This window comes from Lemur catta, chromosome 4 (genome assembly GCF_020740605.2).
Source record: "Lemur catta isolate mLemCat1 chromosome 4, mLemCat1.pri, whole genome shotgun sequence".
In the NCBI taxonomy this organism is placed as follows: Eukaryota; Metazoa; Chordata; class Mammalia; order Primates; family Lemuridae; genus Lemur; species Lemur catta.
Genome location: NC_059131.1, coordinates 27,562,900 through 27,634,988, shown reverse-complemented (window position 1 = coordinate 27,634,988; position 72,089 = coordinate 27,562,900). Strand labels below are relative to the sequence as shown.

Below are 72,089 nucleotides of genomic sequence, written 5' to 3'. Positions count from 1 at the left end.
TTATCATTTATTTTTATTCTGAAAAATAAAATCCTGCACACTCTTCAAGGCCTGGTTTCAAAGCCACCTCCATTGTGAAGCCCCCACCAAAATTTAAGTCAGAAGTCATCTCTTCCTCCACTGTACTTCCCTGCCTTTTGAGGATACCTCAGTCACAGGTGACATCTCATTATGTCTGATCATTTAGTTTTTTAATTGCAAATCTTCTAGACTGTAAACTCCTGGTTGGCAGTGACTAAGTCTTGCTCAACTCTGTATCTGTATTCGGCATCCTGCATGATGCCTTGCATGTAATACAGTCTCAATAAACATTTGCTGAAATGACTGAATCTATGAAATTTTATTAAAATATCATATTTCAGAGATGCTACCATTTTGGTTAGCAGATCTAAAGCATATAGTATATATAGGGTTTGATAATATCTGTGGTTTCAGGCATCCACTGGGAGTCTTGAAATATATTCCCCAGGGATAAGGGGCACTACTGTATAAGTACAGCCAATAAGCACCAAAATGTTTTCAACATTGTTAATCATCATAGACATAGCACCAAAAATGTTTTCAACATTGTTAATCATCATAGACATACAAATTGAAACCACAATGAGATATCATTTTACACTGATTAAAATGGCTCAAATATAAAGCATTATAATACCAACAGTCAATGTGGATGTGGAGATACTGAACTCTCAAACATTGCTGGTAGGAATGGAAATGGTACAACCACTTAGAAAAATACTTTGTCAGATTCTTGTAAAATTACCTTCTCCATCTATCCTACGAGCAGCAATTCCATCCTCAGTATTTCTCAAAATAAATGAAAATATATGTCTGCAAAGAGACTTGTACAAGAATATTCAGAGAAGCTTTTTCATAAGTGTCCAAACTGGAAACAGCCCAAATATTCATCAATAGGGAAATGGATATGCTATGGTATAGTCATAAACTGGAATACTAATCAGAAATGAAAAAATTACTTATGATGCAACAACATGAATGAAATTTGAGATTTCCAGTTATGCTAAAGAAAAGAAGCTGTGCAAAAAGTATATACCATATGATTCCACTTGCATGAAGCCCCAAAATAGGCAAATCTGTAATAAAAAATATAATATGAACAGTGGTTGCCTCTTGTTTGGTATAGTCAACTGTCATGATGTACTTAACTGTCAAAATCACTGAACCGAATAGTTAATACTTTCTGGTGGATTGTATGTAAATTACACCTCAGTTTTTAAAAAAAGCAACTACATCTGGTAGATAGCATCTACATAAATAACTTCGCAAGGTAAAGATTGTGCATTTAACAAACATTTATCAATACTTCACTATGCACCAAGAACCGTGCTATTAATAATATCTGGGAAGACCAAGCTCTATAAGACATGATCCCAGCACTGAAGAATGCATGGATTCTGAGGAAGGGAGAATGCACAAAAAATTCCAAAATGCTGGAACAAGTGCTTTAATACAGCTATAGACTGGGGCTGTATATAGGGGCACAGAGGAGCCAAAAAGATGTTACAGAATAAGATAATGGCCTCTTGTGTCACCATGGTGGCTGAATCATCGCTTGGGGAGAGGATAGAATGTTGCCTTTTATTTTTGGCCTTTGAGACTCGGGATGATATTTTTTAGCAGGTATAAGGATTCTAAGCAACAGTTCCCAAAACTTTAAGACAAAGTCCTTTTCACAGTGGGAGATTGGGGATACTTTTTCATCCCAAGAATAAGCAGAAAAGGGCCAAACACTTCCTGAGTAATAGATTTAGAGAGAAGCAGGTCTCTCAAGCCAGGGTCCATATGCCATGCTGCAAAGCAGCCCACAAAACACCCTAGAGGATGTGGCTTACTGGCCACACCCCTTAAGGCATGACAGCCCTGCCAAAGAATGTAAGGCCCCAATAAAGAATGTTCTGAAAGCCATTTAAGAGCCTTCCAGGAAAACCACAGCCAGCGATCCACCACTTACAATGTGTGTGGCTGGGCTCCTGCTTCTCCCTCTATTCCTTGGCTCCCCGAATTCCCACCAAATCCCAAGGCTGTTCAAAAGGAGGTTCAGGGCCAGGTGGAGGTTGCTTGCTGATAATGTAGAGGATAAGACACCTGCCTGCAAGTCTCCAAGGACAGCACTGGGGGGCCTTCATTGGAGTGCCGTCAGGGTCTCCCTGCAGAGATCTAGCTCCTGTAAGATTGTGATTGTGACTCTCAACAGATGGACCACCAGAGAGAGGAGGCTATGCCGGGAGCTAGGTCATTTCCAACCCAACTGTATTAGTTCCCTATTGTTGCTACAACAAATGGCCACAAACTTAGTGGCTTCAAACAACACAAATTAATTGTCCTATTGTTCTGGAGGTCAGGAGTCTATAACAGGTCCACAGGGCTGTGTTCCTTCTGGAGGCTTCAGACAGAATCCATTTCCTTGCCCTTTTCAGCTTTCAAAGGCCACCTGCATCTTTTGGCTCGTGGCCCCTTCCTCCATCTTCAGAACCAGCATCTTCAGTCTCTTTCTCTCTGCCCCTCTTTTCTGTCTTCACACCACCCTCTGTCTAACTGTGACTCCTGCATCCCTCTTGTAAGAACCCTTGGGTTTGCTTTGAGCCCGCTCAGATCATTCAGTATAATCTCCCTATCTCAGGATCCATAACTTGATCACACCTGCAAAGCCCCTTGTGCAATATAAGGTAACTTTCACAGGTCCCAAGGCTCAGGATGTGAACATCTTTGGGGGATAATTACTCAGCCTACCACAACAACTCTAAGCCAGTCTTACCTCAAGGCAATAATAACAACAGACACATCTAGCCATTGAGTGCTTACTACTCGATATAAACATAGATATGGAAATAAATATAGGTATCTACATACAGAGAGATTTTTATGTAGATATATATTTATACATTTGGATTGATAGATTATATGTCTGCACATATGTATTTTCTCATCATAGCTCTGCAAGGTAATTCCACTTTACAAATGAGGAAACTGACACCTAAGGAATTTAAAAAAAAACAAAAACAAAACACTCTGCATAATTGATAGTCAAAGCAGGTTTGGATGACTCCAGAACCAGTGCTCTATACCATATTGTCTTCCATTTCTGTTCCATGTTTTGGTGAGAAACCCACATTGTGAATTCTTATGTGTATGTTTTCAACCTAATTTTTTTTTCCTCCAAGTGAGGACTGGAGGAGCCCACATCTGTGGCTTGGAAGGCCAGGAATGGGTCATTTCCAGTTGGCCACAACTATAGAAAGCTCACAAAATTATCCATTTCCCTGCTTATCCATGGTGTTTTGTTTCTTTTCTTGCCTTACTTCCCCCAGTGTTTTTACTTTTCCTTATCATTCTCCAGCCTCATCAAAAGATGCATTTCCAAGTAGAACCATTCACCAACCTAAAATCTTTCCTTCATTTTTGAAATCCATTTCTTCAAATAACCCATCACCAATTATTCAAGCATCCTGGAAAGGAAGTCTAGAAATACTACAGTAAAGGAAACAAAATTGGGGGCTGAAAAATATAAATATATCAAACCATGGTTAAAAAATAAAATAGCAATTGGTATACCATGAAACAAAAGTTGAATGAAGGTTTATTTTAACAATATTACCTGGACAACACCATTATCAATTTTCTTCAGTGGGATTTATTTCTAAATATTTTAATATGTGGATTAAATCAGAATAATTAAATTTTTAGAAAACAGACTCCCATTCTCCAAGACACCCCTTACATGGCAATTGTTGTTGATTCTTATTTGCAAGAGCCTGTTCATCTCCATTATGGTTAATATTGCCCTTCTAAGCCTTTTGTTGAGGATAAGAATGAAATATACTCTTGATTTGTATATGCCTCTTTCATTGTAAAATCATGTGCTTAGGGAATTCTGGGTCATGTGCAGATTTTTTAAATTACCACCTCCTCAACAAATGGCTCAGGAGTATTTATTCATAAGTACGACCACATTAAAATCCGGATCATGAATAAATGATTTCAAATAAAATTGGGAAAAACTAGGGCAGTAGGAGCAGGAAGGTAATGAACCGATTTTGGGGGCCCATATCCTGAACTGTGATAAGTACACCAAGGTAAGGCCACCCTGAGCGCCTCCTGGTGTTTGGGTAGGGACCTCTTGCCTCACTGGGACCTTCCTTCCACCTTCCCTGGGGACGACATACCCTACCTAGCAGGACCATCACAGGTTTATAGAAAATAGTAGAAAATGTTGTTGCAATACAAATGATCATAATTGAGCAATAGGTTCTTCAAATTTGTGTCTTAAAATTCTTAAATGCTTGAAATGAATTTAATTACCACAGCATGAGGTGTTAAATGGCCATTTTTGAGGATTTTAAAAGGGCCTACTTGGGTGGTTCCAAGATTACCAGAGGTTGTTAATCCTCATAATTCACTGTCTGTTTACTTGAATCTTTTAAAATTGGTCTCCCTGTATCCACGTTTGCACCTCTCCAACTAGTTTACTGTACTGTAGTCAGAATTGTTTCAAAATGCAAATCTGGTCAGCGCTCGCTGTCACATAGGCTCGCATGCGCACACGCCCACTCCTGTTGAAAAACTTTCGCTGCCCTTTCATTCTCTTAGAATTGAAGGCAAAAACCCTTAACCTGGCTGATCGGTGTTACATGATCTGTGATGCATGACCCTGCCTGTCTCTCCAACCCAGTTTCTCACCATTACCCCCTGTATTCCCTGGGGTCCTGTCAAAGTGTCCTTTTGGTTCCATAAAAATCCTAGGTTTCTCCCCACCTGCAGGACCACTGGCATGCTTAGCGCCTGCCTGGAATGTTCCCCCGCGCTCGCCCCCGCCCCCCTCCCGGACACACACACCATTCAGCTACTTACCTTGTCCTGCTCCTCCTCCTCCTCCTCCTCCTCCCGCAGGTCTCAGTGCGAGCGCACACTTCCTCGGAGAACCCTTCCGTGACCCCCTAAACTGGGCCAGGCCCCCCGACACATGCTTGCTTCACCCCGTGGTCTGTGGTGCCTGGCACATAGTAGGCATTCCAGAAGTGTCCGTAGCACGAGTAAATTAGCAAACAGACTTTTTCACTGATACAGATTGTCACCAGCACGAGTCATGTAGAGGGGCCATGTTTTTTATCGGGGAGGGGCTGGAGAGCGCAGATTCCCCTGAGGCAACTATGCAAGAATGTTAGAGGGAAGTCTAAGGTGGATTTGGATTTGAGTACGAGAGAGGGGTTATCTGAGGTAAGAGTCACTCTGTGAACTTCGAATGGCCCAGAAAAATATTAAAGGCAGAGGAAGGAAGAAGTTGCTTGTTGCTATCAGCTTGGGAGTTTTGTTTACAAAAAGTAATCAGGGAAGGAAGGGAAGGGGAGGCAGAAGCCAGCGACATGTGATGAGTGTATGTTTCCAAATCTTGTTCTGAAAGGTTTTAAAGAACTTCACAAAGATGTATTCAATACAGTAAAATAAAATATATTCAAAATAAGTAATAAACAGGAACAAAATCAATTTATATACATGAGATTGGCAAGGAGTATCTGCAGTGAAGGTATGAAGCCTTTAGCCACCACTGTAATTTGGCAAATATGGAAAACATTTCATTGGCTTTAAACAAAACTATCTATAAATTTTATGGAAATCCATATTAATATTATCCATATGATATATATAATTTATGTAAAAACTATATGTAAGTATTTTTGTATTATTCAGAAAGTATAGAACTGATCTGGAAGAATATACAAGCATTCACCAAGGGTGACGATGGTGACCTCTGAAGAAGGAGAGGGGTGGGAGAGGGTTGAGATAGAGAAGAGATTTTATTTTTTGCCTTATATATGTGCAAAGTTTTTATAATAAGCCAAATTCATGTGTAACTTTGTAATTTAAAAATTATTTATAAAAATGAGCTGGGCGTGGTGGCACGTGCCTTTAGTCCCAGCTACACAGGAGGCTCACTTGAGCCCAGGAATTGGAGACCAGCCTGGGCAACATAGCAAGACCCGATCTCTAATAATAATAATAATAATAGTAATAATGAAGTTCTACAAAGACACCAATAATATTCACCTTAGATATGGACAGATACTTTATTAGCATATGTATCTAGTCATTCAGTGACATCAGATAGTAACAACATCCAGAACACTTCCAAGGGTTCAAAATGTTTACCACTGTTATTGTATGGCAGCCCCTCAATAACCCTTTGGAGCAGGCAGGGCCAAATAAGGCAGGTCTCATTTTATTATCACCACTTGAAAAATGAAGAAACAGAGGCAGGGAGCAGCTGGACAACAGCCCCGGCCAGGAGCTAGTGCACAGCAGAGTTTGCAAAGGAACCCAGGCCTTCCGATTCTTCCCCCGACATACTTTGCTCCTTTTTGTCCTTTGTTCACAGTGTGACTGGGAAGTCTTAGCATTTCAAAGCTGAAATAAGACAAATCTTCTGACTGCTGCATTTGATTGCTTATAAAAATGCTTCATTGTAAACTGTCCTACAACTTCTGAATTATGCTACATAAATGGTTTGAGGGTTTCTCGTTATTGCAGAAGAGGAAAATTTACTGCTTTCATTTAAAGCCCTAGCACTCTCTAAAGAAAAGTTGCAGTAGCCAAATATCTTTATTATATTCATACCCTCAGAGCTAATGTCTTGAAAATCCCTGTTGGGTGCACACAATAGTGTCAGGCATGTCTTTATTCAGAGACATAAGGTACTAAAGCATATTGATCTCCTTAAAATGTATGTTATTCGAGTGATGGATACTTCACTGACTGCACCACAATGCAGTATATCCATGTAACAAAATTACACTGTACCTCATACAGCTTATACAAATTTTAAAACATAGTCTTGGACAGGTACATTTCTCTTAAAGATAGACACTCACCAAGGTATCTGCATTACATGTATTTATTAGGGCATTAGTCAAGGCACTGACTTTCTCCTCTATTGTACAGCCTTTCTCCTCTGTTGTAGTTTGTCTGCAAACATGGTCGTGCCAACGCCTCCATTCCTGCACGTGCTGCTACTTCTACCAAGAAGTGGAGTCTCCCTTCTCTCCCCTGGGCTGGGCTGGCTTCATGACTTGTTTTGGCCCATAGACTGCGATGGAGGTGAACCCTTGTCAGTTCTGGGCCCATGTCTCCAGGGAGCTGACAGTTCCACCATTGCCCTCTTAGGTCCAGCCCCCATTTAAGCAACTCAGGCTAGAGTGTGGAATGATATGAGCCCTCAATCCGAGAGGCCCTGGAGCATGAGGCTGGCTGGGATGTAACTCCCAGCTGAGTGCAGCCTTACATGACCCCAGCAGACATCGTACATAGCAAAAGGACCACCCAGCTGAGCCCAGTAGACCCACAGGATAGTGAGAAATAATAAATTCTTGTTGTTTTAAGCTACCGAGTATTGGGGTAGTTTATTACCCAGCAAGAAATAACTAAAACATGAAACATCCCCTTTCTCCATCCCACACTGTCCCCCTCACCAACGCAGTGGGTCCCTGAGTATCTCTTCTGCTCCTTTTCTGTGCCGTCATTTCTGTTTTAGAAAAAGGGAACAGTTTTTCAATAACTCTTCTTCGCTCCACACATACTTCTCAAGTTCTTACTCCAAGCCAGGCACTGTGTGAGGCTTTGGGAACACGGGGACGAATAGAACACGGCCCCCCGCTTCCTGTGGCCCATCAGTGAGGAGAGGAGACACACCAAAAAGTGAACCTCACTCATAACTCCCTGCTCCCAGCCTGTGAGCCCACAGTTCTTAGCATGGGTTGACCCTAAAGTCCATTCTCAGAGTTACATAGGCAGGAGAGAGAGCAGCCAAGGACTTGAACTATATTTGCTTGAGTTCACTCAAAACTGATACATTTTCTCTCTATCAGATATGGGGGCATCTTGTCATTAGAACCTAACATATAAAAGTTAAATCTTATAAAACAGATAAATGAAGGGACGATTATCCAATGCATAAACCCAGATCTTTCACTTACCTATAAATTCCTTTAAATTACTTGTTGCTGATAAAGCAAAAACATAACCATGAAGGAACTAGCCTTTAAACATATATAGCTTTTACATCTTTCAAATCACTTTCACATATATTGCTGACTATAGGATAAATGGGGCATATTATTATCATTATTCCCATTTGACAGATGAGGATGGAGCTAGATTATTGACAGCTGTGAAATATGCCGAGCCTTCGATGCAGGAGGTCACTGTGACGGGTCACGTGTGGGAGAAAGCTAGGACGGAAGTTTAAGACTCATCTCTTAAATGCCTGAAGCCTTGCATCTTCCTAACACATTATTCCCTGCTAAAATGGCTCTCTACTTCAAAGCATGGGTCTGTTGTTGAACTTCTTGATTAGTCAAATGCCTAGTGGTAATATCCTATCAGTAGCATTCAGGAAAATATCAGAAGCCTTCAAAGGGCATTAGAAATTGGATTGTATGAGAAAAAGAAATCTTTTCTAGAAACTAACTTGACTCCTACAAATGACTTCCAAACCATTTCTGAGTAACACAGCAGGAGTCATTTAATTTATGTGGTTCTCAGCATTTACTTGTTTTCTTGACCTCTCTTCCCCCCCACCTTTGTCTTCATTACCAATGCAGAAGAAAATTTGAAATATTCCTATGAATTAAATGTGTACTTTCTGGTTAACTTTGTAGTTGATGTATATTTTTAGATAAAATCACAGACACTTACATTGGAGCTGTTTTTTCACAGTCTGGCCTCCGCTCACCACACATGTGTAGAGTTCATGGGGGCTGCTCCCTGGAGGCCACATCACAGATGCCATCATCACATGAAGCCAAAGTCACCACCAATGTTAACCACTCTTGACCTGAGCCACCCAAGGACAAACCCAGACCCTGTCCTGCCTAAAATCCTAAATTCCATTGGGGATCCTCAAAGCCAGCTGACCCTGCCAGAGCCTGAAAGCCATGTCATCCTTGGTCACCAAACAAAATTCTGCCGATGATCCTGTGACCTTCTCACCCATACATTCATCTCATAGGGCTCTCAGCCTCTTGTCTCTGTCCAACCACTCCTCCCCAGGCCCTGCCTCATACCTGTCAACTGTGTCCCCTGGAACTCCATTTCCATGATAACCCAACTATCCTATATCTTCAGTCTCTTCGCAGACACTCCCTCCACTTCCTGACCTCAACTGAAACCTGGCTCTCCCTTGAGGACCTGGCTTTCCTAAGTAGCCTGAAGGTGGTCCTATATCCACGGGAATATCCCCATAGGTACCTCAAACCCAAAAAGTACAAAATTGAAGTTGTCATCTTCACTACATCATCTGTTCTCCTCCCCCTAGCCTTCATGACATGACAGGGAAGTTACTCAGTCACCAAAAGCATGAATCTGGGGGTCAGCCTAGACTCATCTTTCTCTTTCATCTTCCGTATTCTATCATCACCAAGTCCTGCCAATTTTTCCAGCTAAATAGTTCTCTAATTCATTCCTTCTCTGTGTTTCTATTATTACAGCTCAGTTCAAGGTCTCAGTCATCTCCTGCCCAGATTATCACACTCTTTTCCTGCTTTTAATTCACTCAGGAAATCCATTCTCCACCCAGCTGCCAGAAAGATTGCTCTAACACGGAGTTGACCATGTTATTCTTCTGCCTATAGTGGTCCAGCGATATTCCTAAGCCTGACTGAGCCCCGTCTTTGAAAAAACAGGCCCCTATGATGTGTTCTTACCTATCTCTCCATTCTTATCTCTCCCAAATTTCTGCCTCCCACTTGATGCTTTAATAATACTAAACAACTTGTCCTTCCCCATATTCATCATGCTAAAATGCTCCTTTGCCTTGACTCATGCAGTTTTCCTTGCCTGAAATGTCATTTCCCACTCAACCCTGTTCTTTGCCCAGTTGTCTCTGACACACTAAGTTTTGATTGGGGTCATCCTATCTGGGAATAATTACCTGAGGCTCTGTAACCTTCCTGTACATTCCTGGCATCCTTCTCTTGGCTTGTATTAACCGTGTGAGTATATGTGCCTCTTTCCCCTGTATCTATTTTCCTGGAGGTCAGAGACTGAATTTTTTACATTTTTTTTGCATTTCCATCTGTGGGTCTAGCAAAGTGATAGGAACATATTAGGTGCTTAATAAATATTTGATGCACCAAAATAATTTCCATTGAAAATGGATTTGCTAAGCCCCAGTGGTCTTCATGCATGCAGGCATTCATTTACTCTTGCTCATTCAGCAAAAGAACATCTACTAAATATTTATATCCTATTTATCTAGCATTCTTGACCTCTCTGCTGATTAGATATGCTGTAACTTTTTGAAATGCCTCAAATTCAGTTTCACTCAGAAGCACTCTCTCACATGAACTACAGTGTCTGGCTTGTGCAAAATAACTGATATAGGTGATCTAAGAAGAGGCAAAACTAGGACAGCCCACGTCCTAATGGAATTTACAATGTGATCTGCCTGTACACATATGCAATGTTTGGCAATACATAGTTTTTAAAAATCTTCCAGCAAATTAATAAAACAGGAACTGAATACATAAATTCTTATAGAACTCAGAAATAAAAAAAATGGTCAGAACTGGGTGAATTTAATAAGAACCAACCATATAAGATGAGGTTTGTTTTTAGTGTAAAGACTTGTGAACATGAATAGCTTAACAGGAAAGAAAATAGCATTTCAGGTTAAAGAAATGACACAAATATTAGGAGGAACCAATCTACCCAATTTAAAGCTATATAATCAAGACTGTGTGGTATTGACAGAGGGATAGACACATGGATCAATGGCACATAGTAGAGAGCCCAGAAATAGATCCACACAAATATGCCCAACTGATTTTTTACAAAGATGCAAAACAATTCAGTGGAGGAAGTATAGCCCTTCAACAAATGGTGCTGGAGAAATTGGACATCCATAGACAAAAAATTGAAACTTGACATAAACTCACACCCCATACAAAAATTAATTTAAAATGGATCACAGACTTAAATGTCAAACATAAAACTATAAAACTTCTGACTGGGAGCAGTGACTCATACCTGTAATCCTAGCACTCTGGGAGACCGAGGTGGGAGGATCATTGGAGCTCAGGAGTTCGAGACCAGCCTGAGCAAGAGCGATACCCTGTCTCTACCAAAAAAAAAAGAAAGAAAGGAAGAAATAAATTATCTGGCCAACTAAAAATATATATGGAAAAAATTAGCCGGGCATGGTGGCACATGCCTGTAGTCCCAGCTACTCGGGAGGCTGAGGCAGTAGGATCACTTGAGCCCAAGGAGTTTGAGGTTGCTGAGAGCTAGGCTGAAGCCATGGCACTCTAGCCCAGGTGATAGAGTGAGATTCTGTCTCAAAAAAAAAAAAAAAGAAAAGAAAAAGAAAAAGCACGTGCACAAAGATCAAGGACCCTTCCAACAATAAACCCTTCCAAGAGAAAATCTTCCAAGGCATAGCATGTGACCAAACTGAGGGAAGTGCAATACCATGCAGTGATCAGGCACTGTATACTGTACTGCCTTGCTGCATTAAGTTGTGATGGGTCCCTTGTATTTAAAGTGTATCTACTATTATTTAGTGGCACAAAATGTTAGCATATGGGGAACGCATAAACCAACATTACTTCTTCATTATTCTGATATCATTCTTCTATTTACCAGCCATATATAAGCTAACCTGCACTACAGAAACTTGTTGATACAAGATACTGTATTTCTCTATTTCCAAGTGACTATGCTGGCATAAAGTAGGCAGGCAATTAATGCTGAAAACAAAAACTGAATGAATGAATAAATGAACTGAAGCCAGAGATAGGGTATCCAGATGAAATTGGAGAACATATTTGAAGAAAATTCAGCTAGCTACTATAGGATGTAACACATAAGGTTGAGACAGGAAACAATAAAATTATCTAGTTTTTGTTACAGTCTAATTAGGGGTAGTGAAGACCTGACTGGGGTAAATCTGTGGGACATTATGTATAAAAGAATTAGCAAAATGGCAGCATAGTTAAGGTGAAATATCCAGTCTTTTTCCTCACTAAATCTCCTGCCTAATTATGTGATACGGTTAGAAGCATTGCTAAAGCCTTGTTTTAATTTTGCAGCGACAGCACTATCTCAGGCCCTGTTTCCTTTCCCCACATCCAAAACCGTTAACTCCTACTTCTTCAGCTATACCATCTCAAAAATAAATCCTTCGAGACCTCCACAGCTCCTAAAAAATTCCTCATCTCAGTGTAACACCCACCCCAGCAAACCCTTCCACAAGTTCTCTAGATAATTAGTTCCATAAAATATTGCTTTTGCTGGAATACTCTGCCAACAGCCCCAACTTGCCTAGTAATATCTGAAATAAAGAACAGGTGTTTCTCTTGCCAACTCTCTCACTACAAGATTATTTTAATAGGAGTTTAATTAACAGGAAACAACATGTAATAAATAGTATAAGTAAATGACGAATGGAAACAGCAATTCCTAGTCCTGCCAAAATCCTGCCTCTTTACATAGGCATTTTTCCACCCGCTGTAGTGACTGATGAAGTAGAATGACTTTCTGGCTTGGCTTCCCTACCGGCTTCTGTTAGGGGTCCTCTGATGGGCCCCTCCTGGCTCTCACCTTCTCCAAGCATCTTCAATGCTTCCGGAATCCGTGCATTCCTGAGACAGCCTCAGCCACATATGTACTCAGCTATGTGGGATCTTGAGAATTCTGTCCTTCTGACATCTTAATGGAAGGGCAGTTGGAAAGCTTCCATTCTTTGCTTCGTGTAATCCTTGTGGACACTTCTCCCATTAAAGGTTATTCCAATTCACATGCTCTTCAAGTAGTCCAGCAGCACTGCTTGCCTCTCCCAGCTCCGCCATGGGCCTCTGGCTCCTCACTGCCAGTCCACCACCTGGATCTCCAGGGTACTGTGCCCTCCATAGAACTCTGCTGCTGTCACACTGACCTCAGCAGAAAGTGACACTTCTCTCCACTGTCACAGTCCTTCATTTGCCCCATTCCATCAACAACACAAGGCTGTTGGACTTGAGTAAGGGTTTGGATGTATACATAATTATAACTTTTAATATTAAAATTTTAATATTAAATTAGCCCTAAGCATCACTAATGACCCTAAAAATGACTCTGTTCCCAGGATCTATGAAAAAAACAGAGAGCAAGTTAAGTCCTTCATACAGATTCCCTCAGGGGTACCCCAGTTCCTAGCCTTGCTCTCCCACCTTCTTCAGAAATCAAGAACATTCTTAAATCCATCGTGTGGCAAGTCTCTACCTTCCTCTAGGAAGCTTTATCTCCCCACTTAAAGGGACTGGTCTTGTCCTAAAACACAATCCCCCAGTCTCGGCTAGGACAGTCATGAGACAATAGCTCACAACAGTATCTCCCCCAAAGACTGAGTTGTTCAATCTGGAGCAACACTACGGACCTTCAGCCAAACCATACACACTCATTTCCCCCAGAACAAGTGTAGTCAGGATCCCTCTATAAATACGAGAAAGAGAAACAGTGCCCTAAAGGAAACATAATCAGTAGAACTTGCCTGAGTTCACAATGGAGATAGCATTTTTAAATTATTGGCACAGAAATTTTAATTTCCCTTTTCTATTCTTCTGTTTCCAGACCTTGTCCAGGCTTTTCCTTATGTAAACCAACCATCCAACAAAGGAGCCCATTGAGAACATCAGTGCCATTCCCTTAATGGCCACTCCTAGCTTTTCTTTACTTGAGACCAAATTCTATTGTAGTCAAGACTTCCTCCCCATTCTAGTCTTGGTAAGAGGGCAAAGACTAACATAAAGATGCATATTTCACCAAAGCCCTTTGTTCCTTTTCTGCAGGATTGATTTTTTCCCTATTTTGCTGGGCATGGAGTAATATTTAGCTCCCCTGTAAGTCTCTCTTTCCCATTCATCCTCAGATCTCATGTTCTTCCTGGGTTGCACCCTGTACCCTGTCAGTAAGAATCCCTGGCTACTCTGGTAGCCTATTGTTGACACCTAGTTAAAGGTAAGTTACATAAGCTTTAATGGTACAACTTTTTCTTTAAAACATTTCTCTAAAATTGACCTTGCTCTATCCAAAGCCATTTAAGGTCATCTGCCAAAAGCATCTTCGTATTGTAGATACCTAACCTTCTAACTCTGCCTTGTCTAAATCCCTTTATTAGCTCCCAGTTCTTTGTCAGATTTTACTTCTCATCCTTAGCCAACTCTGATCCTACCGATTTTTAATCTATTCCCTGCAACTCCTCCACTTACACCATTTTTGCTTCCAGTATTCCTCTTTTCCTGACCTTTTTCTACTCCGCATTGCACTTCATTTTTTCAAAACACTTGCTCTCTCTCTAGAACAGCTTCTGACTTCTGACTTGACAAACCAGCTCTCAAAGCTGTAAAAATTCAGGGAAATTTCTCAGCAACCCCGCAGCACTCTGGAGCTAAGAGGGGTGGAATCAATACTGCTGGCAGGAGATAGTTCTGAAGAGACCAGGACTCAAAAGAAATTTTCCTTGATTGATCAGGGCCTTGATTATTATATTGTAAGAGCATAATATTTGCATTACTTCAGCTACCTTATGAACTAGAAATGTACTCCAGCTGCATTAGTACTTAAACAGCTTTTGTGGGCCAGTCCAAGAATCTAACCGCCATTTATAGCATTATCTGTTTGGAAAATCAGGCCTCCATTCTAAATAACCACAAATAAACTCTTGGACTTGTTCACACCTGGCACCTGTAGACATTGTCGTAATTTTCCACCCACATGCAAACTTCCTCTGATGCAAGAAACAGCAGCTTTTATGTTTCAAAGATATGGATAGATCCAGAAGAAATGCATTGCTGCATGCTGGAGGAAGCCCACTTGCTGCCGATAATAATGATGAAACACTTATTTCTATCCTGTATATTTTCACCTTTTTATTGAATTTAATTTTCAAAGTCACTCTTAAGATTTTCAGAGCAAAGAGCATGGATTTGGGCAAAGAGCAAACTATAATATTTAGAGACAGGGGTCCTGGCTTGAGGCCTTGCTCTCCTTTTCACTAGACAAATACTTGGCTGAGTCACTTAATCCTCAGAGCCTCAGTTTCCATAACAGTAAGGCAATAGTAATAACAATAACAACACTATCTTGCCTACCAAATTTCAAGATTTTTCAGTAAGGCATGGCAGCAAGACAAATTGGGGGTAGGGTGGAGCTACTAGGACAGGTGGGGGCCAGAGTGACAACAGAAATTCAGACAAGCAGGTAGGGCATAGCAACCAAGGTAATTAAGCAATGTCCAGACATAATGCAAGCAAACACCATGCTAGAAGGCAGAAGTAGGAGGATGGCCCCACTCACAGCCTGAGCCATGTGAACAAAATTGAGTGGGTGCTAGATGGAATCACAGTACTTCATGGAGTTCTATACCAAAGCCAGGCTCCATTCCTTGGGGAGAAAACCCAGCAATAAAAAGTACAGGAAAGTCAATTAGATACCCAGAATTGGAACTAAAGGGAAGCCCAGTTCCATGAAATGAGGAGAGAGGGGATACTTGGCAACTTAGGAGGCAAACTGCAGTGATGCTCTAGGATGGTTAAATCCTGATTTGAGACAAACAAAGGATTTTAGGGATCAAATCTGAGATCCCATGTCCCAATAGCAAAGGAACCTTGGATGCTGACATTGAAGCTCACACATTATGAGGACAAGTTATAGGTTATAGAAATGTACATCAAGTCAGCAGAGGTTTGACAAAAAAAAAAAAAAAAATTTAAAGACCCCAAAGGCAAATACAGCAACAACAAAAATAAATAAATGGGACTTAATTAAATAAAAGAGCTTCTACGCAGCAAAGGGAATAATCAACAGAGTGAATAGACAACCTACAGAATAGGAGAAAATATTTGCAAACTATACACCCCACAAAGGACTAATATCCAGAATCTACAAAGAACTCACATAAATCAGCAAGAAAAAAAAAAAACATCAAAAAGTGGCAAAAGACATGAGCAGAAGTTTTTCAAAAGAGGATAGACAAATGGCCAAGAAACATGAAAAAATGTTCAACATCACTAATCATCAGGGAAATGCAAATCAAAACTACAATGAGATACCATCTTACCCCTATCAGAATGGCCATTGTTAAGTCAAAAAACAATAGATGCTGGTGTGGAAGCAGAGGGAAAGGAATCCTTATACTCTGTTAGAGGGACTGCAAATTAGTACAACCACTATGGAAAACAGTATGAAGATTCCTCAAAGAAATAAATGTAGACCTACCATTCCATCCAGCAATCCCACTGCCCCACTGCTGGGTATCTACCCAAAAGAAATGAAGTCATCTTATCAAGAAGATACCTGCACTCAAATGTTTATTGCAGCACAATTCACAATTGCAAAGATATGGAATCAACCTAAATGCCCTTCAATTCATGAATGGATAAGGAAAATGCAATACACGTACACACACACACATACACACACACACACCATGGAGTACTACTCATCCATAAAAAGGAATGAAATAACGTCATTTGCAGCAACGTGGAAGGAACCTGAAGTATCTCAGGAATGGAAAACCAAATGCCATACCTTCTCACTAATAAGTGGGAGCTAATAGATGTGTATATACAGGCACAAAGTGACATAAAGGACATGAGAAACCAAGGAGCAGGGAAGGTGGGAAGGTGGGTGTGGGATAAAAACTTACCTATTGGGTACAGTGGGTACTATTCTGGTGATGGGCACACTAAAGCCCTGACTCAAGCATTATACAAGATATCCATATAACAAAAACGCTTGTACCCCCTTAATAAAATAAATAAAATTTTAAAAATAGAGTTAAGTTTGACTTACTAGTTAGCTCCATTGGTTGGGCTCTGTGTATGTGACTGGGTGCCCACTCCCAGAGCAGGTGATTCCATCTCACTGCCTTGTGGCCAGAGGCCTCTTCTCTGCTCCTGCCAGTTACTCTGTAAATGCTGGGTGCCAGGCCACTGTGGACATGAGGTGGATCGGCACCATAGCAGGTGCTCAACAAGTGTCAGATGAATGCATGGTCAGAGGATTGAATGAGTGAATGCAGGGGCTTTTTGGACAAAGAAAAGTATGAAACATTAAGAACAGGATCTTATCTTTTGTAAGTAAGCCTGCAGACATCGTTAGTTCTCTGCTTTCTGCACCTTAGCAAATAGAATGCAGCCCCCTGTGTGCATTTCAGGAGCCATGCAGGAAAAGACAAACAAGCTAAGAAGAATTCAGTGAAAGAGGAGAAGCCAATGGTCAACAACAAATTCAGAGCTCCTATTCGAGGCCAGTCAAAACTGGTAAACAAAAAAATGTGTTAGACAGAGAGAGTTAATCACTTCGTTAATACTTTAAATGCCTATTTGAAATTGACTGACTTATCAGTCCTGACATATCTCCTTTGCAATGCATTTAAGGAGGAGTGTAATACAGGATGGAATCCAAGGTGTCACGTTCTCGGCTTACTGGTGATTATATAAGGAATGTGTATGACACTGGCGAGGTCTGCCCTGGAGCCCTGCTGCATCCAAACCTGTGTGTGAACCCCAGTGAGTCCCCTTGTCGGGGAGAGGCACGTGGACCTATGCTCCCCAGCACTCATCCCCAGCAAAGGGCTCTTCGCATTTCCTAATTAGGTTATATTCAGTGTTCACAGGGCTGGTGATGGATGAGATACTGAAGTGTAATCACAACTGATATTATTCACATCCCAGGAATGTGCAGCCCAGGCTGCTCTGCTAGCTCCAGCAGAAAACAGTGGTGTGGTTGACAAGTAGCCTTTTTACATTTCAGAGTCTGATCCAGATTTATTCCTTCTGTTTGGTTATAATTGCAGAGCAGGTATCCAGAGAGAAGAAATAAACATGCTGTAAATTCCATTTCCTGGGTGTCTGAGGCTCCTGAAGTCATATACAGACTGGCATAACCTGCTGGTTAGAATGCCCAGAAATGGGGCTAACTGGGACAACCTCTGTGTCTGCTTTGAGATGTTTGGTTGCTTAGAAGCCCAAGTCACCCCAGAAAGGATAGTTAATTTAATCAACAGGTGTTGTGCCAGTCATTGTGCTAAAATACAAGTTGCCTATTCTGAAATGGTTTGCAATCACGTGAAAAAGCCAGACAAAACATGCCAGTAACTAACACAAGTCAGATGCAACTCAGTGCTATAATGTAGGGATAAACAAAGTATAAATGATTGACCAGAGAAGGGGGCGATTAACCCTGACAAAGGGGGGGAGGGCTATAGGAAGAAAGGGGGTGGGGTGTACATTCCAGGAGACAGGAAATGATACTGGGCCATGGGCAAGAAGCTATAGACTCACGACTCACAGGAGGGATAACAGCCCAGTGGACAGGCACCCCATGTAGGGCCACGTGGAGATGCCCCAGTGTCAGTCAATACAAAGAGGGGAAATGTGGGGAAGAACCTTTATTGTAGTTTCCACAGGTGAGGCAAGGCAAGGCGAGTAAGCAGGCTCAGGATTGGCTGGTTACAATACTTTCAGAAGGCTCTAGTTGTCTGGTATCTGGCTCTGGCCTCTGGTAATTAGAGTGAGGATGGTGCGTCTGCATGTGAGAGCCAGATAAGGCGGTGGTTGAGGTGTGGGCTTTGTATTGGTTGGTTTGCATATGAAAGACGGGCTCCCGGGCAAGTAGTTCACTATCTCTAGGAATTCGATAACCCTGGGAGGAGGCAGTCCCTTTCAATGTCAGCAAGGCTCTAAGATGTTAAAGCATCAGAATAAAAAGACATGTGTAATACACTCTTCCTTGCAGCATTTCCAGTCTCTTCCCCATTCCTGAGGTCTGAGCAGTGTAAGACTCTCCAGAGGCTTGAATCAACATTTCCTGCTTCAAATTCCATAAGGTGCGGTTCTTCTGGTATGGATGGCTTATACACCTGTTTTGTCCTTCATGCTTTGCAAAGCACATCAAGGTACACCTGTTGTCTGACCCTGTGTGAAACCCTGGAGGTGGAGGAGTCATCCTTTACTTTTATTGCCATTTAACATTTCTCAAATCTTTCCACCTGCCTGAGAATCTAAATATTTACAGATCTCCCTTATCCGCATCTCGTCCGTGTTCTGTGTCCCTTACCCTTTTTCTTTCCCCAGCTTTATGTGCCATCCTTTCTCCTAGGCCACTCCTGATGCTTCATTCATTAATGACTCTGGGACGGGAATTGCGCCAGGTCCCAGGGACACAGAGATGAATAAGGCTATCCCTGTGTGGTGGGAAACGTAGATATGAACATATGTTTTGAGGCCTGAGAGTGGGGATCTCAACCCGGGTACCTGACCCCAGAGCACGTGCTTCTCATCCGGATGCCATGGCCCTCCCACAGACACGGCTCAGACCACTCTCCCGTCCTAACCCTTGCAGGGATCAGCCTCCTTTTTCAAATAAAAACAAAATTATTTAGCAAATGTGTGTGTGTGTGTGTGTGTGTGTGTGTGTGTACACTAGGAGCCTCTACTATGAACTGGATGATCTTGAGAAAACCACTAACTTTCTTTAGGCGCCTATTTCCTCTGTCATAAAATTAGAGGGCAGCAGGACCATATGATCTCTAAGATCTCATTAAGCACTGACGTTCTTTTAATTGATCAGTTACATCTGCACCTCCATTTTTAAGAACCATTTTGCTTTGAGGTTGAGAAATACAGGAGAAGGAAGGCCAGGGGAGGCAAGGAGCTCACTTGGTGATAAGAAATATCTCAAAATCTTCTTAGCTCGTGTTTCACTGTCAAAATATGTCTTTTGGTGCTGCAAACTCAGTGCACTGAAACCACTGCATGCTGGTACCAGGGTAAAACAGAAGGAAGCCAAGGCGTTTTTAAGACCAACTTTCATTGACTTGAAAACATGTGAAATAGAAACACCTACTATGACCAAGCTGCCACCTCCAAAGCTGGTTGAACTCACTAGGGTGGGGGCAGGAAAAAAATAAAAAATAAAAAGAACTCACTAGGGCAATCCTAGGGGGTCCATGCCATCCCATCACCCTCAAAGACTCTTCTCTGCTGGCCACCCCCAGGCCAACCACAGCCTGGTGAAATGGCCCCAAACTGCCAGCCCACCTAGGCTCCATCCTGTTCTTGAACGCAGGCATGTGTTCCAGCCTCTGCACATTTCTCATGCCCTTCTCACCGTTGAGCTATCCTTCCTGTCCTCATGTTTGTATTAGTTTGCTGGGGCTGCCGTAACAAAATACCCATGGGTATTTTTTTATGACTAGGTGGCTTAAACAACAGCAATTTATTTCCTGATAGTTCTAGAGGCTAAAAGTCCAAGATCAAAATGCCAGCAGCGGTGGTTTCTCCTGAGTCCTGTCTCCTTGACTCGTAGAGAGCTGCCTTCTTGCTGTGTCCCCCTCACACACACCCCAGTGTCTGCTGGTGTGCCCAAATTTCCCCTCCTTATAAAGACACCAGTCAGACTGGATTCGGGCCTGCCTATCTGACCTCGTTTAACCTTAGTTACCTCTTTAAAGGCCTCATCTCCAAACATAGTCATCGTGAGGTAGTGGATGTTAGAACTTCAATATATGAATTTGGGGGGGACACAATTTAGCCCACAACAGTGTTGGAATCCTACCCATCCTTCTACACCCTCCTCAGATGCATTTTCCCTGAAGCTTAACTGGTGGGAATCTTTCCTTCCTTGTAACTCCTCCCCTCCAGCCTCCCACTTAACAAAGGCCCAAAGGAATGTTAAGTTCCTTGAACAACTGAGCAATGTCTTGTTTTAGAAACAATATTTTGTATTATTATATCCCCCAATGTTATATAACTTAGTGCCTCCTACAGAGTAAAAACTTTACAAATATTCAGTACGTGAATAAAAAACTGTGGTACATCCAGACAATGAAATATTATTCAGTGCTAAAAAGAAATGAGTTCTCAAGCCATGAAAAGACATGGAGGAACCTGAGATACATATTGTAAGTGAGAGAAACCAATCTGAAAAGGCTGCCAACTTTATGACATTCTGGAAAAGGCAAAACTAGGGAGACACTAAAAAGAGCAGTGGTTGTCAGTTGTGCCAGGGGTGGGATGGACGGGGAGGGAGGGAGGAACAGGCGGAGCACAGAATTTTGGGGGCAGTGAAACTATTCCGTATACTATTAATACAATGGTGGACACATGTCATTCTATATTTGACAAAACCCATAGAATGCACAACACCAAGAGTGAACCCTAATGTAAGCTGTGGACTTTGGGTGATAATGATGTGTCAATTAAGGTTCATCAGTTGTAACTAAGGTGTCATTCTGGTTTGGGGTTTTATAGTGGGGGAGGGTGTGCATATGTGGGGGTAGGAGGTATATGATAACTCTGTTTCTTTCTGCTCAGTTTTGTTGTGAACCTAAAACTGCTCTAAAAAATAGTCTGTTTAAAAGGGAAAGAAAACTTCAACAAATATAGTTTTTAATTGAACTGAATTCTCTGCACAACACTAATACTTTTGAAAATCTTAGTATGATGCTCATCTTTGGGTCTTCCATAAGCCCCTGTTTTCCGTTAGAGCTAAGTAGGTCACTAGCCTGACAGGGGATAATAAAGCAATCAAGGAAGAGAATGGTGTCTGAGACTTGGCCATTCCTTCATCATAATCCCAATATTGCATGAATGCATGCAGGAAAAGCCCTCTCTCTCACCCTCTCTTTTTTCATCTTGTTCCTCACTAACCCAGAACATTCACTAAAATAATCATTCTTCCTGCTCATCTTATAATCACTCTCATGGCTCTATAGTGTTTGTTTTTGTCAGGTATCAAATAGGGTGAACAAAGAAACTTTGACACTACAACAGTCTGGATTTGCTACCAGGTATATAAATGAAGAAGGCTCCAAGAAAGAATTAGTGGGGATCGAAATCTAGATAAAGCAAGTTATCACTATTTGCATGACCTTGAACAAATCAGGGATCTTTCTCTAGTTCATTCATTAAAGCATTGTTTTATTTAACAAATATTGATCACATGCCAGGCGCCTGAACTAACCACTGGGGATACATTAATTCATTCAGCAAATATTTATTTAGTCCCTACTATGTGCCAAGCACTGATCAAGGAGTTGGGATACAGCAGTGAATAAAATAGGCAGTGTTTGCGCCCTTATGAAGCTTAAGTTCTAGTGGTGTCGGTTGAGGGGAGATTGTAAACAAGTATATGCTCAGTGTGGCAGGTGTTGAGTGCTATGAAGAATAAAGGAGGTAAGGCATAAAGAAGGCCATGGGTGGACTTTATATAGAATGTCTTGAAAGGCAGGTCTCTGGGGAGCTAACGTTTAAGCAGACATTAAGCTTTCTTCCCGAAGAAAGCAAAGGAAGGAGACATACAGGTATGTGGAGAAAAAGCACATAACAAAGAGTACAATTGGAATGACTCAATCTATTATACCTCAAGAAATGTGGGGGAACAAAAAGGAATGAATGACTCATTATACACAAAAGCCTTCTAAGTTCTCAAATCCCTTCTGGGAAGAGGAAAAGGGTAAATCACCCATAAATGCCTTACCTACTCAACATGGACAAAACAACCTAAAATAAGGATAAAACAAGATGAATGTTAAATGATTTTTAAAGGTATAGAAAGCTATATAAATATACAGTAATGCTATTTACTAGTCACTAGTTTTCACTAACAATCAAGACCAAGTATGCATCTATATTTGAAGATCTAATACACAAATTGGTGCCGGCCTGAGTCCAAGAACTAATAGAAGTGCTAAAATTGTCCTAGGATTTGGTGGTTATAGTGAGTAACCGTCTAACCTGCTTAGAGCTGCACTCTTGGCCTGTAGTCTGCACACAAATGCAAATGTAGTCTCATAGTATACCATTTCCTGCTGCATTTGATTAGGCAAAACTGAAATCTTCTAGGGAAGATGTGACCTGAATTTCTTTATTTACAAGGAAATCACTGGTTAGAAAATTCCTTAGCCTTTGGCAATTAGTCAACCAAATTCATTAGCACAGGTTGATATTTTTCCAGGACTGGTGAAATTCTAATTGAGCTTGTATCTTCCAGCTACAAGGAGACTCTCCTTCAAAATGTTGTTCTAACCTTCCAGCTTCTCTTACATTTTTCTTTAAATCTAACTTAGGGGGATAATCGAGAACATACACACACGAATTCAGCCTGAATGTGGCATTTTGGAGGAAAACCCCAGCTGAGTACACATGAGTGTGTTTCAACTTTGCCAGAAGAAAAATAGTTATGCATTATACATGGACTATAAAGACATTTTTTGTAAGCCTTACTTTAAAATGTTTGAATTTTAGAACTTAAAATGTTCCATGTGTTAAGTATTTCTTGTTCAGTTAGAAGTGATTGAAAATTTAGTCTCAGCAAACATCTTCCAAGAATTTTTCATATATTATTATTTTTGTAGCTATAGCATTTGTAAACATGGCTTTTACATTCATCACTGGTTGTAAAGGGTCATTTATTCAATAAGTATTTATTACCTACTATGTGTCGGGTCCTGTTACAGGTACAGGAGATAAAACAGCAAATAAAGTTCATACATTAGAGGAAACAGGCATAAATGAATTTATAAATAAATATAATATGACGTCAGGTAATGAAGCAATTATTCTTTCTGTTTTATTTAGGAAAAGGGAATGTGGGTGGGGCTGCTGGTTTCCAGGCAAAGCCTCTCCCTTGCAGTGTCATTTGAATAATGATTGGAGAGGGGGAGGCTTTTGGTGACTTGGGGAAGAAGTACCCCAGGCAGATAGAGTGGGCCAAGTCCTGTTGGAGCCAGTTCAGTCTTATATGCAACCCCATGTCACAGGGTTCTTGTGCCCGCAAAGTGGAATGATCACTGAATGATCTGGCTTCATTTTTTGGAGGTTCAAGTGATGATAATGAATTGCAAGGAGAGCCTGCTATCAAACTACAATCTCCTCATTAAGTTTCACATTAACACACATAAAAATGGACATTTGCTGTTTTCCGTGCCAGGCCTATTTACCTTTGCATTCCAACAGCCTGAAAAGCCCTTTTTACACCTCTTCCTATCTAACTTCTCCCAGATTTCAAGGTTTAATTTAAACTCTGCCTCCTGGGAGAATCATCCCAACCCTCTGACTGATGCTAAGTCACTCTTCTCACTTTGTAACTGGAGATCTTAACCTAGGACTTCCCTGCCATCAATAGATTGGTCTTAAAAGGAACCCTAACATTGTATGTGAAAGAGTTCGTGTGTGATTCTCTGTGTGTTTTCCCAAAAAGGGTGTGCATAAATCCCGTGAGATTTTAAAACGAGTTTGTGACTTAAAAAGGTGGAGAATCACAAGCATTCTTGGCCAGTGCTTCTCAAACATTAAATGTGCACATGAACTGTCTCTACTTTATTAAAATGAAGATTCTAATTCAGTAGCTTTGGAGTGAGGTTTGGCGCTGTTGGTCCCAGGACCACGCTTGGTAGAAAGAGACTAGACTGTCAGCAGCACGTGCTTGTGTACACTGGCACATTGCTCTCTGCCCCTTAGGTAGACTGTAGGGTTCTGGACAGCAAGGGCACTGCCAACACTACTTGGCTCTTCTCCCAGGTAGGGACTAATAAACTGCCTACTGATGCGCCCAACAGGTGTTCTACAGATATTAGTCTTAACTAGGCTTCTAAGGCTACCACCAATTTTTTAAAGGCTAAACCTTTCCAAAATTCAGAGTGGGATCTCCCAACTCCTAAAATCTCCCTGAAGCAATACTTATTCCTCTTTCAGTAGTGCAGTCCCCTAACATATTGAAATCTAAACCCATCAATTCTAAAAGCCATAATGTTTAGTACAGGGAAGGCACTCATTTGGAAGAATAATTCACTAAATTAGGGCATTTTTTTTTTCTCACTGAAGGTGTTTGGTACAAATAAATAATGTGGAGCATCAAAGGAACCAGGATAAATCAGTCAACACTACCAGGCTCTCCCTGGCAGATTCTGGATAAACCGTTAAAAGCCCAGAAGCGAAGCCTCGCTTAAAAAGAGCAGAGAGGGAGAGAAAGCCCCTAGAAGGTGAGGAATGGTGTACAAAAGTGAAAATAGGGTTTTAGGATAAAACTGTCATCTCAAACGACTTGCCCGCTATATTTGCGCAAACTGTAAAATAAGTTATTTACTTAGTCCTGTGGAAATAAAGTGGTTTTAACAGCAGCTAACACTAAAGCAAATGAAAAAAATTACATACAAGACATATGTATAAGGAATGTCTTTATGTGTGCAAAAGGAATTTTTCATGTGGTATTTTATAAATATATATATATACGCATACTATTTGGATTTATAAAACACCTTATGTCATGAAAGCTATGCATAAATATTTATAAAATACCTTTTCTAAGCAGGCCAGTAACATTTAATATTTTTCAATAAATTAATATATAAAATATATACATTAGTGCCAAATGGAACATATATTTTGAAACATGAACCCCAAGTTAAACTCTCAGGAACCTGGAGTAGTATCCAGGTACCTGCCAAAGGAAACTTTGGACCAGTTGTCATTTTGAAGAAAGGAAACAATGCCGGGTCTCTTATCTTCATGGACTGTTTTGCTTGTCAAACTTCTAACATCCCTTCAGCAGAGTTTTGTATTTGACTTCCAACCTCATGGCCGTTTGACCTGCCAACTATTATTTTCTTTGAGGTTTTTTAACGCTCCACCCAAGTATTTTGCTTTCCAGAACAGTTGTGTCCGTTTCCTTTCCTCTTCACCTTAACGTCAGCCTTGCTTTACAGCGTCGCCGGCTTAACGTGCGCCCTCTAAGGTTTCAGACAGACCCAGGGCATCGCGGTGAGGACCTGAAGCTGACACCGCCCTGGAAAGCCAAGATCCCCTGGAGGTTCTCTGCTTTGTGCCAGGATTTTCATCCAACCTGAGAGTCCCAGGGCAGAGGCCAGGCCCAGAGAGTCCGAATCCCCCGGGTCCCCAACCCCCTCCCCAGGCTGACTGTGCGGGCTGGGACCTCACGCCGGAAAACACCGCCCTTTCCTGTCGCCTACTTCTTCCCCATGCGGACGACCAGAGGAGGAAGGGAAGGAGAGCGATTGAGAAAATTAACATTAACTAACCGGGTTCACCCTCGGCCCCGGGCGCAGGGGCGGGGCGCGCTGCGGCACTGGCCGGGTGACCGGCGGGCGCAGGTGCCGCCAAGGACGGAATTTTACGCTCCCGAGCCGGCAGCTGCGCCCCTTGCGCCTCGTCGCGCGTCTGGGGCAGCCGCCACCCGCTTGCCCTAGCTTTAGGCAAATCCCTTTGAAAGACCCCGAGGGAGAAGAAACGCCTCCCTCTGGACAGGAAAAACCTGCAGCGTCTGCGGTTCTTCGCGTGCACACTTGCTCAGCCGGGAGCCCCCGGCGTCTCCAGTGCGCCAAGTCCACTCTCCGGGTTTTGGCTGCAGCTCGAGGGGAGCGAGCTACTAACTGACAGAACGCGACTCTCCCCCTTCCCCGCCCGGACTGCGAGTGGCCTGGGGAGCGGTGGCTAGGCAGGGAGGGTGGCGCGATCAGGTGGCCCCGCTTCCCTTCACGGCTAGGTCGGCTTGTTGGGACCGGGAAAGGTGGGCGCACGAAGTTTAGTGCGGGTGCCCGGGATGCGGGCGGAGTCCTTTTGTCCTCGGGCACCTGGGCGGCAGCACCCCGGGATCTCTGTTTGAGCCCAGAGTCCCGCGACCTTTCTTTGTGCCCAGGGAGCCGGACGTGGCTTGTCCTCCGAAGGAAGCCGCATCCTGGAGGTGGCGCTGGGACGGTAACAGGGAGCGCCTATTGTCCTCCGAGGCCTAGCTCGCTAGTCCCGTGGGCCCCGCAGCCCGTGACCCCCGAGCGCTCGCGCCCGGCGGCCGGCTAGCCGGGGCCAGGGCACAGGTGGCGCGGCCGGGAGGGTCAGCGCGGCCGCCCGCGCCCTCCGCCCGGGCCCGCCCCCCGCGCCGCCGGCCCCGCCCCGCCCCGCCCCCCGCAGGTTCAGTCCTCGCGTCCGGCCTCCGCGCGCTCAGTCTCGCCCGCACCTTCTCTCCGGGCCGTGGGGCCGGAGCGGGCGGGGAGCGCGGCGGTGGGGCCCGAGCTGGGGGCCGGCCCGGAGACCCGGCCGCCCTGGGGCGCCTTCACGCCGTCTCGGAGCGGATGATGCTGTGAGCAGGCGCCGCGCCTGCCGACCCGGCTGGATCTGCGCGCACCGGCCGGAGCTGCGGCGCCCGCGGGAGGCGGCGGGCAGTGGCTGGGATTCTCGGCGGCTGCGGGGAGCCGGTGCCAGCCCAGGGCTCCTTCTCTACCTGTCTGTGAGTCTGTCCGACCCGCGGCCGTGGCCGCTTCCGGCTTGTGCTGGTGTTAGGCTTGGAAACCAGCAGGGAGCGGGCATACTGAGGGCATCGCTTTCCTAGCCGGTGTCCAAAGGACCGAAGGGTGTGACATAAGGCAAGCCGGGAGGGGGGTCGGGCGACACGACCAGAACGCAGAGCTCCACTATTTGTGCCCACCGGTTTTCGGGGTGGGGCTGCGCGGCTGCACTGCACCCTCCAAGCCATTGAAAGAGCTATTCTGGGCGGGCGTTGCGTTTTTCCATTTGAGAACCAGCCGCTCTTGGCTACCGCGCCCCTCGCGTGGTGGATGGGCACCAGGGCCGCACATGGGTGCAGCCCGCAGATCTGCAGTGGCAGTGCCCGCCGGGTGCCTTCTTCTCTCGTGGCGAAGATATTGTAGATATGAGGTTCCAACCTGCAGACCTGGCAATGAATATATGTATGTATGTGTTTATATATATATACACATATATATATGTAGACGGTGGTTTCTGAACAGCTGAAACGTTTACAAGATTTTTTTTGCCCTCTTTCTCCTTGAAACTAAGTGTCTTGACACAGACAAGTATCAGACATGTGAGGACGAATGGATCTGGCCAGTCATTTTTTCGTTATGAATTATTATGCTCCATCCCCCTCTCGACTTTGGGAGGCATGTGTTTCATCTTATAAATAGAAAGTAGCATATTTTTTGGCAGGACCTCCTTTATACTGTGCAGTCTAGGAGAGGTCAGTTTAAAAATAAATATGCACTTGAATGTTACATTACCGAGAGCCAGGCTGTGGCTGGGACAAGCTGCATGGACAGCAGCATCAAAGCTGGGAGCGCAGCTGTGTTGAAAGGAGTAAAAGCCCCAGAGTGCAGCCCAGGCTGACAGTCAAGTAATTACATTTTGTTTAAAGAAAAAAAAGTGAATGAATTAAAATGAGGGCGGGAATAGGAATGTCAGGAGGGTATTGCAACATGAATCTTTCCAGCCCTGGTGTATTTGGGGGAGTGGGTTGCTGCTGTGTGCTGAAGGTGTGGGGGTTCTGGGGAGGGAACTGATGAATGTGTTAGGGAGACAAAGATTGCCTCCCCGCTCTCCAGATCTTAGTCCTCACACCATCAGAGAGTTTCTTGGGGGTATTGCCTTTGAAAAGGAACAAAAATTAGGAGAGTAGCAGATGTCTGTATTTTAATAGCAAAGCCAAACTTAGGGACTTCCTCTTAACATGGCAGGGAATAAAAAGCTTACCAGGAAGCATTGATGATGCCCCAGGGGTATCTTTAAGGCGATTTAAAAGGCTCTAAAATGTTCGAACTTATAAAAGAGCTTTCATCTTACAACCAGGAAACGCAGCTTCTCTTCTTTTCTGGACAGTTCCAGAAGTCTTCTCTTTGATACCACCTGTATTTTGTATGAGCTCCAGCTAAGAATAGGCTACACTGGTTTGTGTGTGACACAAACCCTTGTCAGAAAAGATCCAAACCCTCAGAACTAAGTTGGGACAGTTGTGAAATGTTTAGCACTGTCCCAAAGAATGTAGGTTTCCCAATAGGCCTCACCCATTGAATAGAACACTCAGCACCAGCCTCTGGGCTCAACGATAAGAACTGGAGAGGGGAAATTTAGAAGCGTTTCTGGACCCATGGCAGTTTCTGTTTTCTAGTGGTATCATCTGCTAGAGATTTACATTATGAATTCCATGATTGGAACATGGTGCTGAGGCTGTGGCAGTTACAGACTTGAACTAAGATGAGCTCCCCCTTCCCTCAGTCTGAGGAGAGAAATTCTGTTTTCTGTCTCAATAGAACATGTAAAGGCAGCTAGAGTAAGAAGTGTTGCACAGTTTTTGTTTTTTATTGCAAATTTAAGTGTGGTGCAAGATTAATAAATACAAAGCCATAACTATGATTGCAGAAGGGCTCATATGAGTTCGTTTGTCTTGTCTGTTTCAGTTTTTCCTTTAATGTGCTGTTTTGTTTTATGTCTAAGATGTTCACAAAAGCTACCCTTTTTCACTTATAAAATTCCTGGTATTCAACAGTGTTGGGGATAAAGTTGCTTTAACCTATATCACCCCAGGATTTTTTACCAGGCTATAAAGTTTTCACAAGCTCTTTGCCCATTAGCCATAGCATTTATCCAGTGGATGGAATATAATTCATAACCTGAAAACCTCCAAGAAGACTGGTAGTAGTAGTAGTAAGGTCCTTGCTTTTAGTCTGATTTCATCTAGTTCCAGCCTGATTTCTTTCTAACCAAAATCCTGTGGACCTGTTTGTCTTTTAATTGATTGAATAGAACTTAAATCTATTTTTAAATGTGGTATATTTGCCAGAGAACAAGTATAGCCATTTGAAACTTCCAGATAAAGCCAGCCACAAAATCTTTTGTACCTTACCAAGCACAAACCACCAAGAATTCTCCTGGTACATCACACTGTTAATTACTTTGTATGTTAAAAGTACTTCCTACATGGAGCCTCTTCTAAGTGCCAAATACTCTTCTTAACCCTTTATTTCTATGAACTCACATTTTCCCAACAATTATTTTATGAAAGAACTGTTTATATCCTCATTTTACAAGTATGGAGACTGAGAACAGACCAGTTATATAACTTACCCAAAGTTGTACCGTAAGGAGAATACCTCAACATGCATATGCAATGTAACAACACAGTATGTGCATGGATGAGTGGCTAATCCTACATGAAAGCTCTTTGGGTTAAGGGGGTGGGAAAGAACGCTGAGGTTATGAAGCTTCCCCGGGTCAGATTGCCCGGGCACATGTTCTAGCTCTGGCACTTAACACTTGTGTGACTTTGTGCAAGTTACTTAGCTTGTGTATCTCAGTTTATCAGTTGTAAAATGGGGGTTATATGTTACCTGAGGATTAAAGGGGTTAAAAAATACAGTGTACTTAGAATAGTGCCTGGCCAGAGTAGGCACAATGAAAGGTTGATGTTTTCACTGTTGCTCTTGTTGTTTTCCTACATGCTTAATACTGGTTTTTTCATTTAATATGCATAACTATTCTTTGAGGTAGATAGTACAGTAGCTCCCTCTTCTCCATGGTTTTACTTTCTGGGATTTCAATTACCCACAGTCCACCAAGTGCAAAAATAGGTGAGTACAGGACAATAAGATATTTTGAGAGAGACCACATTCATACAACTTTTATTAGAGTATATTGTATAATTTTTCTATTATTAGTTATTGTTAATCTCTTACTATGCCTAATTTATAAATTAAACTTTATCATAGGTATGTATTATATGTATAGGAAAAAAATAGTATACGTAGGCTTCAGTACTGTCCGAGGTTTCAGGCACCCATGGGGTGCCGGAGGAGTCTTGGAATGTATCCCTCAAGGATAAGTATTGCTCTTCTTTTCCAGATAAGAACACAGGCTCAGAAAGCTTTAGTAACTTGGCCAAGGTCACACAGCTAAGTAAGTAGCAGAATGAGGATGTGAATTCTGGTCTGTTTGACCTTGTACTTAGTACCACACCCAACCACGGGGAAGGAGGACCATGGAAGGTATTACATCTAATTCTTGGTATGTCTTTTGGCCTCCGGCAAGGAAGTCATTTTTGTATTACCCTGTATCTCATGTGGAAGATGACAGTAATTGGCAGCCTCAGGGAATACTCTGTGAATTATTTTATTATTAAAGATGGTTCAATCCCACATGTATGGTAACATTCTTCTCCTACAGTGGATCCAGTATGAAAACTGCTAGAGTTAACATAGCAGTTTAATTTATACCATCAATGAGATTTACTAGGTGAAAAGGGGGGCTTTGGAATGAAGAAAGCATGTTATGCCACAGCCAGGGATGAGGATTTGGGGGGGCCAGGGATGAAGTGGAGCTCTGGTGTGGACCATATCTTTGCTTCCAAGTTCTAGATTGTCAGGGGTGTAGGATCCAGTAACCACGTCTGGATAGTCACCTCCTTGAGGCCAGAAGCCCCATCCCCAGTGCCTGGTCCTTCAGTACCTGGCACTCAGTGGATGTTTAGTATATGTTTGGTGCTGATGTTACCCCAAGAACTGAACAAAGGAGGAGCCACAGGGTAAGGTGGGCAGGAAGGTTCTGGGCTCTGTCCTTGGCAAAAGTCAGTCCCTGTCACAGCTCTGCATATGCCCCGGACCCTGCTAGATAAGCTTCTGGTGTGGAAGATAGAGCAAGGAGGCCTTTGAAACCCAGAGGGGTGCCCTGGGTAACCACGTGGCCTGCTAGGCCTCCACTGCCTTTCATGCTCTGGGTTTGTGATGAGCTGTGGGAGTCTGCTCGGGGGCTGCTCAGACTGAAGTTGGGGGTTCTGGAAAGGACAGCTCAAAATAACTCACGTTGCCTCAAAATCCAGAGTAATGGAGCTGTCCAACTCCATTTGGAATCTTCTCTTCTCCTGTCCCCACTCTTTAAAGGCTGCAAAACAAAACAACACCCCACAAACCAGAATAAATAAGTAGCCAAATATTTCTACAGCAACAGTCTGGTGTGTTTCTTTCCTTTTAGAAAAAAGCCTTCCTTGGCCCTGATATACTTTAATGCCAAATTTCACCAGAGTCACATGATGATGGACTGAGTTTGACAGTATCTCTGGTGGAAAAGCAGTTTTCAAAATTTTATAACATGAAGCATGACATTGACGTTAAAAAGATTACTATTTCTAAATAGCTAAGCAAACTGAAAGCTGACAGGTTTCAGATTACTGTTTGCTTAGTCCTTCCTGCTTGCCTGTGTCATGAATTAACTGTGGAATTCTAGAATCCCTAATTTAAAATTGAAAAAAAGGATTTTCAGTGATTTGAGTTTTATTTGCATATTTGAGAAAGTTATTATTAATATTAGCCTTCTAGCCTTTGGTTCTTTGTTAAACAGTGTTGCAGAGATCACACACCTGTAATTAGCTGGTAGGGCCCCTCCTAAAGTGTACATGGCAACATGAACAGCATCACAAAGGATTCTGTGGGACCCCAGTTGACAAAGGTGTCTTTCTGCAGGACTTTTCAGAGCATAAGCCAACGTGTACGGAGTTTCTCAAGTAGTTTTGCCCATAGCAGCTGCAGGACTAGCCTGGCAGGAAACACGCCCTGGGAAATGCAGAGCAGAAGCCACAGACTGCTGTGTGCCCTGCAGAGCTGAAGGAGCCCAAGGACATTTTAGAGAACCACAGGCTATATACATACATAGGAAGAGGTCCTAAGAACATACCAGAAGATTCTGGCAAACTGTCAAACCAGTTCTACTGTTTGATAAAACCAATGCAAAACTAAATAGGGGACAATCAAAAGATACTTAAAGGACTAGAGATCAATAAACATAGGTTCTGGTCTTAGCTTTTACCCAAATTATGCAACTTTGACCTCTCAGGGTCTTTTTCCCGTCCCTAAGATGTGACATTTGGTGCAAGATCATCTCAGATAATCTCTAGCTCTAGAATCAGTGAGCCGGGATCAGTGCACCTATTACCATAGCTGTCTTACTACTAATAATGTAAGACCATGGGTTGAAAAACAGACCAGTGCAGATCTCTGGCAGAGCAGCCCGAGCAAGCGTGAAAGGCGGGGAACTTCAAAGTCTGGCCTCTGTTTAGACAGCTTCCACCTTTGGGAATCCGTCATGTCCTAGTGACATCTCGAAGGTCCTATTTGTAGACACATCGTGCCAGTGATAGATCACCATCATGTGTTTAGTTGAAAAATACTTGTTCTGTTCAAATACATCATAATCATTTAGGCTACACACGTTTTTAAAACAAGCAAAGGCGTTTCTGGTGAAATGCGGCTTTGCCATTTCGGAATGTGTTTGATTTCTCTCCCCTTTATTTATTTTTAAAACTTTATTTTTGCCAAGGGTCAGTTCAGACTTAAAACATTGATTTTAACACAGCAGGAGATGAGGCTCCAGGCCTTTGACCAGCTAGTCACAAAGCAAATCCCTCCCCTTCTCTGGGCGGCTCCGTCCCCTCCTCTGTGAAGAAGTGGGGGAGGCCAGAGGCAGTGGGTGGGTATTCTCCAAGCTTCCTCCTACTCTACACTGTAATCCCATTCCTCTTCTTCCTCATCTCAGAGGTGTTTCTTAGTGGTTTGTACCTTCTCCTGTCTTAACTGTTACTGTTTACATCATGGTTTGATTCATGCAGCTGCCTAATTGGACTGCTAGCTCCTTGAGGGTAGGGATGGAATCTAGTTCATCTTGGCAGTCGTCTTTTTTACAATAGGACTTAATGAAAAAGCAGGCACTCTAGTCCTTGCTGTATTATCTGAGTCTTCCAATAGCATCATCTTCTTAGTTGTTATCAAGCCAGAGATTGTTATCACTTTCCTTACTTATTTTCAAGTCCTGCTGTAGTACAGTTATCCCTTCCCAGGCTACTGAACATTCACTGGGAGTCACCCCCCAGTCCTTGGTTCTGATGATGATCGTCCGTGGGCACTGTGGAAATCAGTCACGCCCCCACTGGAACCTGCTCAAAGGCTTCTCAGCTGAGAGTCTTTCTCACGCCCGAGAGGCGGTTGTGGCAGCCTGGCACCCATGTGTCCACTCGGATCACAGGATAAGGGTGGTTGTATTTCCTAGTGCTGCCTGGACCTCTCACCAGCTGTGACCATGTGAGCTATTTATTTACTGGTATATTTACTTGGCATCAGTCTCTCCATGGTGGAGTGCATCATTGTCATGGCCTGGCCCGTAGTAAGCCCTCTGTAGATGTTTGTTGTTGAATGAACAGTACCCAAGGGACCAGCCAGGGGCTGGAGGAAGGTTGTCTGTAAAGCCGGCCCCTCACTGCGTGCCTGTCATAGCACCAAACTAGAAACTGTTTTCTTGCTCTTAGATGATTTCAGAATGGAATGTCTTCCAAAATAGTGTTGACTTTTGGCCTTACATGAAGCATGGTGTCAGTTTATGCTGGTGGGCGGGCTGTGTTCTGCCTTCCTGGAGGGCTCGCCCTTGGGGGAAGGGGGGTGCTTCACTTGCCAGCCCAGCAGGGCAGAGCCGGCTGCAGAAGTAGCTTAGGGTGGCGTGGGGAGGAAAACAGGACTTCTTTCAAATTCCGGGTTTTTTCTTAGAGTAGGGAGTTAGACTATCGGAACCAGAACATTGGGGAGTTTTTCACATGATATTTGAAACAATCAGTTTAAGCAGGCAGATCACAAGTTCTGAAGGAAATAAGGTTGGAAGAAATTCCCACAGTGAGCTTCCAGCCCATCGTTCCTTATGCAGCTCTAGGTTTCTCGAAGTAATCAGTAACAATCGCTGCCTCCGTTGATTCAGGCTCGTGGCCTGCCAGGTCTTTGCCAGGCACTTCATGTGCTTTGTTTCCTAAGAAGACTCGCCCCCTAGCCATTTCCACTTCACAGATGAGGAAACTGAGGCTTCTAGAGGGCATCGCTGGCATTGCTCGGGACCCTTAATACCAAGAAGGATGCGAAAGGATGATGAAAATTGTATAAGCTGAGAAAAAGTATTTTGAGTCTAAGAGTAGTCTTACTTTTATTTTTAAGGTTACATTTTTTCCTTGACATTTCCTAGAAGGTAGATGTTTCCACAGATACTAAGAATCCCAGAGCCCTAACATTTCACAGATGGAAGGGACCTTATCTCAGCCCCAGGCTCTCATTCTGACGTGATAAAATGGAGGCCCTGGGGCGTTCAAAGCAACAAGCATGGGAGCGCGCATTTTCATTCTTGGCCCAGCTCTCTTTCAGACTTTTATTTTTTTAAGCCTAGGAAAAGAAAGAAAATCTCAAGCCCAGTGTATGAACAGATAATAACATAATTTCTTTGGTTAAAGAGGAGAGAGGTTGGCCCTACTTATTAAATAGTTAAAATAGCAATATGTCCGTCCATATTTTCTCTTCTCTCACACATCACCGATGCTGGTGAGGTCTGTCCAGAGAACCTCAGATGGCTGTAGCTTTTTTTCTAGGCTGTCGGCACACACCAAGCACGTGGTGGACTGAAATGCTCAGGTCCACTTTTATAAGAACTTGCCGGCCCACGCCTGCCTCATTCTGTGCTAATGGGATTGTATAATTAATTTTAACCCAAACACAGGACTTTCCATTTATCGCCATTCACTTTATTCCTGTGGGTGTCATCCCACCCCTGCTCTCATCTGTCAAGGTAGTTTTGGACCCAGTTTGTCATCAGCACATTGATGCCCTCCCCCCCTTGTCTCATGATATCCATAAGTTTGATGAGTGTGTCCTCTGTGTCTTTCAAGTCAGTTGGCCTGTCAATAAGATTCCCTTGATGCTTGGCGAAACTCAGCCTATGACAAGTAATCGACCCATCTAGCAACTGTGTCACAAAGTAAACAAACCAAGTGAGGTGCCGGTGAACTTCTTATAAGTGCCTATTGGGCATACATGTCCTGAGTACTCAAAACCTGGAGCTATGCCAAAGATAGATGAGATAAAACCCAAGTAGTTGTCTCTTCTCTATTTTTTTGGAAATCACGTCCTTTGCCTATGTATTTTTTTCCCCCCGAAGATTCTAGAAACTCGTTCCATGCTCAAAAGGAGACAAGTATTTGTAGGACCTTAGGATGTCACTTTCTCATCAAGCCTGGAAATCTGGACTCATGTAAAGTCCTTTCCTGTAATTGTTGCTCCACATTGAGCTTCAGTTTCCCTTTGTGGGGGTTAGTTATGCCCACCCCACAACCCCACCCTCCAGACGCCACCACTCCCAGCACTACCAATTCTGGGGGTCATTCAATTCCCTCTCCTCCCCTCTCCCCTCCCCTCCCCTCCCCTTCTCTTCCCTCCCTTTACCTTTCCCTTCTTCTTCCATTCCCTTCCCTTTCCTCTCTCCCCTCCCCTCTCCTCTCTTCCCCTCTCCTTTTCTTGCCTTCTTTTCCTTCTTCCTTTTCTTTCTCTTTTCCTTCCTTCTTTCCTTTCTTTTCTTTCTTTCTTCTTAAGATAGAAACAAAATAGAAGTTGAATAAATCAGGGAACATAATTCACCTCTGTGATCTCAGCTTCCTTTTCTATAAAAAGTTAAACAAAATGAACTGTAAATGGAATTAAATGGATCCCCCTCCCCCCGCCAAATCATCCATAAGATAAAGTAGGTCACCAGTAGGAGAGAAAAATATTAGACCATTTGTATTTATTTATGCCTTAAGGGGGGGCTACTATAAGAAATCCCAGTTTAGTATTAACACCTTCATCTGACCGAAAACAATTCATTGTAATTTTCCCAACTCAAGGAAGTCCTGTTTGTTCCCGAGGCAGAATAACTGCACCTGGAGGTAACAGATGCATGTACAGGTATGTGAGAAGCTACCCCAGTCCTGTGTCCCATTGACAGAGGAATTAACCTCTTATCAAGCTGCTGGTAGGAATCTCTTCTAATTGTGGAGGTTGTTCACAGGGTGGATACAAACCATTTTAGCTTCATCTGCAACCATTTTACTGATGACTGTTACAGACAACGTGTAAGGAGCAAACGAAAGTGGTTGTTTTGGCAATTAGAATGGTTTCCCTCCACACTGTATTTTAATAGATAGTCTGGTTTTTCATTTGGGGAAAAAGATAATGCCTTGTGTTTGCATAACACTCTGCAGATTTTCACACTCAGCTCCTGTAATCTCCTGTGGTTATGATAAGGTTTGGGATCATTATCTCCATTTTACATGGGAGGTAACTGGGACCCAGATGTGTCAGGGGTTCTTGCAAGGCTGGCTCAAAGTTTCAGCCCAGCTTTTTCCTCCCAGAAGGCCTGGAACAGCAGTGAGGTAGATGTTTTGTGGACCCATGCAATAGGGGTTGTGTTTGGTAGATGTTTCAGTAGGTTTTTTGTTTTCTCCAAGTATCTGATCTGTGCCAGTCATACATTGATCTTCAAAATAACCCTTTTCTATAGAATGTCGATTGTAGTTTATTGCGGTTCCTTTGTATATTTTATTCGTATAAGCCAAGTTCCCCCTTTAACCCATTTCCTTTTGAAAGGAAAGGTCAGAAGAGGAGGCTCGTTGTTTTTCTTGGGCCTCATTCTTTAAGTTTGACTTAAATATTGTATAACCAATGAGTCTGAATCCAGTCTGAATTCAGGGGAATGTATCATCAAATTTTCCTTGAGTCTTACCTCTCTAAGACACTATTTGCACATTGCAGTCATGAATAGAAGTCATTTTCCTTTCCAACAGCATGTCCGCAAATACTTGCCTTAATCCCAGAGATCTGTATGATCCTTCAGATTTACTCTGGCTTGTGTTGTTACACTGTTAAATCATTACCCTGCTTGGATAGAGGAAGGTTAACATGTCTTATTGATGGAAAAATAAAAGAACGCCTTTGCCACAAGAAAAGAGGCGACAGCTTCCTTGTTAAATGATTTGTTTTGGTTTGGTTTTTTCTGTAGGAGTCAGATTAATAGAAAGACTCCATCTTGCAGTTTCAGCAGGGCAGGCAGTGTTAAAGAGGAAGAGTTGCATCAGTCTCTTTCAGGCAGCTTTCTCATTTGTTTATTCATTCAACAAACATTTATTCAGCACCAACTATGAACAAGATATAATTCTTTCTCCCAGATGGCAGCCCAGTGGGGGAGTGAGTAGTGATTACAGGACAGTGTGATAGTTGGTGGGTCTGAGGTGCACACAAGGTACTGTGGAACCTGGTAGGGGATGCCCCTGCAGGGGTGGGTGGCCCCCAGATTGCTGAGATGGGTCTCACAAATTGTTTTATATTATCTCCAGGCTACAAGGGCAAGCCTGCCCTGAAAGGATTTTAAGAGTAGAGTGACAAGGTTACGTGAGGATTCTGAAGCGTTTGTTCTGGTGTAGGTCAGGAGGTAAAGTGGAGGGCCGGGGGAGGTGCATGTTCTCGTGCAGGAGTGAGATCACGGGGGCCAGAAGTAAAGTGGAGGCAGTGGGGGTGCATGAGGGGACCAGGGGAGGGGTGGTCCAGACAGACTGGCAGGACTGCAGGACTTGATGTGGATGGAGAGGCGGGGAGACAGCTGGGCTTTGGATTCAGGTGACTTGCTGTCACTTACTAAGAGAGCAAAGTGCAGGAGGCAGACGCCTGGGGCAGGCAGAGGGAAGAAAGATGGCAAGTCCCATCTGGGACAAGGTGAATATGGAGCATCTGAGGGAGGCAGAATAGAGAAGTCTGGAATATAGAGGGAGGAATGTCCAGGGCCCTTCTATTTGGGAGGGGCCACGTTTGTTTGTTTGTTTGTTTGTTTGTTTGTTTGTTTGCTTGCTTGTTTCATGGTGCTACTGTGCATGGTGAATATGGGCCACACACAACACCCTTGCAAGCTCAACAACCCACAGCTCCCAACTTGTCAATAGCCTATTCAATGAGGAGAAACCCACTGGTCACGTGCTTGATTGTTATGGTAATGTCATAAAGTTTCTAAGAGCTTACTTTCAATTTCTGTACTTAGCTCATCATGAACTGGCCCTGGTCCATGGACCCACTTTGAGTAGCACTCGTCTAGACTTAAGTAGGTCTGTGTGGGATGAAGACACTGATTTGGAAGTTATCATCAGAGAGGTAGTTGAAGCCATGTACAGTGGAATTGTTGAGGAGGGTGGATGAACAACAATGATCCAACCTTGTAGAAATGCCAATATCTAAGGCTTTTTCTGTAAGGGCTCAGTTAATATTTTAGGCTTTGAGGACCACATAGAGTCTCTGTCACAACTTCTCAACTCTGACCTTTTAGGGCAAAAGCAGCTGTACTAGGGTTTCTCAACTTCACTACTAGATTTGAGACCAGGTAATTCATTGTTTTGGGGGGTTGTCCTGTGCACTGTAGGACATTTACCAGCATTCCTGGCCTCTACACACTAGATGCCAGTAGCGCCACCACCCCCAATCATGAGAATCAACAATATCTCCCGACATTGCCAGATGGCGAAATCACCCTCAGCTGAGAACCACGGAGCTGTGGACAGTACATAAATGAATTGGCATGGGTGCATTTCAATAAAACTTTATTCACAAAAACAGGCAAGGGGCCGGGTTTGGTCCAACTACTGTAGTTGGTAGACTCTCGACCTAGGGATGGGCAGAGGGAAAGCTAAAAGAGTTTATTCAGTAAAATTGAGGGACTTCTGTGTTCCCAGCTCAAGAGGAAAGTTCTGTAAGTGATCCAGAATAAAGAGAAGAAGACTTTTATCAATAGTCGCTCTCATTTGTAGCACTGTTACTTACCTTATTCTTTTTGAGCTTACCACATACCTGGAGATATCAGATATTAAAATGACAAAACCAGAAAACAGGAAAATAACAAATCACATAATACAAGCTCTACGGAAACCCTAGGAAGACCTCCAAGCAAGGCAGTAGTGAGGCTGGATTACGTGAGGGGAATTAGAGACTTCCTCCAGGAAGGAAGTGACTGAAGCAGGCCTCAGAGGATGTTATGAATGGTGTTTGATGGGAAGAAAGTGGGAGAACAGTCCATGTAAGGAACGCAGGGTTCTTAGTTTCAGAAAGGAGGGAAGTGTGGTGTCAATAGCGAGGGAAGGCAGCTATTGTCCCTGGTGAAAGCTGCGTGACTGCACTGTCCCATGCATGGGCTTCCTCTGGGAAAAGAATTAACAGCACTCAAGTAACACTATTTTCTAAGAACAGGATGTTTGTTTTTCTCCTCAAGGTTCAGGGAGCTTTCTTACTTTAAAATTTTCATCTTTTTACTTTAATCCCGAAGTCCAGAACTCTTGTTGAGATTCTTTTTGACAATAGCAAAAATATTGAAAAGTCCTAATGAGTTAGAGCTGGAGGGGCCAGTGTTTAAGACCCTTTTTACTCCTTCTTGGCCTTGGACAAGGTCAGGTTAGCATCTCCGCCTCTTACTGATTTTGAGATCCTAGCGCGTCATTTCCTCTAGGTGCAGCTGGACATCAAGACAGATAGTCCTAAGGGTGGCAGTCCTCACAGTATCAAATCGGCAGTGGTTGGTGAGTGCAGATGAAATCCTAGCTCTTCCACATTTTGGTTGATTGCCAGAGACATGGGCTTCGTCTAAGACTGTTTCTGAAGAGGTGTATTCTGAGTGTGACATGAGATAATACTCACCTGCTGGCCCCTAGCAAGCACTCAAATGTTGGCCATTATTCTTCGCATGTAAATTCCTTAGAGAACCAGGCATTTCAGATTTGCCACTTTCTCGAGAGCCTCTGCAGACTTGCACTACAGAGCAGACCAGGTGCAGGGGGATTGTTGAGGGGTGGGGGATGGACAAGAACCAGGAGCAAACCAACCCATCTCTCATGACAGCAGGTCTAGCAGGCATTATGGATTTAACACTTGTAAATTTGAAGTTCCTTGTGTGTCATGTGTTGTGGGAGGCAGAAAGATGACCAAGGCCCAGCTCATGCTCACAGAAGAGCTTTCAGCCTAGTCAGAATGAATTCATTCATTCATTCATTCATTTATTCATTCATTTTTTCATTCATTCAACAAATATATGTGTACTGACAAGTATACAAATACTACTAGGGAGTCTGCCATGGAAGTGGGTTGAAAATGGAATGGCAACCACCAGATTCCAGATATACCCAGTGCTGGTTGCTATGATAAAGAAAAGCTATGTTTCAGCCCATCCAAAAAGCACAGACGATTGTAGAGGACCCTAGCAGGATGGCAGGTTAGCATGAAAATCCCGTATCTGTCTTTTCATCCTGTCAGAGAAATAGAGTATTCAAGGGACCTAAGTTTGAGGATGTGGCATAAAGGCAAAAGACTCGCAATTTGGCTAAGATGGTCTGGGTCGAGTGACCATAAACTGAATTTCTGGACACCATCAATTTGTTATTTTGGATCATTTGATTTTGCTATTGCCAGAACTGGAGTTTTTCAGGGAATAATTGCTGACTTAAATATTAGTAGTTTTTTGAGGGAAACTAAGCAGCTTTACAAGTTCTTTGCTTTTGAGCGGAGTTTAGAATGAATATCCTGGCTGAATATTGCTGAAAACTTCAGGGTCAAGTTTTTCCTGTATTGATGTCGGCCTTGCGGCCTTGTAGACCAAGTCAGATCCACTAGTTAGGAAAGCATGTGAGCTGTTCACAGCAAGGGCCTTATTAGATTCATGTCCACCCAGGGTGCCTGCTGGGTGCTTCTGTCCAGCCCCGAGGCTGAGTCCCATGGAAAAGGAGTCATGATAAATGAACCAGGCGTGAGAGAACCTGCCCTCCTCCTGCTTTGTTGTAACTGTCAGGGATCAATGTCCTCATTTAGTCCTCCCCAATAACTCATTTTTATAAGGAAAAAGGTCCTAATGGCCTGTCTTTAAAAGTGCAGACTTTGTACTTTGTGAGGTGGATGTTCTGGCTTCCAATTTTGATCTTTCAAAGTAGATTCTATAAATGACAGGAGTGTACGCAAATTAGGAATGAGTCTCCCATATGGTATTTGTGGATCTCGTATAATCAGGGTTGTAAAGAACAATAAATTCAGGCTGTAGCTGAGTCATAAACGAGAAGTCCATTTATAAATAATGGAAGGTGAAATGTGTCAGACTTTCAGAGTGGGTCTGTAAAATACTGCCTGCCCGGTCTGGCTAAGTTCATTTGCATGACAGCACCGAGCAGCTGGGAACCCAGCTAATAGTTTCACAGTCCTATGGCATACAGCTATGTCCTCAGTTTAGATGCTATGGGGAGAGGATAAAGAATCTAATAATACAAAAGGCATCTTCCTATCTTCTCAAATGGGTGGGGTAAAACAAACTAAAAATACTAGAAGTATCCTGCTAGTTACTGGGTATTCATTCTTTGGTTACATTGATTTCTGTCCGAAAATTTCATTTAAGTTCAAGGCTAAATTTCCAATACTATAATTTTTTTTTTGCTTGAATTTTAAAATTCTTTGTCTGATTGGAGAAGCCCTCTTCCAGAGGTTTGCAAAATGAGTGCCGACGTCGTAGTGATATTTTAGTGTTTCTGATCCCCAAAGGTTGGTTGGTTGTCTCTATGCTGGTAGAAACACGGCCGTGTTTAAACAGAAAGCCTCTTTAAGGGAAAGTCTGTGAGTGTTTTTATATGGGAATGTGACTTGGGACCATAAGGAAATTGGCAGTGATGGTGTCTCCATCTAGGAGACTCAGAATGAACAGGGACATGACCATCCCCCTTTACACACCGTCGGGGAGGCTCAGGGTGACTTTGCTCCTCTGTGAGGTCCTCATCCTATGTCCACGCTTCCTGTTCCCTCCCGGCCCTCCCCACAGCAGCCCATTCCATCCTCCAGGAAACCTGGGTTCTTCCTTGGAAAAGCCAAAATCTCCTTGTAATTCCTGCTTGGTGGCCCTAAGGCCTCCCAGAACAAGTTAATCTCTTTCTCATTACAATTAAATGAATCCTTCAGATCCCTAAAGATTAGTTTTCCCTCTCTATGAGTTTTCTTTAAGCTGCTACTCCCTCACCTTCTTCTCACATGTCCCAACCGAGTTCCTTCATCTCCCGGGTGCCATCCTCAGAACATGTGGGAACATGTTCCAGGTCGCCTTTATCCCTTCTAAGTGCGGAGCCCAGGGTCAGATATGGTTTCCCTGGGGGCAGAGCACAATGGAATTATTGTCTTCTCCTGCTTGGCAGTGGAGAGAAACACCCCAAAGATGGTTGGGGGGTGAGGAGGTGGTAGAGGGTGCTTGGCCGAGTCATCATCCTTCCCTAAACCTTCACGTTGGTCCGGATGTGAAGGAGGAATCACTGAACATGTTGGCACGGGGCCCAGATCGTGCAGTGGTAGGTACCGTGGCTGGGTGCTAGAAGGAAGGCAGCCTAGATACATACTGTGCTGAGGCAAAGTGAAAAGTGATGGAGTGTCCTTGAAGGATGGGACAGCCCAGCCAGAAAGGGGATGTGATGTGGTGCTCAGGCTCACTTCCTGCAAGGAGGAGAAAGGTCCCTCAGGACAGGAGCACCCTTCACCCCACCTGCCTGTTTTCATACATGTGTGTTTTATATTAACATTGCAGCATTTTGCAGGATGCAAGAATTTCTTTCACCCTTTCTCTCCACTAAGAATTACCCTAAAAACAATTAGTAGGAAAACCAAACATTCCTTTCTTAAAATGAATGGATTTTTTTTTTTTTTTTAACATCCCAACCTCTTTGTTCTTTTCAGAGACCTGTGGGTTGCCAATCCAGTCAACTCTAAGTAATTCAGGAACTGAGTTTTCAGTCTGTTATGACCTCTGGCTTTCCCACCTCTTGGCTGCTGCCCTGTTTTGGTATTTTCAGCATCATTGTATTTGCCAAAAGGATGGTAAGGAAATGAAGCAAAGGACCGTTTCAATTATTTTGTTAACTGAGTTATTATTGCTGTGATTATTTCTATCAGTATCACTGCCATTTATGCTTAAGTCAGTCACAAGAATCCAGAATTGTCAAGCCTAGTGCGGGAATGACAGCTTGGCTCCCTTTCTTACCAAAAGCGTGGCTGTAACTTCCTCTCAGGCAGGTCCTTTTGTGTCGTGAACCCCTTGGATTTCTCGTAAGTAACTGTAAGTGGGAGCGTGACCGTTTGCAGCTGGACTCTGTGCCCGCATGTCTCCGTGCCGGACGTTCTCTCTCACCTTGATAGAGGGTGTCTGACTGGCAAGCCAGATCCTTTTGTTGCTGAATCTTCTCTCTAGTTCCTTGTTTTCAAAGGAATCTAACTTCCCCGATGAATGTTATCACGAGCATCATCTAAGAGGAGCAGACCGTGATCCTAGAACTAGGAGAAAGGGACAGTCTTGGGACATTCAGACTTCAGGGTCAAGGGAAGGGAAGGGTTTCTGAGAAAGGGCTGTACCTAGGAACCCTTTGTCTGTCTGTCTGTCTGAAGATTTGGGGACAATAGCAGGAGTAGAAGAAAGATGGCCGTGCCAGAAAGCTGGAGAGACAGAGTAAAGTGGAGACTTGGATGCTGGAAAGGGTCTAAGGGTGGGGAAAGGAGAGGCCCCAAGCGTGGGTGCCCAGTCCGCTGGGATGGCTCGATGCGAGCGAGTTAATGCTGGTGGTAGGGTCTTGACTATACACAAAGCTACAGTTCTCTTCCTCAGGCTCCTGGGACACCTGGGAGGGCTCACTCTCCGTCAGTAATTCACTTCTGGCCTGTAAGCCCCTCCTGTTAGCTCTTCCTTTTCTCTTCTCCCCTCTTCCCCCTCCTATAAGTGGATCCCTCCCTTCTGGACAGAGAGCAGAGTCCCAGGGTGGTCCCGACTCAGGCTCTCCTGCTCTGTCTGACTGATTCCCAGCCCTGTCTCCTCCCACGTTGGTCGGCCACCAGCAGCCTCCTGGAATGCAAGTCTTCTTTCCTTAAAATGATGAGGAGGTGTAGGATTTCATGTCACAGCACTTGGGGCTGTTCCGCAGGAGAAGGTTTTCTGTGTCACTCACCGCTGCCCACCAGAGCCCGGGCGGCTCCACCTGCCTGTGCCTCCCTCCACGCCGAAGCCCTGCCTTCCTGCCACCCCTCCGACATCCATGTGCTTTCTCCCCTCTTGCCCTTTCCCCTTTTCCTCCCGAATAAAAGCACTTCTCTTCTGAGATCTTTTCCATTTGGCAAAATCCAGGTCGATGTTGCCTCTTCCGCGAATGCCCGATCATAGAAGGAAGTAATCAGTCTGTCCCTTGGCCAAGCTCTCATGGGAGTAGCTCAGCCCTCTTATGAGGTCTTCCTATGTCCACACACTGCCGTCCCCAGTGTTGCTTTTGGACATATTTTCCTGTACAAATGGTGGCATTATGATCAGTAACTCATGGGTTCAGTAGGCTTTTCAGGACCTAATGGCCTTGTGTAAAATTGGCTCTCCAAGAAAGTGTAACCTGAACTCTACACGTTTATTTAGCTAGTTTTTATTTTTTTTTAACAGCTAATTCATTCACATGATTTGAAAATCCAAAATCACAAAAGGATATATAGTGAAGTTTCTTTCCCACCCTTGTCCACTTCGGGGAGTCACTATTATTACTTTGTTGTGTATGTTTCCAGAAATATTTTATAGATACACAAGCCAATACAAATATATTTACACACTCCTGCACCTGTCTTTTTCACCTTCGAAGATGTACATCTTTGGGCTTTTTCCATATGAGCATATTAAAAGCTGCTTCGTCCTTTTTCAGACCCAAATAGTATTCATTTGTATGAATGCACCAGTCCTCTATAGGTAGACAATTAGGTTGTTTCCAACTCGTGGCCGTTACAAACTCTGCTGGGTTGAGCAACCTTGCGTGTTGTTTCTCACATATGTGAGTTGGATAGATCCCTGTAAGTGGAATCTGGGGTCAAAGGGCATATGATTTGCAGTTTTGGCAGATACCAGCAAACTGCCTTGCATAGAGGTTGGCTGTGTTCATGCTTCTGCCATCAGGGTGTGCACAGGCATCGCCCACCGTCATCAACCTGGTGCATTGTCATACATTTGTTTCTGAAGTAGACTTTGATAATTTGGGAGCTGACTGAATTCCCAGGGAATGTGCTCATTAAATGTCACGTCACAGCTTCAAAGCTGGGAGCCCGGCCACCTGGCTTAGTGCATGGTAGCCGTGCGGCCTTGGCAGGATGGCTCGTCGTATGTGCCTCAGTAGGGCCTCGTTTGTAAAATGGGGAGAGTAGCAACAGAGGCATCATGGGATCTCCTGGGTAAGACAGTCCATGTCAAAGGTCGGGACAGTGCCCAGCACTCAGAGGAGCCCTCAGTACATACTGACTGTCGCTGCTTCCCAAGAGGTGCTCACACCCTCTCCGGGACCGGCCACTTCTTGCCAGGGAAGAAGCCCCCCCTCAGGTTTCTGTATAACAACTGGCAGAGACGAAGCTGAAAGAGCAGTCACTCTGGAGAGCGAGAAAGGAAAACTAATAAAGCTACGTGGACTTAGCCCCGAGGATCCAGAAGGGAGAGAAGGAGGAAGCATCGGTGTAAGAAATCATCGGTGTCGGGTTGCCTCCTGGGATCCGGGGCAGCTGTCCCTGCGCTGGAGGAGGAAAGATGACAGATGAGGTGGAGGGACTAGGTCAGAGCTGACAGCATCGCAAACATCAACTCATCTCAAGTTGTAAAACTGATGTTTTTGCCCAAAATTCCTTCACTTTGTGTAACTTTCAAAGTATTTGGGAGTTCTCAGGACTGGCACGTAGTGGAAATTGAATGCAAATTATGATTTCTAAAGTCCTAGAAGCCTGCATTCCTGTCACGCAGTGCATATGATGTAAATATTTGTAGCAAGCAAGGAAAATGCCTTCGAAGGTGCTTTTTCTTTACTCTCCCACTCTCCAGAATCCACCGTCTGCGGCATAGGTCACCTCCCCACCAACTCTTTTCTTACCTTTTTCCTTATTTTTGGCCACATCTCTCCATACCACTGATGTAAAACCCAGCTTCAAGCAGGCCGAGCGAGCCCCTGGCTGGAGGCTCCAGAGCTGTGACCGTGACTGTGGCTGGGCAGGGAGTGGAGTGACCGGCCAGGGCCTGGCCTGCACCTTGCCCCCCTCAGGTCCCAGCCAGGAGGCCTGAGGACTGGGCCCATGTCCCCTCGCTGTCAGAGCAGCAGGTGTTTCCCCTACCCCTTTCCTCTTCCTCCCCACTGCCCCAAATCCTTGTTTAAGTAAAGGGTGGATGTGACTGATCCAGTCAGAGTAGGGAACTGCTCTCTGGCTACATCTTCATAGGACATTATTTTCCTTCATAATGTAGAACACCCTGCCCCGGGCCCTGGCCTCGCATAACCCCGGCTCACCAGCTGACCACAGGCCCCCTCCATGCCCTGAGTTGCAGGGAGCACACTGTGTCTTTCCGTGGCAGCTGCTCTCCCAGCCCTGTGTGCTGAAGAGGCCACTCCAGTGGGCAGCTGTTCCTCTGGGCTGTGCAGCTGCTGCAGGCAGAAAGCCACACAGTGCCCAGGGAGGCAGGAAGGCCACCTCTGGGTGGCAGGGCCCTAGGCCACTCCCGGGTATTGTGCACATACGTGGGAAGGAAGCCCTGATGTTTTAGCGGAAGACCCCGGGTTTCAACTTTTGTTACTGTGACAAGACCCAAATTAGAGCTAGAACTGTGAGAGAGAGAACGTCAGGACCCACAGTCGTGCCAGGCTTGGCAGTCCATGGTCAGCCCACTCCGCATGGGTGCAGACCTCATGCTGCCTCGGCCTCCTCGCACACCCAGCGCTGGAGTGGGGCTGGCTCTCCCCAGCTCGTTGTTCTCGGCCTTTTCAGGCCTGGGGTGCTGGATGCTGACACACTGGGCAAACTGCTTCCCAAACAGAGGTCATTGTTACTGTGCCAACGGGCAATGGAGAATAGTTCTTGTCACCTGCCACTGGTAAATGAATTTATTGTAAAACTCTTGCTGAAAAGGAAGAAATACGGGGCAGATGCAGACAGCCTCCAGCTGCTTCAGAGCAAATGTGGCTCCCTCCAAGCCATCAGCTGACCCAGCCCTTGGAGTATTTATTTGCATGCTCTGCGGCCGGGGTGGGAGAGGTCACAGCAGAGCTATTTGGGAAGTTCCTGCAGTGGGGAAGGTTGTAGCTTCTCCATGTCAGCTAGCGAAGCTGAAGAGATGGAGGATTATTTTCAAGAGATGAGAGTGTCTCATCAGTAAAAGAGGGCCTAATGTCCCCAACACTTTCTTCTAGCTCTTTGCTTCTAATCTTGTCATGTATGTGCAGGGAGGACATGTTAGTTTTCTATGCTGGTAACAAACTACCATAGACTTCAGGGCTTACAACACCACCCATTTATAACCTCACAGTTTCTGGGCAGGGCTGAGTTCCAGGGTCTCACGGCTGTAATCCAGACGTGGGCCAGGGCAGTGGTCTCATCAGAGGCTCAGCCGGGGCAAGATCCACTTCTGAGCTCCTTAACACCGTTGGTAGAATTCATTTCCATAAGCCCTCGCACAGCCTGCTTACTTTTTCAAAGCCAGCAAGGGGAGGCCTCTCCCTTGCCAGCTCAGATGGAAACTTCTAGAACATAACCTAATCAGGGAGTGACCTGTCACCTTTGCCATGTTCTCTTGGTTAGAAGCAAGTCACAGGTTCCACCCACAGAGGCATTAACACCAGGAGGAAGACCCTGGGAGCTCCCTTAGAATTCTGCCTGCTCCCAGAGGGGGAGCTACAAGCCTGCTCAGCACTGTTTCAACAGTGTTCCCAAGTGGAAGCCCAACCTGTTACACATGATCACAGTGCTTTTTCTTTGAAATGAACCAGTTTTGTTCTTTCCCTTCCATCTCAGAATGCCTCCAAATACAGAAATCCTTGACAGCCACAACTTGATTCCAACTCTAGCTCTTTTGTTTACTTGCTGTAAATTATTAAGAAAGGGCGATTTTTTTTAGGGGGAGGGGTTTTCTGGATCTCGGATTTCTCATCTGTAGAATGCATTCCACTAAGATTTCTTTTGGACGCTAGCATATAATAGTTATTGTCACTTAGTAAATGATATTTCCAGCTCTTTCCTTATAAGAGTATTCATTTTATTGCATTAATTTTATTTATATACAGACCTAAACAACAAAATATTATCAGTCTTGCTAGTGTACACACCAAAGCAAAAGAGAAAATATATTTTAAAACAAATCCGTTTGTATCTAAGGAGCTGAAATCACTGGTAATATGCTGACAAGCAGTTCTTAGACTAGAGGAAAAGGACTAATATCCTAGACACTTCCAGAAAATTATATCCACGGCCATGTCTAAAACATGCTGATGTCAGGGGTCTGGGGTTTTTAAGTCTCACTCTTGCTCTCCCTCTCTTTGTGTTTTTCTTTTTCCCTCTGGAGTAAGACTAAGATTAGTGAGCCCTTGTTAAAATTAAAGTTTTGATCCTGCTTAATGGAGGGAAATAATAAGATAAAGTTCAGCTTTAGTTGGGAGCTGGCCCTGCCATTACACACAGGCTTTTGTGAAGGGGCAGCCCACTGGGAACCCTGACGGTAGATTATGACCTGCTTTGGTTTATTCTGCAGGTTTCTCCTTGTCGTGGAAGGGACTGGATGATGTAACTGGGTCTCCAGGAAGTCCCGGTCGGCCATAACCTCGCGACGGACTCTTAGACCCCATCTCATTTCAGAGCCACTTCTGAAGCCACTTGAGAAAAATGATGTGACGGTTCTCATCAAAAAGGGTTTTTCAGAAACATATAACATCTGTGAAGAAAGTGGCCCCTTTTCCCTCTTGCAAAATAGACGTTCTCAAATTCCAAGATGCCAGCCAAGACCCCGATTTACCTGAAAGCGGCCAACAACAAGAAAGGAAAGAAATTTAAACTGCGGGACATTTTGTCTCCCGACATGATTAGTCCTCCCCTCGGGGACTTTCGCCACACCATTCACATCGGCAAAGAGGGCCAGCACGACGTTTTTGGAGATATTTCCTTCCTTCAAGGGAACTATGAGCTTCTGCCTGGGAACCAGGAGAAGGCATGCGTGGGCCAGTTCCCCGGGCATAACGAGTTCTTCCGGGCCAACAGCACTTCGGACTCCATGTTCACAGAAACGCCCTCCCCGGTGCTCAAAAATGCCATCTCCCTCCCGACCATCGGAGGGTCCCAAGCTCTCATGTTGCCCTTGTTGTCACCAGTGACATTTAATTCCAAACAGGAGTCCTTTGGGCCGGCAAAGCTGCCCAGGCTTAGCTGTGAGCCCGTCATGGAGGAAAAAGCTCAGGAGAAAGGCAGTCTGTCGGAGAGCGGGACAGTGCACCAGGGGGACACCTCGTGGGGCTCCAGTGGTTCCGCCTCTCAGTCCAGCCAGGGCAGGGACAGCCACTCCTCCAGCCTGTCCGAACAGTACCCCGACTGGCCTGCCGAGGACATGTTTGACCACCCTGCCTCGTGCGAGCTCATCAAGGGAAAGGCTAAGTCGGAGGAGTCCCTCTCTGACCTCACGGGTTCCCTCCTCTCCCTGCAGCTCGACCTGGGGCCCTCACTTTTGGATGAGGTGCTGAATGTCATGGATAAAAATAAGTAACAGGATGCCAACTCTCTTCCTTTGGGGTAAAAGGTACCAAACAACAACAACAAAACCAAACTAACAACAGTCGCACAGTTGAAAGAAGGGCTTCCTGGGCTGTATTTGCAGTTGTGTGATGGGTTTTCTAAAATAAGGTTCCTACAAAATATTTTTTTTTTTACCTGTTTGCAAAAACAATTCAGAAAAAAACAAAAAAGAAAAAAATAAAACAAAACAAAACAAAAACAAAAAACCCACAAAACCTGTCCTGGCAAAAAGAGGAAGTGAGTGAGTCAGAGCCCATTTTCGGCAGATCAGCTCACTTTTGTCCTTTGCAGACATGTAAGAAATCTAGCTTGGCCAGGATTGGCACTAGCTATGAAGGGCTGGACGAGTCACGTTAAGGAACTTTACAGAACTTCACAGCACTCCCGACATTTTCTGAGCAAGAGGAAGTCAAAATTTATTTAACACCTAAGCCTTTTTTTCTAGACTCTTTTCTATATTATATTGTTTGGGCTCACCATAGTGAATTCTCCAGTGTTAAAAACTTTTCTCCGTTTTCACATTTGAACAACTTTGCGGGTTTTGGGGATTTTCTTGTAGTTCTTATATATCCCTATATATTATATCTATATCGCAAAATTTTGACTGTCAGCTACATGTTGGTAAGACACAAGCAAAGTATTACTGTAACTAAGTTATTTTTAAAGTTAAAATATATTTTTATGTGCCTTTGGCTTTTTATTGCAGAGTCTACATTTTATAGATGATACATCAAATGTGGTCATTTGACTTGTTTCCGTTGGGGTTCCATTGTAAGCTGTGTATGTGTGTGTTTGGAAAAGTGTATTCATTCTTAGCTTTATCTTTTTTTTCTTCATCTGTTATCATACTTCTAACAGCAGCCAATAATGGATTGTAAAGCATAAAGGCACAGGTTACTCATGATGCTTCTGCAGAGACTGTGGGCTAAACCACGTAATGTTATGTGGAAATATGGGTATTTTAGTACAGTACATACTTGCATTACATAGGTACTTCATACAACACAATAAAGAGTAAATGTTAAATTGAACTTGCTCGTTTATAGTAATAAAAAAGAATCTAAGAGAAAAAGAATATTTTCTTTAAGTCTAGCTAGAAAATCTGCTGCTCTAGAATGTACATGAGCCTTTAAAATAAGGTAAGAGATGTTTTCTATCCACTCTAATTTTGATTACTTCCTTAAGGTTTGAGATTCTAGAAACTGGGCCCCTCAACTTTGGGAAAAGTGAACATATGAGATCAGCACTGAAGCCACCGTCTCAATGCTCATTTCTGGCTACTCTTTCCTGACTTTAGCATCCTCTACTGCAAAAGCTTGCAAACTCAGTCTCATCCCTGTAGGACAAATGTTTGTCCATGCAGCGAGTGCCACGTAGACAAGATTAGGGAGGCTAGAAGGAGGGCAGGGGAGGGAACTTGCCTATCCCAAGGAGCCAGGGATACCCTGAGGATGTTGGTAACAGGAACAGGAAATGTACACACTGATTCCTGTCCCTTTGTCAACCACTCCTTCCCCCCAGAGAAACACTTGTACACAGTAACTGCCAGCTCTTCCTCTCAAACTTTTGTTTATCCTTGAAACGTATCCCTGAAATGACCTTTTCTCCCAGCCACTTCACCGGGTTTGGAGTTGTTGCAATTCTATCATCTGAAATAACCTTTGGGCTGCAGGAGAAATGCACTTAGGACAACTAACCAAGTAGAAAAGGAAACAAGTCCCCCTAGAGCCTCAAGTGCTTTCCTCAATTTCCCAATTGTATTTCTTTAGCCCAGGACCTTGCATTGTTCTTTTTCCGTTGGACCACACCCCTCAGAGTTCACAGTTCCAGAGACTTCCCAGCCTCTTCTAAATCATGTTAATGAGGAAGAGTCCAGCGTATCTCATCATTTGTAGCCAATGTTAGCCAGACCCTTTAAATAGCTTCCCATCTGAATTATTACAGACCATATTCAATCTCATCTTACTCTTCATCTGTAGCATGAGCTCAAGGAAAATATTAAACTATTAAGCGAAATGAAGAGAAGTATGTCTGTGCATTTTCTCTGCTCCCTCTCTGGGAAGTATGGAGAACAGCCCTGGTGGTGCTGGATTTGTCTGATATAATCTATTCACACACCCTGCATGCATTTAGCCGTTTTACTTTCTCCGAGCTCTTTCCCGTACACTCTTTCCCATTAGATTAGGTATAATTGAGATGGCAACAAATACACCCCTATTAGCGGGAACAAAACTACATCTGGCTGATAAATGATTTTGTTGAGTCAGTTTTCCCGTGGCAGCCCTTCTGATGCCTGGTCCCTTTGCCAGAGAGCAGGTGCACAGCTGGGGGTGGCTTTCTCTCCTGCAAAGAGGCACTTTAGACTCACACCTGCTGAGAGCTGAATTGATGTTCTCAGACCATGAATTCTCAGCCTGTGGATATTCTCCCACTTTTAACCCAATTTGTCTTTACTTGCTTAAAGGTGCACTTTATTCGCAAACTCAAAGAGCATAGCAAACCACCTGTGACCCAACAACCAGAAAGAGACCTTGTGATTTGTATAAATAGAGACCTCTCTTGTTGAGGTAGGCAAACTTCCTGGGGGTGATTCCTCCCCACCCCCAGGCAGTGAGACCTAACAACAAGCCCTATTATTTCTGCTTAAATTATCTGCTTAAAAATATCAAAATATTCGGGGTACTTAGCTCTTCACGAATATGAAGTCATTAATTATTACATTTCAGTGAGCCGGAAATCACTGTCAGCAGCACACACAAAAGATTAAACTGGTTGAACAGAAAAGAGAACCCGCGTTTCCAGAATCACAGTGCTTTTTATATTCCTACAAGCTACCATTTTTTGCTCAAGCCTCTCCAGAAACACTTGAAGGAAGTTCTGGAATTGAGGAAATCCATGAGTCCATGAATGAATTAGCTTGACAAATATTTTAGAACAGACAAAAGAAAATTTTCTTTTTTCTTAGACAAGTCAATAAGCCATACCAACAGGCTTACTGACTATACCTAAAATGTTGAATACTTTATTCTGATGGTACACCATTTTATCCAGTGAGCTTTCCATCCAGGAATGTTTAATTTTGACCTTATTCTTAAAGCAAGTAGGTCTAAATATTTGTTAACTGAGTTGTCAGGGAGTCATTATTCTGTGGTAAAATGCTACAAAGAACATCATGTGGAAGAATGGGAACTATGCTGATTTTATGAAATGATGTATAACACAGCAAAATCTGTTTTACAACTACTGTGCTGCATTTAATTATCTGCCATTTTTACTTTAAAAAATCCGATAGTGATGTCACATCCATTGGCTTCCAAGACAGGTCAATAATCTTCATCCTTTGAAGGTCAGCCAAATTTCCTTTGTGGAAAGCAGATTGACAGGGGAAATAGATAAAAACACCTGCCCAAACCAAAGCCACCGTGCAGAATAGAGTTAATATTCTGATGACTTAGCATACAGAGATGTCTGCCATACACCGAAATTAGCAAAGCTGAGTACGTGAAGTGGGCATTATGCTCACCATAAAGTGATTATTGGAGTATGTCATAAAGTATGCATGTGACTAATTGCCAAAAGGATCACTGGGGAAAAAGGGCTTTTGAGTTCTGGGGAGTGTGAGACCTGGGGCAGTTTCATGGAAGAGAAGGAACCAAAGGGGACCTCAAGGGACTGATGAGATTATTTTAGGGAGAGGGAGCATTCTTGGGTGGAAGAATATTACAAGCAAACAAAAGCATACACTCCCATCCTAGTAGTAGACTTTCTATTCAAAACAGTCCAGGAATAGGGACTGAGGATTTAAAAAAATGCTCACTTCCAGGCCTAAAAGATTGGACATCCCACTCCTGAGAATATTCTCTCAGTGGGAGTATAAAAGATTCTGGAATCAGACTGCTGAACAGGTGGTTCCCAGGGTTAAATATTTATGTGAAATTATCTAACATCTTACGAAAGCTCATGCCCAGCCCATAATGCCCATTCTGTGACCTGAAGGCCACAGCAGGGGTGCTTCAGTGATGAGGCTGATGTGAGGTGTTCAGGGAAAGTCATTTATGATGATGAAGGATGTGAAAGAAGCTGAATGTCCCCTGAAACAGCTCCCCATGAGGCAAGTCCGTGTTACGGTACCTGGACTGAACACGCCCGGGCAGCTGTCCTGCCAGCAGTACCCGCAGGAACTTCCTCACACCTCCCCTCAACCCATCTTTTTTTGCACTGGCTTATACTTTTTGACTGAGCATCCCCAGGATGAAGAGAGAAAGTTCCTCAGGAAACGGGAGAATCCAAGTGTCTCTGAAGAGTCTCAGCTGAGAATTTCTTTTTCCTGGGTCCCTGGAACCCAAGAGGGTCAGGGGTTCTAAGTACAAAGTAGGAAAACCAACTCCATGGAGTAGAAACAAACAGCCCTTGAAGTTCTCTCAAACTCCTGAAAGTCCAGACTCACAAAACTAAGGCCCGGAGAGAGGCAGAAGTCCTTGACTTCTGAGAACCTGCCTCTTCTCAGAGGTGATTTCTGGACTGTCCACCCCTCAGGGAAGACCACATTTACTCCAAGGGTGAGCCCTTAACCCTACATGGCCCCTCAAGAAAATGGTCATCTCAGTACAGCACAAGGTTGCCAGCATTTACACCACAAATATGTAAAATACAGATGGTCCCCGACTTATGACAGTGCTAAGTTGAAAACGTGCTTTCAACTTAGAATATTTTCAACTTACGATGGGTTTATTGGGATGTAGCCTCATCGTAAGTCGAGAGGCATCTGTAGTGAAAAGATTCTTTCATTACATTTGGGTCTTGAAAATCCCAACAAAGAAACCCTTTGAGGTACTGCTTCCATAGGAAATTCCCATCTTTAATGTCAGGCATAAGAAACATTCATTAAAACTCCAAAGGATGTTGTCCTCAGACCCATGGCCAGCCTTCTTTGTAAGTGAAATAGGCAGAACCCGAGTAACCCTGGAAAAACAATCCTGCTCAAAGCAATTTCTCCCCCACTCAGCTGTCCCAGGGCTAGAAAATCCACTGCTGGAGATGGTTCCTTTGGGTGAGGCATTGCATTAGGCATGGAGTCCCATGAGAATAATCCCAGGAGTGACAGCATTTACAAGCCACCAACAAGGGGATGTGATCTCACTTAGCTGCCTACCGTAGGAGCACAAGTCCCTAGCCACTCGACCAGGGCAAGGGATCAAGAGACACCAGGAAAAGCATGAAGAGTGAGTTCACATGATGCATAATTTTACCTGGGACCCCCCCACCCCAAAAAAGAGAGAGGGCAGTGAGGAGATGGGCTTTTCTAAGAGCTTTACCTGTCACCAAATGTGGCCTTTGCTGGAGGAGATAATGAAGGTTATTGTTGGCTGGTCTCCCTGGTGCCAGAGGAGTCCATGCAACCATTGCAATTAAGTCTAATTTTGAATCCACCAAATTAGATAGTACAGAAGATTAATACAAAGCTCTCGGTGACTGACATGGTTCCATTCACTCTACAGGCCACAAGGCTTCAAGGCATTAATTAATGCCTTTGACGCCAAATGTTGATGTTTCTAAACCACTGTCTGATCTTCCCTCCGCCCCGTTTCGCCCTCTTAACAACAGCATCTTAGTGACATGATTTCCTTGAGGAGATTATGATTCTATTTTTTCTGCATATTAAGGTAAGCCATTAGCAATGCCCCAGGAACACATAAAACTTCGAAAAGCCTGAAATGACCTTAAAAATTACATATTGACTTTTTTCAGAGTGAGCAGTAATGTTCAGCCATAACTTTGTAAAGTAAGCAGGGGCATTGTTAAAAGTGGGAGAAGAAAATTGGTCATTATCTTCAAGCCTCTACTCCCATTGCGTGAAAATGAAATTGAGATGGAACTAGAAACAAGAAACAAAACATTTACGGTGCTCTGGCAGCAGATTTTTCTCCATAAATGGCAAGAAGGAAGAGCAGAGGAACACAATCTTAGATATTAGATTAGTGGCCAATAAAGCTCTCCCATCCTAGTATCACACCAGGGCTCCTGTGACCAAATAAAGCACTGTTTGTGAAGCTTCACTCTCCAGTAAGCTCTCTCTCTCTCTCTCTCTCTCTCTCTCTCTCTCTCTTTTAAAGCAGTGGGTTCACTGTTGATTAAAATTGCTCATTTTCAACACAGCTGGCTCTCTGGACTTCATAAACACGTTGAATGTTCATCGGATACCTTAGATAATGAAGAGAAGAGACTGTGTTGTGATAGCAGAACACAGACAAGAGGCAGATTCGGTTGCATAAGACCAGGAGAAGCAGGACCTTAGTACCAGAGTGCACACTCCTGGAGTGTTCTAACCAGAAGTAAATGAAGTAGTGAAAGTAGAAGTCTTCCAGGAGTGGGTGCCCACCCCTCTAACCAGTCATGAGATAGGAATGCATGGGAGAAAGTCTCCTTCCCTCTCACCTCCCCAGAGAGACTCCGCAGCCCCCCAACCCCTCTGCTCAGGCCCCAGAAGGAGGGCACGGGAGAGGTCAGAGCCAGGGGTCTAGGGTGCGGAGGGTGCAATCCTGCCTGGACACACCCAGCAAAGACATCTTTGAGTCTCCTGCCTGTCCAACAAGGGCCCTCCTTGTAGGTTGACTCCACTACTAAAACATCAAGTGATATTTTATGAAAATATTCCTATGGTAGGCTGAGTAATGGCCCCCCAAAGATGTGAGGTCCTAATTTCTGGAACCTTATTTGGAAAAAGGGACTTTACAGATACGTTTAACTTAAGGCTCCTGAGATGGGGAGTTATCCTGGATTATCTGAGTGGGCCCTAAATGTAATCACAATTGTTGTTACAAGAGAGGCAAAGGGAAGTTGGACCCAGAAGAGACACTGTGACCACACAGGCAGAGATTGGAGTGATGCATCCACGAGTCAAGGAGAGCTGGCAGCCCCCAGGAGATGGGAGAGGCCAGGAACAGTCTTTCCCCCCAGCGCCCCCAGCGGGCGTGAGGCTCTGCCGACAGTTGGATTTCAGCCCAGCGATATTGATTTCAGGCTTCTGGCTTCTAGAACTGTGAGAAAATTAATTTGTATTGTTTTAAGCCAGCCAGTTTGTAGCAGTTTGTCAAAGCAGCCATGGGAAATTAATGCAGCAACCAAGCAAAGGGGAGAATACAGAAAAATGGAGACTGTTTAAGGTAGAGAATGTTATGGACTGAACTATGTTCCCCTAAAATTCATATGTTGAGGCCTTAACCCTCAACATGACTATATTTGGAGCTTTTAGAGCCTTTAAAGAGGTAATTAAGGTTGAGTGAGCTCACAAGGGTGGGACCCTAATTGGATAGGATATATGTCCTTATGAGAAGAGGAGGAGACACTAGGGGTGCACGCACACAGAGGCAAGGCCACCTGAGGACTCAGTGAGAAGGTGGCCAACTGCAAGCCAAGGAGGCAGGTATCAGGAGAAACCAAGCCTGCTGGCCCCTTGATCTTGGACTTCCAGCCTCCGGAATTGTGAGAAAATAAATTTCTGTTGTTCTGGCTGGTGGCAAGGAAGGGGAGAACTTTCCAGGCAGGAGATCAGCAGGAGCAAAGTCTACCCCTGCACTAACATTTCCAGAAAGCATCCCCCACTAGGAGCGCACAAGAGAAAGCATCTTTCATGTGCCGCATGTTCATACAGGGTAACACAGTGTCTAATCCAACACAGGTGTGATGCCTGAGCCCACAGGCTAAGCCAGCTACCTTCAGGAGCGTCACTGTCACTCACGATTGCTGCTGGTATAACCTTAGTCAAGGGTATGTGTGGTGGGCAGACTTAAGGGAAATGGTGGGGAAATAAAAGGTTTAAAATATGTTTTGAGGCTTGTTTTCAGCCCCAGACAGCATTTGATATGGGTAGAGGCCAGATTCCATCCCTGTCATCCAGATAACAACAAAAGGGACACAGAAAAGACAGCAGAGGGGGTGCTCAATTGTTGCTAGGGAGATATTTTTCCAGCAGAAGCAGAAAGGCAAGAAGTGTTCCTTCCTACACAAATGCCAGGCACGGTTAAATAGGCCTCCCTGTATGCACAGGGCACATCAAAGAGGGGGCCAGAGGGTTCACTGGGCCCCAAGAGTGATGTGAGGGGTGTTAAATACCATGCAGAAAGCAAAGACACAGCCAGTGTGCTGGAGGGGGAGCCCCACCGGGCAGCACTTCCCATGTCACGGCACACAAAGAGAACTATGACATTGGAACGGCACCGTGGGGAAAGGAAAGGGTGTCATGGCTGACCCAAGCCCCACCCACCTGCCACAGGTGCTGAAGGTTCCATGCCTCTGCACCCTCAGAATACATTTGACACCCAAAATTTGCACTGTGGCTTCGTGTCACCTCATTGGCCCCCAGCTATTTATGGGATTACCCTGCAGCTCTTCAGAGAACTGAGTCCTCTCTGAAGGTACAAGTGGCTGAAGGACACGTGTAGCCCTAGAGGGGATGCTGATGCTGAGTGTCACACCAGATGAGGCACAATTTGATCTTGGTGGCAGTGGGTGTGGCCACAGTAGGGACACAGCAAGTCTTTCACCTGTGACGGGGGAGGGGGAAGGGGGCAAACCCAGAGCAGTCTGGGAGCCCTGGGGGACAGCTGGTGAGCTGAGAGAGTTCCGAACTGCACATGTGCTAGTCTGACAGCAGCAGGAGCAGAACTGAGACTGCCGCCACCGACCCACAGAGAAAACAGTCTCTATCAGCCCGGCTGCCTAGGGGCTCCTGCAGACAACATGCTCTCCCTCTGAAACCAAACTCAGCCCTGCCTCCAACCGTGAGCCATTTCCACACCTCAGCATGTCTCCATTGCCTCGCTCCCCACTCACTGAAGCCATTGTTACCCGGATCTACTGCCACCATCCACTGAAGCAGCCACAGTCACTGATGAACTGTGCTCCTCAAGTCACATTCTCCACCCTCCTCCCTCCCTTCTCTACAACATCTGACTCCTCTCACCCCCTTCCCTCTGCTCTGCCTTCTCCCTCTCTAACTATGCCACCCTGAACACTTCCTGGTTCTTCTTTCGCTACCTGCTGTGTTGCACCCCAGGGTCATCCTCACCCTTCTTCTGTTTGGCGATGTCCGGTTTGAGAGCTGCAACTCCCAGCTGCTTACTTAGGACTCCCAAATGACCCAGACTCAACTCCTGAGCTTCAGACCTGAAGAGCCAGCTGAGCCCTGGACATCTCCACTTTTTTGGCCCACAGGAACCTCAAATTTGCCAGATTCCAGACTGAGCTCACCACCACCAATACGCTTCCCTCCCCTTTCCCCTGTGCTTGTCAGTGACACTGCCATCCAGCCAGCTGCTCAGGACAAACCCTGGGAGGTGACTCCTCCCCCATACAACCCTCTCCCTCTGCCTCCTCAACATTTCTCACATCCAAGCTCTTCTCTCCATTCCCGCTGTCACCACCTTCTTTCACCATTCCTTACTTCTGCTATAGCGACAGTTTCCTAACCATTTCCCTGTCTTCAGCATGCCCCCTGCCAATGTTTTTTTTTTATTCTGTGTGCGTGGTGAATTCTAAAAGTATTTTTAAATACTTTATTTTTTAAAATATTTTAAACTTCTCTAAATGACCATCTGAAGTCCCAAACGAATAACCTTTCAGAGACTCTCCTTTACCAAATAAAAGCCCAAATGCTGAAGCAGGCTTCCAGGCCCTCCATCAGCTCTTTGTGCTAGCGGCAGAATCTGGACATAAAATCCCAATTTCATGAATGACACTTTGATGCTTACCCTCCCCAACACCCTAATCCATACCCAGGAGGTGGAACTGGATCTATGCTGCTGAGGGTTAAGTGGGAGGAACAAAGAAGAAAAACATCCTTACTCCTGGGTGGGATATGTCATTTCGAACTTCTTCCTTTAAGGTTCAGCTTTTTAAAACTTAGATCATTTCTCTCTCCTCCCTTCCTAGCAGCTGATGGGATAATATGGGTCTGAGGCCCCCTTATGACTGGAAAGCAGCATCCTCTTTCTTCCTTTTCTTAGAAAACCAAGCAGGAACCAGGTAGTCCAGGAGAGAGGAGCCAAGGATGTTGTCTTTGGGACAAAGTGGGCTCATAGCACCCTGATAGCACCCTCATAGCTTGGCCATGTGCATGACCCAGAATAGGCACTCACGTAAAGTGTTAGGGATAAAGCCCTACCTAGTTGGTAACAGCATGTCCCTTTCCTGGAGTCTTCCTCAGGGACTTACAGTGGTGGCAAGGAATAGGATAGGATTTGGGTTTTAGGATATTGTCTGTCTTCTTTTTGTAGACATGTCTAACCAATAGGTCTTCAAACTGCTACCAAGTAGGCATTAAACTTTGGGCCACTCAATGTTATACTATCTCTCCTAAAAAATGTCATGTACCCCTAATAGCCTACAGCTCCATGTGGATTGATTTCATTGCAGCTCACAGTGGAAAAAGCAAACAAATCATGATGTAGCAACACAGAGTAATTAAGTATTTTTAATATTTATATTCTTCTCTCAAAGAACACCAAAGGAAATCTAATTCATAATCCATAGCTCTGCCAGAATTTTCCTGGAGGGTGTGGAGGAGAAGGGGAAGAGGTGTTATGACTATTTATATGTTATCTTTTATATCTATTATATTTCATAATAAGTTAGTCTATAATCACTTAGAAGGTCCTTGTCTTAAGTGCTCGTCCCTCTGACACTATTGTCGGAGCCTCTGATTCCAATATTGCCCACTCTAAGTCACCACCCTGACTGCAATACTCACCAGGTCCCCATAGCTAGGAGACAAACAAAGTCTAAACTCTTCAAAATGGCACCAAAGGCCTTTCCCCTTCTGGCTTCAATCTATACATCACGCCTCATTCACACCACCAGCCCAACACACTAACCTTCCATCACAATGACTGTCGCTGAACTCCTCAAACACCAGGATTTTCAGCCTCTATGTCTTTGCATGAGCATCTTCTCTTTTTCCAACCCATTGACACCTCCATGAGAAATGTCACCTGCTCTGTGAAGCCTGTATCCCCAGCAATCAGTCATTCTCTCCTTTTCGGCCACATCACACTTTGCACAGGCCCCTCTATTCAGTGGGTTTCCCATAGTTTTACAACCACGTCTGAGGTCCTGATGAGACTGCACATTCCCCCAACCTGACTCCCAGCCCAGCACAGCGCTGTGGTTGAATGAAGGAAAAGATGAAAGCATGAATAAACAGACAAAAAGTAGAGACTAAAATTAATGCTCACCAAAGAAGAGGGTTTTTTTAATTAGTTGCCAAGAAATGGCTTCTCAGGGGTCTTTACTGGATACAAGAAATGTCATAAATTCTGAAAAAGAATTTTTGAGATAAAGAAAACAAAGTGCTATGCATTTCTCCAACCCACTAAAATGACATAGAGATTAATAGGACTGAAACATTTTTTAAAAAAATATATACTTGCAAATGTTTCCATGGATCTAGATTGTTTTTCCATATTTACAAGTTTTAGTTATTTACCTTATAAAAGAAAATAGCCCTATAGAAAATTATTACTCATTGCTTCAATAAAGGTACAGCCATTACAGCAGGCTTTTAAAATGTTGTTGGCTTAAAGGACAAGAATGTGATTTGGATCCTGTAAGCACTTAGAGTCCTGAACAAGCCTAAACAAACATTTTTAATCAGCATTAGTGCTTTAAGAAATTTTTAATCTGCCACTTAAGAGACACTAATGTACAAGTTGGCAAAAAAGAAAAAAAACCTGTCACCTTTACCATACATTATCTAAATGTGCTAAAGCAAATGCATTTCAGATACCCTGCCCTGCTGTGCATGAACACATAATTGGATAGGAAGTCAGCAGCAACGAATTTTAGATCCTAATTGGTGTCATTGGCTATTTCTAGGACAGCCAAGTAGTGTCAGGAATAAAGACATATAAATTATCTGTAATAACAAAGAGGAACAACATGTAAAAATTAACTGTCGTGCCTCCTGCTGGGAAGCAAAAATTGGATCTTAGGCTATCCAAATATTTTTAAATGATATAAAATATGATTTTAGTTCAATAGCTTTCTATAGTACAAATGTAGATGCAGAGGCATGGCTTACACATAGCACCCAATTATCTCATCCAATACTGCAGCTGTCAAAAGCCACAGGACACTTGATCCATAGGCAGTAAAGGGTCAAGTTCTCACCACAGTCACTCAAGAGCACATGACAGGGCATCTAAAAGAATCTCTGCTTGTGCTATCCTGGATGTCTTTGTGTTCTTAGCATGCTATAACCCAAGTGTCCAGACGTGAGATCCAAGAATGAAGGAATCCTGGACTTTCTTTCCTGTGTCAAATATGTAGCCCTCTATTTCAAAACTTTTATAGTTCCTAAAGCAGGGAAGAAATTCTACATAAACATGCTGTCTATACTTTAAAAAAAAATGTTCATCAGTTGTGTGTATATGTGCATGATATAGTGTGTGTGTGTGTGTGTGTGTGTGTGTGTGTGTGTGTGTGTGTGTGTGTGTTAGAGAGAGAGGGAATGACTGACAGACTAAGACAGGCAGATGACCAAAGAGACAGAGAAAGGGTGGCAAAGTTACCTGCCTGGGAAGAAGTTGAAGGCTACAAATATCACAAAGCCTAAGTTGATTTTTGAAAAGGAGACAACAGAGAAAGAGCAAGCTAAATGAGAAGAAAACATGGGAAAGCACATACCTTCTGAAGAAGGATAAAAGCAACTGCAAGCAAGTGCAAGAGTGACTTCATAGAAAAGAAAATACGGCGGTACCAACCACGGCTGTCCCTAGGGTGTACATCCCTGGCAAATATTTTTTGCAGGGTCCCTGTCTGTATTCATGGGTCTATGGAAAGCAAAATGATTTATCGATGATTAGAGTAATGGGTAAAGAAGAGGTATTTTGTAGTTCTTATTGTTTAATCCGTGTAAATGAAGATTATTCACAGTGTCTAGGTACCATCTCTTCCTGTGCAGATGCCAGAACCATCTCTTTGTGTTCTTTATTGTTGTGCTAATTTCACCTTTCTCACTGGGAAAAAAGGTAGCAACGCTGTTAGTACTCACACCACCACAGCTCTTCAGAATTTGTTTGTATTGAAACAGCATAGATTTTCTTGCACTTCCCTAATGTCATTTATCTAATGCTGACTATATCATCACGCATGATGCTGCATCATCTGTCCTGCCACCCATGAATCCTGGCTTCCAGGGCCTATCCCAAGGGTTGTCACTGTGCTTTGTAGATGATGCCCACAAAGTCAAGTCTTGCCCAGAGTAGGTAGGAAAATGTGAATGTTAATTCATTTTCTGATCATGTAAAATTTATCGTTAGAAATTTTACAGCATAAACATAGAACAGCACACTTTCCAACCATAGCTCCTCTTGCACTCTCCAGGGCGATCCCTGCAGTCCTCGAATGTGGCTTCTCTCAGTGCTGGCAGCACCTCTGCCTGCCACACCACCACCGCCATTTTTTTAATCTCATTATTTTACAGTTTCCCTGTACATACTTGAAAGAAAACAATGGGTGAATAAATGTTTCGTTACTTGAATTCTTCTTCATTATAGTTATTTTTCAAAACCTCTTTTTAGAGTTATTTTCCACTGGAAACTGTCATTGTCTTTGAAATGTGTGAGTCAAAGGAACTAATGTCTCTCAGTGTAACTTTATTATATATTTGAAGTACAATGTTTCCATTCCGTCTTATTTCTATTTCAGTAATATAAAATAACAGGATATTTTAGATGCTAAAAATCAGTTTTTTCAAACCTTTATGTAATGCATAAACAATCAGCTTTCTTATCAGTTGTTCGTGGTTCCCACAGCCATTTATAGTATGGTTTATCTGGAATCTACACTTTGCTTTTGTGAACAGCATTTCTTGTCTTTGGGCGGTGCTCCCTGCCTCCCTGTTATTCCTGTGGTTTGAAACGGCTGCCCTCAGTGTGCACTGGTCTCGGGGCTGAGCGCTGCACCCAGGCCGTGGGCTGCAATGGTCGGCGGCTTCTGCTGGTCGTGTTTCCGGCTGTCGGGAGGACGTTTGTCAGACAGAATGGAACCAACAAGCAGCATCCAGGATGGAGGGCCAAAGGCTTACGGTCGGTGTTCAAATCCTCATCCCAGTTATCCCTGAGGTCCAGCCACACCCCTGTCCTGCCATAGTTTGGGTATGAGAGACAAGGAATTCCCCTTTTGCCTAAGCAAGTTTCAGTTGATCTTGGGCTATGACATCACCCTCAGCCAATATGAATCACCCCTACTTGGCTTTTCCCAAGGGAAACCTCCTCTGCCACTCACCAAATATGTGCCTTTGGCACCACAGAAAGTAGCTTCTAGAGATTAACGCTCACTGGAGGGCAGAACTCAGCTCAATATTTTACATTTCTTTCATCCAGAGGGCCAGATGGAAACAATGGGGTCAAGGAGAGAATGACTTTAAATAACCAGGCAGGGTTTTTGCATTTATCTTTCATAACTTATACAATTGAGAACATTGTACCCAATTAGAGAAAACAGATAAAAAGCTGATATCTCTGGGGTAAGAGATATCAGAGATCATCTTGTAGCAAATAGCCTGTACTCAGGGGTTTGTAGTAAAACATAATTTTAGGAAAACCTAGTAAAAAAATAAATAGCGGAACTCTCTGATTTTTTTTAAGTTTTTATAATTCTTTCCTGGTTTCTAGGAACTCATCAAATGGCCATTTGGTGAGCAGATAACAGATATGGCTACACATTTGGCACAAGGGTCCAGGGCGCCCTGTATCCCCCCAGGGCAGATTGCTGATTTTTATAGATTAGCGTATTTGGTGTCCATAACAATGAGAAGAATCAACTCTGCAAATATATTTCCATCTGTTGTTCAGGCAGCAGGTGTGAAGGAAAGAGCCCTCTTGGAGTCAGAGATCTGGGTTCAAGACTCTTTATTTAAGTGGGCTATTTACATTTCCTGAGCCCCAGTTTCCTCTCTTATAAAATGAGATGGTGAGATTGTTTGCTTCACAAGAATGAATAGGATAATATATGCAAAAGGAAAGACGTGGAATATTCTTAACCACTTGACTTTCAAAAATCTTCTATAGCCAGTAACCACTTTAATTTTCTAACCCCCTAAGGGCACCAATCATTCACATATTAGTGTGAATTAATCAATCTCTTTGCTGCTTCTGAGATTAGCCCTGAGGAAACAGACATTCTGAAGAGGTGGGAGGTAGGGATTATTTGGGAGGTGGGATACTGCAAAAGGAAGGAAGACTTTGACAGCCTTCCCAAGGAAGTTAAGTTGAACTTTCAGAGAGTAGGACGAAGGGATGGCGAGGATGAAGGGTTGTAGAGGAAAGGGCCCCAAAAGAATACAGGAGAAAAAGAAGCTGGAGGTCATCAAAGAACAGCTTCATGGTTTTCCAAGAATCAGCGCTGGGGACGGGGCTCCGGGCTCTCCGCCAAGGCCATCATGGTCCCCTCTTTCCCTGTGACCCAAAGGAAGGCAAGAATCCCTGCCGTACCTTCTAATGATCAGTGCCTCTGCGGCAGGAGAAGGCGAGCGGAGATTAGAGGGTTTCCTCTGGCCGAGGCCCGCCACACCACGACCACACCTGACCCGGGAAATCAGCAGGCCGCGCTCACGGCCGGCCGTAGTCTGCCAAGCTGCACAGCAGATGCTGCCAAGCCGGCTTCTCACCGTGTACCTCTCTGCCAGCAAGTGCTTTTGAAAGGCAAAGAAACAGAGAGCAGACACCCAACTTCATAAAAACTAACAAGTGTCTAATCCTCACAGCAGCTTGCTTGTACAGCTGTAGCGGGGGTGTGCGACATCGCCCTCACCCACACGCCTGCCAACCGTAACACTCGAGCAGAACCGTTTCATAGAGGGACCGGCTGAGCCAAACACCACCAGGGACTCACAAAAAATGATCTGAGAATGCCCTTCCTCTTGAGAGTACTTGGTCCAACTATATTTATCTTCCTGATGTTCTTCCGTCAGAGACGGTGAATTTCAGAGGGCAAAATTCTATTTTCCAGAATCTTCCACATTGTAACTGCCTATTAATTACCTCTGCTTTGTCAGCTGGCCTCACACACAGGGCCTAAATGTTTAGTCTGCAGTTTGTGTAATCATTCTCCTGCTTCGTAATTAATCTCCAGAATTACTCAGCTCTGAAGGCACTACCACAAAGTCTGTGCTTTTTATTTTCTTACAATGGTGTATTATCAGGTCTGCATGTATAATTCCTTGCTCAGGGGGTGGGGTACTGCACCTCAGGTGTTGAAATGAATCTTTATATAGTAATGGTTTTTAGAGACAGAATCTCACTCTGTTGCCCAGGCTAGAGTATAGTGGCATCATCGTAGCTCACTGCAACCTCAAACTCCTGGGCTCAAGTGATCTTCCTGCCTCAGCCTCCCAAGTGTCTGAGACTACAGGCATGTGCCAGCACACCCAGCTGATTTTTCTATTTTTTGTAGAGATGGGGCCTCACTATAGTGCTCAGGCAGTTCTGGAACTCCCAGACTCAAGCAATCCTCCCACCTTGGCCTCCAAAAGGGATTACAGGAGTGAGTCACCGTGCCTGCCTGAGTACTGGTTTTTTGAACAAGTTCCCCATGTTACACCTACTTCTCAGGGACTTGGGTCGGGAACCAGGTCAGTGGGTTCTGAGGGGAGTGGAGGGTGAGAGAAGCCCTCACTGTTTGCACTATGCACGTGGAAGAAGGAGTTTCCACACATCCTAAGGCAAGAGTGTCCCCACTCCATTTTTCAAACTGGCCCTGACCAAGTTGGAGTAGGAATGAACTTTGAGGAGTCCCCACCATGGTCTAGCACACCCATCTGCCATGGCTCATCTTCCATTGGACTTGGCCCAGTGGAGCCAGCAAGAATGCACCTGCCCGATGAGAATAGACTCCTGGCTGTAAGGGAAAGGCAGAAAGGAAAGAAGGCCCAAGATGGCTCAGAGGGAAAGGGGATTCAGATGTGGCTACCGTGTCTGAGTGGGTCTCTCATGGTGCATAAAGAAGCTCCTGTCTCACCAGTCAAAGCCCTCTAGAGTCCAACACACTAGCTATTTCCAGCACTATCTCCCATTAGTCACCATCTCAAAACTTCATTTCAGCCAGATTGGCTTACTCATCTCACTCTTGCGCACATGCATCTGTCACCACCTCTATCATTCCGCTCATGCCTCCTGCCCACGTAGAATGCCTCTTTCCAATACTCAGCTCTAACCTACCTCCTCCAGGGAGACTTCATTTTCCTGCCAGCTCCAAGTAATCTCTTGCCTCTCTGAAACAACTCCATGCATACCATTTATAAATCAACCATGCTCGGTTCTCTTCCTCCCTTCTATTGTTATTCTAAAGCATCATCCATAGTTGTATGATTACTTAACTTTGCATTGTTGATGTATTTTCTTTACAATTATAAGGATCTTGTCTTGCTATTTTCACATCTCTCACAGCATCAACAACAATACTCAGTAAGTGTCTCCATCTGATTTAGTTCATTTACAAGTTCTTTGCCTTCCTAGCAGAAGCCAGAGTAGGAAGCGGTGGACCTGTGATTCAGCCCCTTTAGCAATGACATTTAGATGTTTAGTTCATTTATTAATTGATACTATAATTTTAGGAGTCGCATTTATTTTCTCACTCCTGCATTGTAACTGTATGCCTACTACCAGAATGTGTATAGAAAACTTTTTTTTTTGCTAGACTGAGAGCCAACTTGCTTGCTACTCTGTAAAAAGGGGAATTAGTCATGGTTACTGAAAAAAGGAGAACGTATTCAAAGTAAATATCGATGCATGAGATTGCTTTTCACTCAAAATCGGAACACCCACAGGAGACTGAATTTGTAAATATTTACTGAAACTTACGTTTTAAAATATTGGCTTCCTAAGCTATATTGCTGCCAAAATATTTCCCGCATGCTCACCCAGAGTTTTTGCCACTAACAACATACCCTCTGCCTTAAGTTACCCTAATAGCAATGGTAAAGCTTTAAGTGTACCCATGTGGTGAGAGAGAGAGGGAGGGAGGGCTGGAGGGAGGGAGAAAGGTGGGGGAGAGAGAAAGAGAGACAAAAATAAGAAACATGAAAAAAATAAAAATGGCAACATAGCTAATGACAAAAGTACTATTTTCAATGGTGTCTGAAGTCTACTATCTGAGTCAAGTGAAACCTCAACGTAACAAGTGCAAAAGCTTTATAAAGAGCTGGGCTAGGGGTGACTCATCTCCAAAGCTGACAATTTCACAGCTTACACAGGCTTCGTTCTGCTCAAGTATGGGGAACATCCACCTTCCGGCACCAGTCTGCAGCCACATAGCAGCCTTGTACATGCATTCTCAGGACCTTGCAGGAAAAATAAGGATAGAACTGGAATTCTCACTGAGGTCACAGCACCCAAAGTGAGACCAGTTGCCCACTGTCCCCCCACCATCCTCCACACCCGTCTTCTCACTCCTGAGCCTACATGAACAATCTCTGTTCTCATGTCAAATCAACCTGGGTCCAGAACCTGGCACTCTTTTGAGCTCCACAAAAAAATCCACTGACACAAAATCATGAGAAATAATATCCCCATTTGCTGAAGATGCTATGGAAGAGTCGGGAAGAGCGAGGAAGGTTACATTGCAGATCTCATAGCAACAATTTACACCGTCAGGTACTGCAGTCCTCCCTGAAGGCCCTTTTTTTTTGCCACATGACCACTGTGAATTATTCTCTAAGCATAGCCAAGCCTCTACCCATCACCTGGTTCCAAAACCACTTCCACATTTTTCAGGTATTTCTAATTAGCAACAGCCCTGCTTCTCAGTACCAATTTTCTGTCTTTGTTTTCTGTTGCCATAACAAAATACCACAAACTGAGCAATTTGTAAAGAAAAGAAAAGACAATTCTGACAGTTCTGGAGGCTGGGAAGTCTAAGGCCGAGTGGCCGCATCTGATGAGGGTCTTCTTCCTGGCTCGTTACTTGGCAGAGGGCATCACGTGGTGAGAGGGCAAGAGCCCGGCCTGAATCCTCACAAGAGCGGTTAGATATGAAAAAAGACTGGCCACGTAATTTGTAGGGCTCAGTATAAAGAGGAATGTGGGGTGGAGTCCCTTGTTCAAAAACTATTAACAGTTTCAAGACAGTGACCACAGAGCATTAAGCCAAACACAAGACCCTCGTGAGCACGGGGCACTGTGGGTCTACACGGGCCACATGCTCATGAAGCTGACTCTGACAGGAAAAGTCACAGGAATTGCAGCCATTTGCATGAAATGTGTGCAACTTGTGACCAATTGGTGTGCAGCACAATAATTGTGGATTTCATAATTATATAAATGAAAATATGCAATCATTACATAAATGCTACTTTGTAATAACACAATGCAAGGTACTGTTTTTATCAGGCGTAGGGTTTACTTTGTTGAATGGCATCTTGATCACAGAACCAAATGCTGTTCATATGCAAATGGTCTTCAGAGGGACCTGGTGGCAATGCATCTACTCACAAGTTTTAATTTGAAGAGGTTATGAATGACGTGACTTAAAAAGGCATCTCCTTAAACAACACCAACCATGACCAGCAATAATAGATTTAAGAGCTGAAAATAAATCTTCCATTTAATTCAGGACACACTAGCTAATTGAAATTATACTGTGGGTCATATTAAGAGAGGTGGTTTCTAGACTTTTGGATTTTATAGATCAGTGAAATTTCCAAGAAATTTAGGAGATAGATGTGAAGTTGACACATTTTAATTGTGCCGTGTAAGCACATCAAAAACCATCAATTCATTTAAAAAGGATATTTATGACAAAGATTAACAAGAACAGTATTTTAAAAGAAAGACAGTTCTTTAAATTAAATGAATTTAGCATTTTGAACAACTCACAGTGTCCCAGTTTTTCCTCACTTAGCCAGAGACAGGTGAGAGCTTTTTCTCCATCAGCATGGTCAGCACCCTGACACCTATGAACTGTGGGTCTAAGCACCAGTGGCTACAGGAATGTCTATAAAGAGGACTGAAGTACTTTGCTTTAACTTGGGTAATTCTTTATGACCCATAGCCATTGTTTGTTTTGGAGAAATAATTCATTTTGATATTGTTATCCAGATATCAGCTTCCCCCTTCCTTTCCTCCCTAGCTCCAATCCTCAGAGATTTGGTTAAATCTGGCCCAAACTCCCAAATCTATGTCTTCAGACCCTTGGAAGTGCTTTGTATGTTTTCTAAGTATCTGTGCCTTGGTTCTCTCTTTGTCTCCAAGCTTCCATATTCACATGGACTGTCTCCTGTTCAAGTACATTCCTTGTTTCCATTTTTTAAAAATATTGACTTAGTCAACTTCTTTGAGATTTGTTGGGCATGTGGTCTTCAGCCATCTTCCTCAATTCACTTCCATTCTCCCTTTCCTCATCCTTTATCTTCCTAGAACAACAGATAAATCCTCTTCCTCTTGCAGAACAGTTCTACAGCCCCCCCAACAGATGCCTTGAGTATTTAGCATCTACAACAGCTGGGCTTCCAAAGTAGGATTCCATCTCTGAAGGAATTCTGGTGTATTTAATGTTTCCCCATTCATTACTTGTCATTAAGCAATTCCACATACTCATTGAAACTTCCCTGGTTACTTTCAGTGATCTCCTGCTCCTCTGAGTTTATGCATTGCTAAGGGCCTGTGCCACATCATGTGATCTTTGTCCTGTATACTTTACTAGTGTCTCATGTCCATTTGTCTTGCTCCTCAATTAGGTTTTAATGTGTTTGAGAGTAAGAACAAGAATTCTTACACTTCTAATTATTCATTCAGCAAGCAAGCCTTTGAGTGTCCATGATGTACCAGGTACACTCAATACAGATGGCAACATCTATCCTTGAGGAGCTCATCGTTTAGATAGGGGTAGAAGCAGATATACAATCAGATGAATTACAATACACTGTGGAAAGTGCTATAATATAGATGTGAAGAAAGTGTAAAGGAGCCCAGAAAAGGAAATATTAATATTATGCAGGAGAGTTGGAAAAGGCCTCAGAAGGATGCATATAAGGTCATAGGAGAAGGGCATTCCAGGCAGAAAGACAGATATGCACAGACACAGAGATAGAAAAGGGCAAGTGACGTAAAGACAAATTGGAGTTCAGTGCAACTTGGGCTTGGAGCTTCTGGAGCAGATGGAAAAGAAGTAGAGATGTTGTCAGGCAGTCTATAAAAAAGCCTTCTGAATTCCTCAAAGCTTTTGGTTTATCACTGGATTTATAGTTTGTGCCTAATAAATGATAATAGTGTACCTTGATGGAGCACTTCACCATCTTCAAAGAACTTTTACATTAATAACCTTTGGTCTTACAACAACTCTACAGAAAAATAATATCTCCTCCAAATTTACAGATGATAAAATTTAGGCTCAGAGAATTTTAGTGACATGCTTCAAGTCACCCAGTTAGGTAATGTCAGGTGAGACTAGCTCTTCTGTTAATAAATCCCAAACTCTTTCCACCACCCAGATCATGGGTGAGCACCCAGATCCATGGGTACCATCATTACAAAGACCTCTAGAGTGAGATACAGTACAACTTAATAAAAGAATGAGGTTGAGAGCCATGACATCCAAGTTCAAGTCACTTATGACTTGTGTGACCTTAGGAAAGTGACAAAATCTCTGAGCCTCTGTTGTGTCTCACCGTCAGCAACAATACATGGCAAGCCTTCTTCACAGAATCATGGATGAGATCAAAGTTGTACATTGTAAGTTGCAATATGAACATAACAAAACTATTTTTAAATGAGTATTCAACAGACAGAGGAAATTTTAATTGCACATTACCTTTCAAAAAATAAAT

The 72,089-nt window shown here is 43.8% G+C and overlaps 1 protein-coding gene across 2 annotated transcripts; it reads left to right on the top strand.

Moving 5' to 3' along the window:
• Positions 1-27,046: 27,046 nt before the first annotated feature.
• On the top strand, positions 27,047-51,300 carry CDC42EP3 (CDC42 effector protein 3). Of its 2 annotated transcripts, none has more exons than XM_045549419.1 (2): positions 27,047-27,294; positions 49,239-51,300. In XM_045549419.1, the coding sequence occupies exon 2, from the start codon at positions 49,476-49,478 to the stop codon at positions 50,238-50,240; it is 765 nt and encodes a 254-aa protein (XP_045405375.1). In that variant the 5' UTR covers positions 27,047-27,294; positions 49,239-49,475; the 3' UTR covers positions 50,241-51,300. The 2 variants fall into 2 exon arrangements, with proteins under 2 accessions (XP_045405375.1, XP_045405376.1); XM_045549420.1 differs by lacking the exon at positions 27,047-27,294 and adding an exon at positions 43,383-43,546.
• Positions 51,301-72,089: the final 20,789 nt, after the last annotated feature.

Excerpts from the sequence above, each read along its gene's own strand:
- CDC42EP3 (XM_045549419.1), top strand. The coding sequence starts at position 49,476 with ATGCCAGCCAAGACCCCGATTTACCTGAAAGCGGCCAACAACAAGAAA.